Source organism: Enoplosus armatus, chromosome 14 (assembly GCF_043641665.1).
Source record: "Enoplosus armatus isolate fEnoArm2 chromosome 14, fEnoArm2.hap1, whole genome shotgun sequence".
In the NCBI taxonomy this organism is placed as follows: domain Eukaryota; kingdom Metazoa; phylum Chordata; class Actinopteri; order Centrarchiformes; family Enoplosidae; genus Enoplosus; species Enoplosus armatus.
The window spans coordinates 18,625,976-18,698,064 of NC_092193.1; the positions used below are offsets into that span (position 1 = coordinate 18,625,976).

The following is a 72,089-nucleotide window of genomic DNA, read 5'->3' on the forward strand; positions in this document are numbered from 1 at the left end:
CCACCTGTTTTATATGTCTGATATATTATTTTTACTGCAAATTCTGACTGTTCTTCGCCTTAGTTTTACATGTGTTTTGTCCACTTTACACGCAAATTTTGCAACACCTGCTTTTTCCACCTGTGCTTTTGGTGATTGTGCCTGCTTTTTTTCATTTATCAATTAACACCTGTAATTTTGTAATCTGTAATTTACCCCTGCCGTTTTCATCGGTCGGTGGTAAGGACACATGCTGGAGCAGGTGAATATGACCCTTTTGGCTTTCCTCTTGATTTGTTTTTATTTATGCAAGGGGGGGAAGAGATTGTAAAAGGGAAGTAACAAACACTGTAGACCATATAAAGACTCACAGAGGCATCATGTAAAATTAATTTGGCTTTATTGCTCGCACTGTGCACAGTGTAGATGTTTTCAGAAAGTTCTGTTACAGTGACACCTTGTGGCTGTACTGCATCACTGCCTACCAAGTCGCTTCAGCCATGCCAGGAGGAGACGTAATGTGTATTTAATAACCCTGCACCCAGGTTTCACCCCATCTACTGATCCCCTACCGGCAAGCACATCGCTCTACTCAGTAGCTCATGTAACTGTAAACCTCTGTCCCCTCTGGCATGGCCTTCAGGCTGTTACCATCCCTGTGTGGTAGAGACGGATACTGTCGAGTTCTGGATTTACATATAGACATACACAGGGACAGAACAATCATTTCAAAACACAAAGGTGGTGCAAAATAATGCAGATTCATTCAGAGACTCACAGCAATTTCAACAAAAATTAATACATGTCAATCAAATGAAATCTATTGGTCGGGGGTCTATTAACTAATAATAAAAGGTTATAAGTTAGGGCTGGACAATAAGACCAAAAATCTATAACAAGATGAATTCATATTTACTGGTTACCTGTGTATGATATCTATTTTCTCCTGTAGGCCCAGTCTGATATCTTTGTCCCGACTTATTCCAGCATGACCAATTAAATGATCTGTGGACTGAACTGTGAGCTGATTGGTTGGCTGAACTTCCACTTAGATGTCATTGGTTGTTGATAGCTATTCAGTTTATTTATAAAAAGGGATTCATGATTTAGGGAGTAATTCAGTAATTTCAATTTATTGTCCAGCCTTATTAACATACACTGTTTATATAAAAAAAATAACTGTGAAACAGAGGACTGCCAGATCAGAAGGGGGGAAATCCTAAGAACGTTCTTTGCTTTGTTGTAACTGTAGAAGTGCGAAGGAAACTACAAACCGAAGAGTAGAACTTGTCCTCCTTAGGCACGCTCCTTGACAATCAGGCAATAAAGACATGTTGGTAAGACCAGTCGACATCGTCCTCCATTCTTCATATCCATTCATCCTTCATGCCGACCTCTGTGTCTGAACTAATGCAGCTGTCTGCCTGTCCCTCTTGGCCAAATAAATAGAAAAACACAGAGAAAGACAGACGGAGGAAAGAGAGAAACCGTGTGTGTGTGTGTGTGTGTGTGTGTGTGTGTGTGTTTTGGTTTGATGGCAAGCGGGATCTTCTTTCCCAGGTTAAGACAACGATAGTGTTGTTTCCGTGGGGGCCGGTGATTCCGTGGCGTTCGTAGAGGCCGTTTCCGTGTGGACTGTGAGATCGGCAGCGGGCTCGGTCACAGGCGCTGCCGTGACTGTGACTGAGGCTGGAGGGGCGGTGGTGGAAATGGGCAGGAGGGGGGGCACTCCCTGAGTGAGGAGAGGAGGCAGCTGGGAGGGCAGCATGGTGGGCAGAGGGGGTAAGGGGGCCAGACCTGGGAGGTTGAGGGGTGGGAGAGAGGCCAAAGGTGCGACCGCTGGAGACAGAAACAAAAAGGAACAGAAAACAGTGTTATTTTGTTAAAGCTATGGTTCAACAACTTGGGAAACACACTTTCTTGCTGAGAGATTGATATCTCTCTCATATTCTCCGTGATTATATGGCTCCAGCCAGCAGCCAACTTTAGTTTGAATAATTTGTAAAAAGGCATGAAACACCTAAAATGATTCAGTATTTCACCAGATATAAAGCAACGAGTAGAGGAAAGTCTGAAAAAAAGATTTAACTCGCGACCCCTTGTGGACCAGCACTTTGGGAGCCACTTGTATAGAGTTTGTATATACAGTATACATACAGAGTGTGAAGCCGGAACAGAAAGTGAGACTGTTTATTTACCTGTGGTTCCTACTGCCGCTGGTAAGGAGCTGGTGCCTGCTAGTGACATGGCACTGAGGTCTGGGAGTGGCAGGTTGAGGTTGGGCAAGTTAGGGAGCGGAGGTAAGCCAGCTGGGAGGGGCATCAGACCTACACACACACACGATCATTACTCATTTATGTTTTTAAACTGCTGGTGCCTTATTTATTTACATTATACTCATGCTACTTTAGTGCAAAAATCAAAATAGGCAAAAAGAGCAGTTTGTAAATTTGAGAAAAGTTAATCACTTTTAGGGAGTGACACACATGACTTTTCTGTGACCCAACAAGACACAATTAAGAAGAAGGGGTGGGAATTCATGGCATAGAGACAGCTGACAGTTTATGGAAGCATAAACAACTACCAGAACAAAAACAGAGAAAGGTTGATGGCACTTTGATAGGAACTCACACACTGGCTATGCTTGGGGAGTTTCTGCTAAGTGCTTTAGCATTTAGCATAAATACAGTTTATTGATAGTTGCGGCTTGTCCTTAAGAAAACTAAGTCTAAGTACTGTGTACACAAAGCGTGTGTACAGTGTACACAAACTAAGACTTGATATTGGCTGATGCAGATGAGGCAGGCATCTCTCTTTTTTCTGGAAGGGTGTGCACACACACCATATAACTCGGCAGACCGATGATGTGCGTGTGAATGTGTATGTTTGAGAAATCACCCACCTGGTAGCGTGGTGGCGGGGTTGAAGCTGGTGGTGGCAGGATTCAGTGGAGTGAGGGGGCTGAGGGAGGGGTTGGTGGAGGAGGGGAGCAGAGGGACTGTGGGCAAACCTGGAGGGGAGGGCGACACAAATAAAAACATGCTCGATAAAAATATATGTAGCAAATACACATATGTTCATGAGAGCGTGACACCGGCGTACAATGAGCTTAATGTGTTGGAGTAGATGGACGTGTGTGTGAGACAGCGTACCTGTCTGTAGCTCGTTGGCCATGGTGGGCGGGGCTGTGCTGATTGACAGGCCTGACAGTGAATCTTCAAGGCCAGAGGGGACGACGGGTGCAGTCGTGGGAGGGGTCACTGCTGAAAGCTGGACCTGAAGGAGTTAAGAAGAGAAAACATGGAGGAGGTAGAGACAAAGATGCTGCTTTAAAACTGATAAGGTCACATTCATCCAAACCTGCAATTAGCTGTAATGAGAAAGTTTGCTCTCTGTCCCTCTGCCTCCCTCGCTGCATACAGAATGAGGGTACTTGCATTTTATAGCATGAGTATACTTAAACAAAAAAATCAGAGGCCACAAGACGCACAACTTTAATCTTGTTAATGCCATGTACACACACACACACACACACACACACACACACACACACACACACACACACACACACACACACACACACACACACACACACACACACACACACACACACACACACACACACACACACACACACACACACACACACACGACGGCATAATGGTGGGGGGGGTAATTTAGGGCAATGCACAATGTAATTACACAAGCTCTGATACCAATTGTGATATCTTAGAAATTGCATTCATATTCAAGAGTTATTCATTTGGTTTTAGTGTGTCTCCAATATAACCTGAGGACTGGAGTAGAGTGCATAATAAAGTGTGTGTCCTGACCTCAGTGAATCCATCCTTCAGCGGACTGACGGGCTCACTGGGAGAGCTTCCAGGGAAGCTGATCTTCTTCCCCCTCAAAAGGCCTGGTGGGAATTCTGTGGAGGTATCCATAGCCAATCCCACATCCAAGGCTGGGAAAAGGAGGACAAGTTCAGCAACAAACATATTGAAACACATTTGAGAAGAGCCTGGTTCCAGACAACGGAATAACTGCCCACATCGCTTTTCAGCGATTCAAACAGGCCTGGTGTTGTGCATAGTTGTACATACTGATTTCCCCCGACTGGGTAGGGAAATCTGAGCTTTTAGGGCAGGATTAAAAATGGGGATGTCATGTTCCTGTGTCCAATGCAGGAAAATAGCTACATCAGTTTTATTCTCGAAAACACATTGTGTGTATCCTTGAGCTCTAACAAATGGGTTGAATGCGTTTCCTTCCTCATAAAATATTTGCCAAGCACAGTTTTTAAGTATTTTAAATCCAGAATTGTTTACACCCATGTTTACTTGCTAGCAGTGTTCATCTACACTGCCTTTGCTGGCACACTGCTGCAAATATTGGCATGTTCATTGGCAATATTCACTCTCTTTTAGCTGTTTTTTGGTCTCAACCATCTCCTGGCTCTCCTGGAAATAACTGGCTCTGTAGCTGCGAAATGCTCCACTATGTTCACCAGCTAGCCACTAACTGTGTCTATCTGCAGCAGGTAGCGTACAGTGTGATTTTAGAGCTTTTTAGCTGGAAACAGCTGCCTGCTTCGGCCAATAACGACACTATGAGTGAGAGTGAACCAAAACAGTAAAGTTGTGAGGCGCACAGCTAAACTATGAGCTGAAACTCACTATGAAGCTACGTAAAGCTGGGTGGAGCTGCAGATTCAGGTGATAATTCTTTTAAGGTTCATCACTATGAGCGACCCCCTTTCACATTGTATAATTGTTTTCACACAGTGATTTTATTTTATTGTTATTATAAAAATATTGATTATAGGCTTTTTAAATCTGCATATTTAGTCCATCATGGAAAAAAAAGGTAACTGCTCCGAGCAACCGCTGCCACGGCTTCTATGCCAACGTCTGCTAGATGGATGCGACACAAAACACCCCCCAACCAAACCACACAATTTCAATTCAGTCTGATTATCAGGCTAATTTGAGATGTGATCAGCTGAAAATTATTCTGTATCATTTCTTTTGTAAGTCAAACCAACTCTCAAAAATCAACAAACTTCACTTCATACAGTCGAACGGGGAGGGCTATAAGTGTGCAAGTGTGTTAAAGTCTGTGTTACCTGCCCTCTCCTCCCCAGGCACTGTTAGGTGTGATGATCACCTCCCTGCAGTTATCAGTGTCTGTGTTGTACACGTACAGCTTCAGGCCTTTCCCCTCATGGCTCTCTATGAGAGAGAACAGGTCCTCTGACTGCAGATAAAGTCACAGAGAGGCGGAGACACAATCATTATCATTATCAGGTGGGGAATGTGCAGGAGGGACAGTTTCAAGGACCTAAAGTGCTGATAAACTACCTCGTTCATAACAGTGTCTGCTCCAATGATGTAGTCAGTGTGTGGCCGCAAGCCGGCGAGGGCTGCTGGAGAATTAGGCTCCACTTCCTGTTGGCGAGAGACGGGGAGAATAAGTGAACAAACTACCACTGGACCACATAAAACAACACACTGCAGACTAGACGTTGGGGTTTCTTACCAGCACATGCCAGACATTCTCATTGGCTCCTTCAAAGCTGCAGAAACGAATGGAGACACCAAGCAAGCCCTGGCCCCCCCACAGGTTGCTGGGGGTGACTGTTGACTCCCGCAGCTCCAGGGTCTTGGAGGAGTAAACCAGCATCTTAACTGGTTTCTCCACGCTGGCTTTCAGCAAGTCTTTCAAGGTGTCGTTGTCCTTGTTCTGTGGAAAAGGGGAAGGGAGAAGAACGGAGGGGCAACCATGAAACATGTAGTCCTGTAGAACTTGTATTTGATCCTACCAGATACAGTTACTGTCTTATCTTACCAGTCTGGTGTTGTTGATGGAAACAATAAAGTCAAAGAAAGGCTCCAGTCCTGCACGGTGTCCAGGCGAGTTCTCCTGAACCTGGATAACAATTAAGAGACAACCTGAGCTGCTGCTGGACTTCACACTGCCACTTTCTGCATTTCATGCTTTGTCTGTGTACAGCATTAACAGGTTGGACCTGAGTTGACCGACATATAAGAGAGCTGGGCCTTCAGTGGCTTTAGAAGGAGCACATCTTGGGAAACAAACGTGTCAGAAAGTGATTTGGTTTGGTTACAATTCATACGAGTATCACTCCAAAATGTTCATTACCGCACATGCAGCCAAACCGGTTCCAATTAGATTTTCTTTCCCGGCTCGTGCAGGATGGGACCAAACCCCCTGTGGTCTGCAACTGTACTGTTGTCAAGCTGCGCAGCTAGCTGCTACCACTTAACGTTACTGGTAATTCAAGTTTGGAAGCTTGGAACAGGACGACTGACATTAGCTGACCAGTGTTAGCTTGTGACTAGAGCCGCCTTTTGCCAAACAAGGGAGAAGAAGCACTATTCACAGCTACATGAACATGATAATGGATACAAAACCAGCTTGGCAGCTGTCATTCAGTGCAGCTAGCTACGTAGCTTTGGCTAGCTCCAGCAGTGGTGGTTAGCTTCTGACAAGCATATTTACCTAATTAACATACCCCCCAAAAAAAACATAACGAGAAACGATATGTGACTCTGACACAACTATAAAGGGCACAACACTTTTCTGACAAGGTGTTAGTGTTTTCCAGACGGAGGCCCCAGCAGTCATCCCCGGCCTCTCGTCAACACATAGAGCTGGGAACCCTCCGCCTATGACCCGGTGCTAAGCTAACAGCTACCAGCAGGCTGTAGCAGCTAAAAACTCACTCGGAGGACGTGGTAGCCCTCGGAGCCTCCTCCCGGTATCTCCACACTCTGCGATCCTCCCATGGTCTCGCTCTGTTAAGGCTTTTTCAGGTTTTATGGCAGCGTGTTACCCAACAGAAGTGATAGATACCTGAACACTTCCACACACCGGGTACACGTAGCCAAACGATTAGCTGGGTGGTGCGCATGCGCCGTTACGTGGCAGGAAATAACGCCTTTTCGAAATTTGCAATTCAATTTCCAAACTCCCACCGCTTTCTTTGTAATTCAAAGAGCTCGTTAATATCAAAGTGTAAAGTTGACACAAAGCGTTGAAACCAACATCTTTCAAAACACAGGAGTTGTATTTACTATTATTTCAACGTTTTGAATAATTTTACAGTGTATTAATGTTGACAGAATTATTGTGGCCACTCCAGTTCTCCCATCACCATCCAACCCCCCCCCCCCTTAATGCATTATATGATTTTTTAAATGGATACCGCCATTGAAATATAAACTAATATTCTGCCACATTAGAACAACAGACAAACCTGCAAAACAGCTCATTTATCAAGAGCATTGTAACAGTTTCCATGCTCTGTTGATTCTGTAGCACCGCTGCCATTTAAAAGTGTAAAAAATCCTTTCTTTGCAAAAGCAGTAGGACAAAAAGTCTTCATCTGCAAATTCTCTCTCAAATATTTGCATTTGTGCTTCAGTGCATCCACATGTTCTTACACTCACAAACATGAACCATCTAACTGGATCTGATAGTAGAAAAACCAAGCTAACTATTGTTGTATCTAGGCCATATCCTTCTGTATTTAATGTGCATCGTGATATAGTAATATTGTGTAAATTGCTGTGGTATAATGTCGTAAAAACAATGTACATTCAATATTTAATGTAAAACTAAACCTGAGTTTGAAATAGAGTCATTCTGAACCTTAAATGTGGTGTTCTGAAGAGTCAAGTTTCAACAGGCTTTCTTGGCATAATATCTGGGAGTTTTATTTATATAGAATATTCAGTAGGTTGTAACCACTCTGAAAAGCGAGGTCATCTTTTATCCCTGAAGCTTCTTCTTTTCTACTCTCTTTCTATTCAGTTGAAGTGTATGATGTTGGCTTTTCATTCCCTGGCCTATATGGGACAGAGGGCAAAGCTTTTGAAAAATCCAGCTGCTGCCATGAAGACATTCAGTTACGAAACAGTGTTGCCTGACTAGCGTGCCTAGATGCACATATCTGACATTTGTTATGTTATGTGTTTCTGGAATGTGAGGTTTAGACTTTTAGACCTTTTAGATCACTTCTAAACATGTGTAACATAGTCATCAATTATGAATATCTTGGTATGTAATAACAACAACAGGAAGTGAAAGGGTCACTTCCTGTCCCAGAGATGATGTTGCTTCTTGTCTCATACTCCCTGCAGAATAAACATGTTGGAAGTTATTTTTTTCATGAACATTTCACTTCCACCCTCCAATCCATTGTGAGAAACTTCACTGTTTCTACCAGAATGATGCTCTGTCTTATTTGTGCTCTCTCTTTTACCTATATAAAATCCAGTAAAATCCCCCCCAAAAAAAGTTTTGTATTGCTTTGAATGATTGTGCAGACAGAGAGTGACCACCAGGGGGCGTTGGCAGCACATCACGTCCTCACTGCTGATCTCACTGTAGATCTTGAGCCTCACATAACCAGCCTTCTCTATGATATTCATATTTATATATTTATGGCTATGAAACACTGTAACCAATGCCTTTGTCTCTCTATGAAATGGTTTGCTTAGTGAGGCTGAATCACATCATACTTTTAGGTGAAGAAAGGCAAAAAGAGAGGAGAGATGGATGGGAAGTTAAGAAAAGAGAAAAGTAAGGGAGGAGCAAATGCGATGGAAGAAAAGAATGAATGAGTTGGGCAGAAGAGAGGAGAGAGACAAAGAGAGGAGAAATGGAGAGGAAAGGAAAGAATAAAGCAGAGAAGGAGCTGATAGGAGAGGAGGGCTTCACGCTGGAGAACAGCCGATCCGACACACAGCTGGAGGCCAAACAAAGCCTTCTCCAGGATGATTAGGCAGAGAGGCAATAATGTATATGTGTGTGTGTGTGTGTGTGTGTGTGTGTGTGTGTGTGTGTGTGTGTAGCTACTGATACAGGCAGTTCAGTGTCAGAGGGGGATAAAAATAAAAAGCCTGTCTTTTCTGAAGAGAGCAGTTTGTGGAGACAGAGCTTGTGTGTGTGTGTGTGTGTGTGTGTGTGCATGTGTGTTTCAATAAGTGAGACTCACTTTTCCCTTTAATAGACTTTATTAAAGATCTTTTTCGAGCAGGTAAGATTCTGTTAAAGTGCCTACTGAAAACCTCCTGCGAAACGTTCCCTTACAGCTGGCTTAATCCAAAAGCCAGATCACACGCAGGAGTCATTGGCCACACACAGTTCACAGATTACCTTAAATATAATTTATGCAATTGTGCCATTCACATATGGTCCCTAGATACCATAAATACTTTGTTAACATAAGTCTTATATAATACTGCCATAGTACACATCCATTTACAATGGAAGAAAGAAAGGTGAACATTGTGCAAAGACACAAACAGGAACTCTTTATACAAGATGTTCCATTCAGCTCCCATAACACTGAGAACACAGGTAATATGTATTACAATTAATATATTATATTACAGTAAATGCATTAGGATTCAGACAGATACAACAACCCTTTCTTCCCAGTCTCTAGAGGAGAGTACATTCTCACATCCTTGTGCTTCTCTCTAAAATAAAAGACCGACGTGACAGCCAGAGGATTATATAGACTTCATTCTTAATCTCATCAGAAGGCCAGTCAGTCACCTCAAAACATTCAGTCAAAAAGACTCACAATCACGGAAAGAAACACACTATAGAAATTGCATCGCAGTCGAGGGTCAATATGTAACATTTTACACCTATAATCTATAACAAGTTCTATATGAAGGACAATGGATTGCTCTGTTCCCGATTCTCTTTCTTTGGCTGACAAAATCACTATAAATAAACTTTACTCAGATTCCCGTGACTACATTTACAAATGTATTACCGTGTAATACACATAAAGATACATTTTACAATAAAATACCTGAATCTGCAAACAGTGGAAATGCAATAAATATTTGTTCTTATATAATCAAATATCAATATTTTTAACAATGTTATAAACACACATGGGTATCACATGATTGCGTGAGACAGACAACGAGCCAGCGTTTTACAAGTTAAAAGTTGTCACAGACTTCGAAGAGCTGCGAACATTTTAAATCTTAATCTTCTATGAGGGGAAATATTGCAGACTGTACATCAGTTGCTGGAGGTTATCTAAAAACCTGTCAGCGTAACACACTTGGTACCTACGGTGTGCACATTAGGTCATACTAAGCTTATTTTTAACATAGTGCTAGCCTAAAATACATGACATACATGGATACACTCGGCGTGCCACATGCACACCTGCACACACACTGCTTCAGGGGACAGTTTAGGACAAATAGGTCGGTGCACTGGAATTAAATATAACGTACCGCTGAAAGCACCAATGATTCAATTTTGTGTAGCAAATGTATGATACAGCACAATAATTTCATGATAGTTTGTTATTTATTGATCTGTGCTTTTCTCCCTTTCAGTGTTTGACCACACACACTCAGGCGCGCACACACACACACACACACACACACACACACACACAGACATTAAAAGACAAACTACATTGGACAAGAAACTAGATTACACGCACCCACAAATTACGAGATTCCACAGCAGACCCACACATTAGAGCATGTTTGTTGTACCTGGAGCCTTAAGATACTTAGTACTTATATATTTTGTCTAGAGGAGGGACTATGTGGGACGAGCAAGTAAGAAACTCAAAGTCTCTCTCACTGCAAGTTTCTCTTAGAGAAACAGTCAGAATGCTTCAGGCAAAGATAGACGGGACAGAAAGAACCTAAGACTTCCCATCAGTATTCTGTCTGCAGCACTGTGAATGTTTCACCTCACTGGCATTTGCCTTGGAAATACAACAAGATAAAAGACTGCAGGTTCGCCCTCTGGCCACTGGGGTCTACAGGTCTTGACCCATCCTCTCAATCTCATCAATGAGGAAGTCGATGTCCGACTGGGTGGCTGCGGGGTTGGAGACGACCATACGGAAGAAGTTGACTTTGTTCCCCTGAGGCTGGTAGCCCACCATGGTGGTCCCTGACTCCATCATCATGGCCTTGATCTTTGGCGCCACCTGATGGAGTCAAATAAATTACAAGTAAAATGGGGTTCATGAAAACATTGTTTGCGCAGGTCGGCTAAGTAAAAGAGAACTGTTGACAGGTGTCTTACCCTATGGAGTTTTTCCCGCCGCTCTTCACCCTCAGGCATGCCTCTCAGGCTGGGTGGGATGTACCAGAAGCAAACATTGGTGTGCTGGGGCTGCAGACAGACAGAAACACAGTTAATACACACACACACACACACCTCAGAATCTTTTTTTCATTCACACCAAATGAAAAGAAAATGAAGAAAGATGGAGGTAGAGGTTTTTTTTGTTGGTTAACTCTCCAAAAAACGTTTTAATATAATATTGAATTTTCCTTAATGATTGAAAATTGACAGACGCTCACCACTCCATCAAACACCATCTGATATCCCTCCCTGTTCTTGATCTTGTTGTACAGGTACTGAGACAGGTCCAAACACTTGTCAATGTGCTGCTCAAACCCTATGGTGCCCTGCAGGGACAAAAAGTCAGGCAATAATTATAGCAAAAAACATTGAGTATAAAGCTGCAGCATCTGCTATGATTGCACTGTGACAAGTCCTATTGGCTTGATGACAGTTGTACATGCCGGCGAAAGAACAATTTACGTGTATGTATCTGTCTCCCTCCGTCTCACCTTGGCCTTCCACATGAGCCAGAACTTAAAGATGTCGACGTGTCGGCCACACTGGATTGCTTTGTCCCCTGTATCGTAGGTGACGTCGTACTGTTTGTCTGGTTGGAACAGGTAGCCAGCACACATGGAGTTACAGCCTTCCAGGATTCCCTACAGACACACAGAAAGTACAAACACTGTTAACCTTTTCTCCACGACTCTTGTAGAATTTAGACAGACTCTGAAAGAATGCTATGTCATAAAAATAATCCAGGTACAATGCACAGTATACAAATAAAATAAAAATTAAAATGTGTGTTTATTGTACCTTCTCTCTGACCAGGATTGCTGAGCACTGTAGAGGCACGCCCATCATCTTGTGAGGATTCCATGTCACAGAGTTGGCCCTGCAAAATGTAATAAATGTCTTAATGTACCGAGGTAGTTTCAGTGAAGATTTTCTTCAAATAACAATACTAGTACTCACCTCTCAACTCCATTAAGCTTATGGCGATGCTTCCTGGACATCAGTAGTCCACCACCCCAAGCTCCCTGAGGAGAGAGCACTTTTACAGAAGGGTATGCAGGCAAGGACATAGTATTATTACTACTAGTAGTATCAACATACTACAGCAACTGCTCCGATGTCAGCTACTCACATCAACATGGAGCCACAGGTTGTACTTCTCACAGATGTCAGCGATCTCATTGATCGGGTCAAATGCACCGTACACTGTCGAACCAGCTGTGGCATTCACAAACAGTGGCACGTAACCCTGCAGATTCAGCACACATGATAATTAGAGGTGGGGAATTTTTGGCAAAAGATCAAGAACAAACAAAGAAACACAGAAACTAAAAGAAAGAAAAAGGAACAGTTGACACTGACTTTCTGTTTGGCATCAATGATCTTGGCCTCCAGATCTGCAGGAATGACTCTCCCCCTGAGAGAGCGTAGGGCGCCATGTTAGCATCACATGCAACATACACACAAGTTGTACAAGAATCGTAGGATGATTCACACAGTATTTTACACATTTACTGTATGAATGGTGGCTTTAAATTTCTAAGATGGATTCCCTACCTCTCATCTGTGCTCAGCAGGATCACATTCTCAGTGCCAAAGCCCAGAGCTGCTCCAGCCTTCTTTATGGAGTAGTGGCTCTGTAGGGACACACATTAGAGATACAATTCACATATCACTGAAATAATAGCTAAATTCTCAGGAGAGTGGAAATTTTGTGATTTTTACTGCTTGAGCTTTGGCTTGCTTTCCGTCATGTTATTCTTTATGGACAAAAGTAGAGGTGTGAAAAAAGCTAAACGAATCCATTAAACTAGCTATTGCTTTCTGATTATTACCAGACTTGTTCAATGGCCTCAATCTACAGCCAATGAAGCGTGGCGCTTACTTTATTAGAATACCTAAAATGCAGTGTGTGTGTGTGTGTGTGTGTGTGTGTTCATGGTCACGTACGTGTTCAGATGTGAAGAGGACCAGACGGGGAGCAGCAGACATGCCCTTGGTCTTGACCTCAGGGAAGTACTTGTAACGGGCGATCATCACACTGTACATGTTGGAGATAGCGCCCCCTTTTTAGGAGAGAGACACACACACACACACACACACACATCAGCACCTTGAACAGCAGCACTCACACACCCACAGTGCATACTGGTGACTGTAATATTATTACAGAAATTGAAATAACAGCTCATTAGACTTTTGGGAAAATATTTTTTTAACCTCGACACACACTCAACTTATGTATATACATATGTGGACGCTGTTATTTATAGACTAACCCGGTGAAAAGATTCCATCTCCCTCTCCACTGGGCCAACCAATCATCTCTCGCATTTTCTTCAGAGTCAGCTGCTCCATCAACACAAACACTGGGGCGATCTCATAGGTGAACCTGTTAATCACAAAATATATGAATACAGCACGTCATTCGACATCACTTTAACGGTTGAGTCACTCACAACTTCTTATGAGCAAGAAGAATAAAAGAAGATTCTTATGCACACACACTTGCAGATTAGAAAGCCCAAATACACACACACACACACACACACACACACACACACACTCGTTGGTTTTTCATTAGCCTCACTATAATTCCATCCACAGTGCATAAACTGTGAGCTTGTGCTGACTGGGCTAATTAAAAAGTGTCTGATAGGAGTCGGGCAGCAAACATCCATATTCAAATGCTTTCTAAAATCACTCACTAGTTTAATTAAAGCACACAAAGCTCTGATGGCTATCTGTCAACCCTGCCAATCTCAGCGAGTATGAATGGGACTGCTTTGATGGCTGAGAGGATGTGAATGTGTGTGTGTGTGTGTGTATATGTGTGTGAGAAAGAAAGACAGGCAGAGTGTTTTAAAGAGATAACAGCCTCTGTTGACCCCGAAATTCACAAGCTGTGGAAGACACCATATAATTGTTAATTTCATTAAAAGAAAGAAAAAGAGAAGCTTAAAAGACACAAAAAAAGTATATTCACAACACAAGAAGGATTGTTAGAGAGATGAGAAATGCTAACTTTGTCTCTCTGTCGGCTAACAGAAGACAGAATGACCGGTCGCTCCATGGGCAACAAAAGAGCAAAACTCCTGGAGAAGCTAAAGTAGATTACAAATGTCACAGAAAGCCAACTGTTACAGCGAGGCCTGAGCTTTCATCTCACCGCCTCCTACACACACCCTTTGGACTGATCCCTGTTTACCCTGCTTTTAATGAGGACAGTTACACAACACTCCTCCACTCACATCAACCACCACCAGTGCCATCTAAAACAACAATAACATTATCTCCTATCTGTTTTCTTCACAAGTAGGTGTGTAAATGAGGACTGAAGCATTTGCTAGCTTGGGTAGAGAAGGGAGAGACAAAGGCTGAGGGGAGAGGGAGCTGTTGGGAAACAATACACTGAATGAAACTGTGACAGAGGACAACAAAGGAAGAGGAGGGGATAATATGGAGGCAGAGCAAGTGAGAAAAAGAAAAGAAACAGGAGTGGCAGAAAACAGGAGAAGAGAGAGAAGAGAGTGGAAGCCGTGGTCGAGGATAGATAGGAATTGAATTAAAAACAGATGAAGAAATAGAGAAGAAAGAGGCATTTTTCTTGTTTAATCATCCCTGCCGAGGACTCACCCACGGGATGGATTTGATTGGAACATTAGCTTCTGGTCAATACACTAGATCAGTTTGCTACTGCTGGGCTTCGACTATGAACAATGAAAACAAATAAGAAAGACTAAATGTCTCATTTTGCAGCCTATAACTGGTCTAATTTCAGAAATATGGTCTTCTTTGATATACTGGAATTATGGTTCATATAAGGAACACAAACGTACCCAATATCCTGGATATCTCACTTCAATTTCGTCTTCAAATCAGAAAGACAAAAGGGATCTTTTTAAAATTCTCCTTTTCTCTGTGAGTCATTTCACGCTGCAATGACAATAATGGTGATCATTATCACAATCAGAGCCAATCATTGGTCTTTTCAGGGTGAAAATTACCCCTCAGTCACCTGCCTGTCTCCAGGGACAGCCCCTAAATGCCCTTATTATCATCATCAAGGGCACTCAATGTGTGTGAGTCTGTGTTTGAACATGCGTGTGTGTGTGTGTCTATGTGACTAACCCTCTGACCCCCAACCACACTCTCCTCTCAGCCCCTCTAAGGAGCACTGAGTCAGTCTGTATCCAAGGGGACAATGGAGCCAGAATGAGCACTCCGCAGGGAGCTGCAGCAGCCAGTTTCCACAGTGTGACAGGGTTTTCTGTGCAGCCGGAGGACATTGTGTGTCGGTGTGGGGCCCAGCTGGCCTATCTGCTAAGACCAGCTCACAATGAGCCTGCAGTCAATGGACTGGAAACCCTAGCTGCTGTATCTGGGACAGCCAGAGCTGGTGTGTGTGTGTGTGTGTGTGTCTGGGTGTCATTATGAAAGTGTGCATGAGTGTGTGAATTCAATGGCCCTGTCTCTTGGGGCATTCTTCCAACCGGGAGATGAGATGGGAAAGTTTTTCCAAAGAGGGGGTGGTTTCCTGAGCTAATGTTTTGAGAAATGGGATAAATTAAGTGTCTCAATTCTCCTTCAGCTTTTGGTTTATTATCCTTATATTGATCTTTTCTTTAGCAGACAGTCTAGGGGAAAATACAGAGGCCACAATAGTCAGAGAATATTGAATGCTCAATTGGTGAATAGGAGTGGAGTATATTGTCCTCTGCCCACCATGTATCTTGCCTAATCTTCTGGTTTTTGACTATTGATTAGACAAAACAAGACATTGATGATGTCCCCTTAGGCTTTTGGGAAAAACCAAAAGATTAATCAATTAATTGAGGAAATAACTGGCAGGTTAAATAACTGAGGGCTGTACATTTTCTTCTCTGGTCAGCCCTTAAAGGTAGTCTTAATACTGTAAATATGGCTGTGAATAAGCATCAAAATATATTTTGTAGATTTCCATGGTGCATAGCGCTATCAATTCTTACTTTTGAGGAGTTCATGTATACTTCAATGAGGAAATCAACTTAAAATGACTTATTCATCCCTCTACCGGGAGTAAATTAACAGAGCTGTAAATATCAGGGTGGTTTACTTTCGGCAAACATGTGCACTTCTGTGTGTGTAACTCAGTGTGTGCATGTGTAGGTATTCAATATTCTGATATTGTACAGTAGTATTAGAGTTATGTTCCTCATTCTTTACCAGTGATCATAACACAGGGTTATAGCTTATTTACAGCATTTGTGTGGGAGAGTTTGTGTGTGTATCTGTGTTGAGAGTGTGCAATGTTGATGTGGTTCATGCTCTCTATCAGACTCGGCCACAATGTAACTGTGACCTGAGATCAATATGCAATCTAACCACCCCTGGGGCTGGGCGGCCTCCGATATACAGTACAGCAAAGTGGCAGCCTGCCGTCTATCAATACACCGCCTCTACAGGACAAACCAAACACTTTATATAACTGCCCTCAGAGGCTGCTGTGACCAATTGTGGAGAGAGCTGAGGGGAACACTATGACTTTGTATGATAATGGCTGGGGGCGATTTCCAGTGGCCTACAAACAGGAAATCTCAGTTGTCCTGTCATGATATATAAAGGTCTTTCCCTTGTATGAATAATAATTGTGCTACGCACATGCATGCAGGCAAAGAGAGCAGCATAAAGTATGACTTACATGTTGGTGTTAGCAGTGGAGGTGAGCCACTCTCCAGCCAGACCAATGATGTCCAGACCAGAAGACAACTGGTTGAAGAATCGTGGGTGACCTGAACATAATAAAATATACACAAACTATCTTAATGGCATTCTTATTAACAGGACTCCACTGCCTCTCTGAGGGAATAATGCTTTATAAAAGTAATATAAAGCAATAATAAATAATGTAAAGCAATAAGAAAGGCTGCCACTGGTACGTCTGCCTTATCCTGAGTACATAAAAAGCTTTGTGGAAGCATATAATGACGATAATGTCCATCAGGCTAAAGCTGACCACCTATGTCTGATCATGAAAATAAAAATTGAATAGACACAAAGAAACCGTTCTTCATTTAAATGTTCACAGTCATTCAGATTTCATTTTGTATTCCCCTGGTCAGCCATGAAACCTGAGGGACCTGACACAGCACGGTTCAGTGTACCGTGATTACATTGGTAACAAGGCTCTATGACAACCATTTAGACTGTAAGGTGCTTGCACACACAATCCCCGTCAACAGGCCTGGAGCCTAAATGCAGTCATGGATACGAGCACCTTGTGGGGGCGGTGCTGTGTGGCTCACATAATAAATATGTGAGTCCGATTAAGTTACTTCTGAATAAAGATATCAAAAATGAAAAATAAATCTAATGTTGTGGGTATTTATTTAACAAGCTGAGACAGCTGCTTAACGGCGAGAGGAGAGAAAAGAGCAGCTTTGCATTTCAGCACCGCGGACAGCTCCTCCAGTCGCACTTCACAATACTCAGCCACAAAAAAAAATGCTCTGAGAAGCACAAAAAAAAAGAAGCAGCACGTCACTGAATGAAGAGTGGTGCTGAGTTGTAGACACAGTAGACCCTGTGTGATGTATAAAACCCAAGGGACAGTTTGAGCCTTGTCGTTTTTAACAGCTTGAAACAGCCCGTGTTAGGATCCCCTCGGGCGACACTCGCTTTAATAAGTCGAGGGGAGAGAAAATGTCAACTGAATTACCAAGGGGACAATGAATAAGGCAGTCGTCGTAATAGGCTGTACACTATCTGGCTAACAGCTTCTTCTCTAATGGTTTGTGTTGACTTCAGTAAAATTTACATGAAAGTGACTAAATTGACATATTTTTTCAGAATATATGTCATATTATAGGAATATCATTAGAGATACTATCTGAGATGTAAATGTCATAAAAGTACTGTAATTTCCGATCTATAACACTATAGTATGCTTAGTATAATAATTTATAATAATGACTATATGTTGGCCTGCAGGAGGGAAAAGGCTTATTTTGAGTAGACGGTTAATTTTTTCCACATATTCGAGTGTCCTTTTGCTATTTGAAATAACACACACCACCATGTGAATTATTCAAAAGGAATAATTCTCAGATACAGCTCGACAGTACAGCTCAACCTTGACAGGTGTCCTGGCGTACCTGTCCGGACGCCATATTTGAGCGTGTCCCTGCAGTCCACCAGGATCTGCTCCAGGGATTCGGGCTGGTCGGACAGCTCCAGGTTGAAGCCCTCCATGCCCTCCAAAAGCTGGTGAGGGTGGTGGAAGTCCAGCACCTTGGTGGAGCGGTCGAAAGTCTTCTTGACGTAGTTGGTGAGGATGTCGACCATCTCCAACAGAAACTGTATGGTAGGCTCCTCTCCATTCTTGGCTGGCAGCAGGTCTACGAGGTGAGGAGAAAGATGGCGGAAATGTAGCCAGCAAGTTCGTCACAGGCATTTCATTATGTCGCCTTTAGAAAGCTTTGGGCACTTTCACAAGTCCACATTTGTTACAATAAACAATTTCTGTTGGTGACCGATGTCTAATAATGAATGCTTCTGGTGGAATAACATAATATAACCCTAACCCATTCATAATATTGGCTAACAGCATGCTACTATAGCCTAGCCTAATATCATCAGTAACCGCTCCATATGGCCATATAGGCTACATTTTGGCTTTATGCTGAGAAAAGCAAAAATAATTAACAAATGGTGCAGGAGTTAGTTTTAATTTAGGCTACAGTAGTAAAACAAATGTTTTTGAGAATAGGCCTATATTCAACCTCCAGCCTCCAGTTCTTTTTGTAGATATTGTTTATTTATTATTACGTTGTGTCTCTAACTTCAGTCATCATCTTTTATAAATTTGACTTTCATTGTGTAAGATGGCTAAAAATGTTGTGGCCTACATTATCGAGCAAAAAGATAACAGCAACAGAGTTAACGACCAAGAAACCTGACGACGTGCTTTTCTGGTTCTCCGGAGGCCCTTGACGGCTTTATCTCGACAAAAGACGCCAACAGTAAATATAATTTGATGTAATGAGGCTGTGAATAATGTGACCATATAACTTACAGCCCTAATAAAGCTCGTAAATGCGTTGAGAAATTAGCCGTATTTACGTGGACACGTCGCGCAGGAATAGGGCGCGTGCGGGTCTCACCTCTGGCGAACAGGTTGGAGAAGTCGGTCTCGGTGAGGCGGAAGCGCGCGTCCCTGTCACTGTTGTCGCACGAGAGCAGGTTCTTCTGGCCCGCGAGCCTCCCCTTCTCCTCCAGGCTGTTGTTCTTCTGCAGGAACCCTAGGGTGTTACACGGCGGAGGGCAGGAGTTATCACCAAACATCTCCATCCCGCACACAAAGAACCAAAACAGATTTAAAAAAATGAATAAAAAATCAGAAAGAATGAATGGCCAAATATGCTGCGTTATTTATTGTGTACGTGGCAACGTAGCGTTTGAAAATGATCTTGTCTAAAGATGTCTGAATTCTTTAATAATGCTTTTCTGGTGGAGGCCAAGCTTATATAGGCCACATATGTAGCCTACACGCACACAAGAGTTACCACCAATAGGCCTATCTGTGTGTGTGTGTGTGTGTGTGTGTGTGTGTGTGGGTGGGTGGGTGACCGCCCCACCCTGTGACATCACAACCCCACCCGGGTCAGGAAGCACCCAGTCCACAGACTGATCGGCTCAGTTGGCAGGACAGCCCGCGGAGATGACCCATACAGCCAATAAGTACACATCGTGCAAAGAGGGGTTAATGAAGGGTGCACAGACCCCTGAGGCAGTCTTCTCCTGCAGGGCCTATATGTTTTGATCGGTGTTCTGCATACAGGCCCTCTGCACCCGCAGGATAATGTGGGAGGCTAATGCGTGGGCCGAATTGTGCGCAAAATACGTGGAATTCACACAACCCTTGTTATCTGTCAGCTTACAAAATATTGTCTCTTATATTTTCAGTGGAAACTCTATAATACATTGCTCATTAAATACTAAACGACATATTCAAAATCAATATGCGGGACCCCCTAACTGCAAGTCTAGTCCATTAAAATGTCATTTAGACCAAATCAGAATCCATTGGTCAATTTCTCATTCTCAGAAATGGCAACATCAAACTTATTCGATCCTTTTGGTCTTAATTGATTTTTGCCACAACAAACAGGCCAATATTACCCTGTTTGAATACATGACGGTCATTTGCATAGCTGCAAGAAAAACACATCATCCATACATCACTGAGAGAAACAAATTCCCTCAAATGATGGAGAAATAAACACGCCTTCACTGCAGCGTCACATCCGCTATTCTCCACTCTAACATAGACCGTCAGTGAGACAGCAGGCAAGGAAAAAAATGTGTTCTTCGTTTCAAAGAAAAGATCTAAATGGGAAATTAAAATAGTCCCTTATTTGCAGGTTGTTTTAAGGAGCGTTCTGGGCTTTATTTGCAGGCCTGTCTCGAGGATGTTTCTCGTGGTGGTGAAATGGAAAAGACATGGGGGGTTCAGGGGCGGTCGAGGGGAGGTGATCCGGGGCTCTCATCGTCAGACCTACAGGCTAATGTCCACTGACCTTTAGAAGATGAAAACACACAGTGACAGTCGCGGACGGCCCTGATCTATAACAGCCTTTATCATGGCCTATTCCAGGCCTTCAAACGGGTTTATTTATAATAATAAAAAAAGAAAAAGAAAGGAATAGTGGCCACCAATTTAAAGGAATAAAGGCAAAAATGCACATCACAATATTGTGGAGACATGTCATACATACATACATCCCTGTGTCCTTCCCAAATAGCATTTTTTTCTAAGATGTCAAAAATGAAACATATTTTATGTTGACAGGGGTGGAACATTTCATGTGCCCAAGCAACTTACCACATATCTTCATCCCCAGTTTCCGCGTGCATCCGTGCATCCACGCATATTCGTAGGCTAAAACAGAATTGAACGTTTGAGACTCTGAAGAGCAGGCCGCGGAGACAACGTGGATGGGCGGGTGATGGGTTTAAAGCTGGTGGAGCACAGTGAGCACAGTGGAAGCGGGATGCGGACGACTCTTGGCCAGGTGTGTGATTCTGAACATGTTGTTTTTGGTATTTTCATTTGGGGTTTTAAAGCATTAAATCATTTGTTTTCTGATTGATTTGGCTCAATATGGCCGTCGCTGGCCGAGAATTTATCCACCTTTGTATTTAGCACCCACTGATCATAAGGGGATGAGTCCCCTTATAATGCGATATCCGATTTAAGTTCAATCAATAGGCACCGGCAGTGGCCCGCACGGCACACCCACGCCGGCTCACACACCCCGCCAAGGGGCGGACTGGAATTAACGCCCGTGAAATGAGCTCACGGAGGAGGGCAGGAATTAATTGAGTGAAACACAGTATGTGACTGGAGCGAGCTGGTAATGTCTGTGGCCGGGAAGTCTACAGCCGGCGTGATGCAGAAACTTATAGTACAGTGTGTCTCATACATACACACATCATGCATACACACCCACCCACAGCTACACACACGACCCGAGCTTGGACATGCGCGAGCAGAGATGGAGCAGAAGCCAGAGGGAATAAAAATGGAGAGCGCGCGGCAGCAGAGCCACAGCGAGGCGGCGGATAGAGGCTATATATATATATATATACATATATACCTGATGGAAAACTTTCAAAACAAAAACAAGTATTTAAATTTACTGAGGCAATTTCATTCCGAGAGAAAGTAGAACAGCTCGAGGTGCCGAGGCCAAGGCATACACACAGACAGACACGCGCGCGCGCGTTCGTGCACGCACGCACACAAGACAGTGCAAGCCGCCAGGCGTGAGATGGAGCGTGGCAGAGAGATAATGGCAACATCCAGCAGCAGTATAACAGCAAGTCAGACAAAACAAACATCGTCTTTTTAATGGGCTTCTCTCGGTACAAATTCACATTTTGAAATAAGTCTGGGATTTTTTGCAGAAATGTTTATTGACACCCGGGGGCCACAAATAAAAAAAACTCCAAAAGATTTTGTTTGATAAGGAGAGAAAATATCAAAGTGAAATCAACACTGGCCCTCAGGAACTGGAGCTTATTTCCTTTTACATTCGGCTGGAGACAAAAACCTGTAATTATTTGCACTGCAGATGGCCGCTCAAGTGCACTATAATGGAGTCAATTACGTACATGCGACAAAGGCTTAAAATGATTCATTAACCCAAAGGTTAATGTGTACCTAAATAGGTTCGGCCACTTTTTTAAAAATAGCAGCAAAATATTTCTCCAAGAGCCACTAATCTCTGCAGCCATGAGGCCATGCAGCTTCCTGGGAAACGAGATAAGACGAATTATGACAGAAATAAATCATCATAAATAAAACTTGTTTTTTATTTATTTCTATTTTATTTTATTTGTTTTTTGCGAAATTTGTCGAAATCCTTAAAACAAATCTGGATTAGAACCCAGACAGCGAAGGCGTTACTGCAAGAAAACGGGGAAATATTCAAATCAGGAATATATTTTCGATCGGAAAATGTACATTTATTAAAAAAAGTGTTATCACTAAATGCTCTCGGAACACTATAAATACGAAATGCCTTAATGGCGCATTATTTCTGCGCCAGGTCCACCGCTCGGTGAGGACCGCTGATCCGCCAGGCAGCGACAGGCAGCTGTGATGGCTCTGTTTTTAACCGGGATGATTAACGACGGAGCCCACACAGCAAATGGCCCGGGCGAGACTCGCTTTTATCAGACAGAGAAGGAGGGGGGGTGCAGGGGGGTGCAGACAGAGGCAGAGAGAGAGAGAGAGAGAGGGGTGAACTGGCTTTAAGCCCTCGTGTTGGCGATAGATCGCACTGCAAACGTGTCTTTGAGCAAGGCACCGAGTCCCCGTCAGCTCCAGCGGGCTGCTTCAGTAAGCACAGCCTGGACGCTCCGGAGAGGGACAAGCCATTACGAGAGTTTACCCTCGGGGATCGATACTGGATCAAGGTGTTATTGAAAGGGAGGGGGCGTTGTGTGAGGACGTACTTGTGGACGGAGGTCTTAAATTGGCAGAGTTGGGGTCCTGGTCCCCGCCGGAGGCTCTCGGTTCAGACGTGGCCATCAGTCCTCTGTTATTGTGATCTCCAACTGGGAAATAATTCAACTGCAAACAAAACGGTCCAAGGTTAGGAGAGGGACCAGGTCCGCTTATCCAAGTCAGACCTAATATACATATATAAATATACTGAATAACTGCACACAGTTTAATGAGTAGGGTTGGATCAGAAAATGATGTTATCCACTGTGCGTCGCCAGGAAGGATAGCTGGGTGGAGTAAATTGCGCACGACTCATGAGCAATACGCACATCAGGATACATGGTTTTGGTGATAACATAATACCTATTTGGGTACATTTATATACGTGATATAGCCTTCATATTTCTTCTGTTCAATTAGCCATTAAATACTCCCAGGGCCACTGCGTCTGACAATAATGTCCAGAACAAGGGGCCAATGTTAAAGATGACATTTTAAAGAAAGTTGTTGCTCAGTGAACTGGACATATAAGAAGTAGATAATGACCCGGTGGAGCTGAATGATCGCTTTCCTTAGGCATCAGTCTTGTGCAGAGCGACACCAGACCGTTAAAATCTATGAGCTTTGTGTATGTGATCATCGCTGCGCTCCCAGCAGCTGCTATTTCCAATGAATAAAAACAATACAGAAAAAGAAGACACATTCAGCCCGCCATATAAGATGACACATTGGAAACATTTAAATGAACAGACGACAGAATAGCTTGACAAAACAGCAGCTGACTCTAAACACAGTGATTTATTAAAGAAATGTTGATAAGATGCAACTATAATGTCTCACATAAATAACCACCTTATTGACTCAGCAATCGACATTTCAATTAAGTTGCGCTTTGAACAAGCATATCCCCCAGCATCATCACTCAATGTCACCATGGGATGAGAGACAGACTGAACAACTAATGGATTCCTTCTGTCACTCATCTGGGTCTGATTTCTTTAAAAAAAAAAAAAAAAAAAGGTACAGCGAAAAATGAAATTTTTGTTGTTGATATAATTTTCTCCAAAATAACTCCGACGTTATGTTCTATGAGCATTATCTATGGAGGAATATGACGCCTATCAATATAACAAGGGCTGCCGCTGAAGCGGAAGGCGGAGGCATCTTACCGGCTCACAGGTTGTCGAGTCCAGACAAACTATAACTAGATGTCACAATTGCCACCCAAAGGCGCGAAGGAGCAGTCCAGTGTGGCGGCGACGGCGGAATACCAACAGAGAGCACTAATACAATCCCATCCAGCGGCGCACAAGTGACCCTTTCTCCCTCAAGAATATCTTTTTTTGTTATTTATATCTCACGCTCCGGCTGCCCATTGGTCTCTTCACGCAGGCATGAGTCACAGCCTTGCCTCCCTCTGACGACTAATGAAGCTTCCCTGAGTGCTACTGACAGCCACAATCCACTTTAAGAAGCCTAAAAAAGCAAAAGGAAAAACACCAGTGACGTATACCCACCCTGCTGTGTGTGTGTGTGTGTGTGTGTCTCCAGGTGTGGGTGGGTGTCACAGGATGGAGACTTGAATGTGAAATGTGCTCTGAGTGGGTTACATAGAAATTGACCTTGGGATGAAAAACACAGTTGGTTTATGGGTTTTAGTGACAACAGATATCGGCTCAGAATATTTATCTCAGTTTCAATGGACCTGTGGAAGCTTTGCAAGGTGCTTTATTCATCTATCAGACAATTCTTGTAAAAGCACCAAGTGATGGAGAGAGTCCGTCCATCCGTACAAGTACTGACTGTAACATTCACCTTCATGAGATGACAACCCTGCATGCATCATAATTCCTGACCTGCACCCTTTTTTTTTTTTATAACCTTGACATGGACAATAACACTGAGACATCATTACAGTGAACCCAGCCTGGCGGGGATGACTTAGTGTCCTCACTGTCATCCTCATGCCTGGGTCCCGGACACAGACTGAATGGGCAGAGACCAGCCATTGTGTTCATTCAATCACTGCAAATTAAACAGCTTTTTATCAGATGCGGCTCATGCTTTCTCCTTTCACGATCAGGCGTGGAGACGACTCATGAAGACGAGCTCTGTCATGTGATAAAAACTCAAAATATATATCGGCTGATGGCATGCCACTAGGAGGGATTAGCTGTGTGTGTGTGTGTGTGTGTGTGTGTGTGTGTGTGTGTGTGTGAGAGAGGCTGTGTAACCTTTAAAGTGATGATCCAGTGCAACATGCTTGATAATCAACAGTGGTGCTGTTCACTACCTACATTTAAAATGCAGATTTGTTCAAATAAATTCATTATATTTATTTAAGTGACAGCTAATGAAACAGTGTCTGAAAAGTTCCTATGATAACACGCCCAGTTGCACCAACAGAACCAGTTTGTTGGGGCCAGTTTAGCCTAATTAGTGACCATCTGTGCTCCGTACGTTACTCTGGGACTCGGTCACATAAGCCAGGTTTCCATCCAAATGTAACGCAAACTTTAACCAGATTTCTAGAAAATCGCCAAAAGAAAATGCAAATGAATGCGTGTTTCCATCCACTACTGTTGTGTGAATATTAGGCATTGGTTCATTGAGATATTCTTGCTTTTGGAAGGACTAAAACTCTGACAGGTTATGGGTTTGATTATAGCATGCCTTTAATATATTCTTAAGAAAAACTTACATCTAAAGATTCTAATGCTGAGTACAACATTAATGTTGAAACCATAAATTAAATAAAGAAAACAAAGAAAATTGTGTGTGAGGGGGTTTAGCAAATAGTTAGTGAGGGAGCTGGTGCTTCCTCACAGCCTCTTCAGTTAGTATGATATTCTAGTCAAGGTTAGGCCTACAACTATTATTTTCATTATTTATTAATGTGACAGTTATTGGGAGAAACAGAAACCGATGTGGAAGCCACAGTGTTCAAGTTGACCAACAGCCTGTGGTTTTAGTGCTGCCTGGGCCTCTTCTTGCGTTAGACCTTTCTTACAGCAGACACTTTGACTTGCCATAGCAGGTAAGGCACAGGTGTAGTCGAATAAATGACGGATTCCTTCTGTTGAAGTGTCTCAGTAAGCCATGCCAATGAGCCTGCATGCACAACAGGGATTAGGACTGGACAATGTCAATGGAAAACAAGCAGCATTAACAAATGAATGTTATGTAAGTTAGTTCCACCTGTGGTTTTCCTGTTTTGATGTGTAAAAGTGTCTGCTGCTGCTACTACTGCTGCTTCCTCATGGAGGGTATTTTGACATATCAACATGTCTGCTGTGAGAACAGCCTATTTCAACATTTCTTGGTCAGTCTGGCTTGTATTCATTGGCTGCGAAGTTGATGTGAGTACAGCTAGTTTGCTGACTTAAAACAGGAAGAATTAGTTGTTTTTTGCACAGACTGCAGACTCTATGCCAGTGGTTGCTAAACTAGGGATTGGGACCCATCAAAGGGTCTCAAGAAACATTTAAGGGGTCACCAGTTTATAAAAAAAAAATATCTTACACAAAATGATGCTATTTTTAGCCATGCTGGTGACATGCTGGTCTAGCAATGGCCATCATCAGGTTTTACTTGGGTTTATGACACCCGCTAAGCTAATGACATTCCCATCAGCCTAAATTATCAAATGTTAGCATGCTAAGACGCCAAACTAAGATGGTGAATATTGTAAACATTATTCCTGCATTGCCATTGTGAGCATGTTAACATGCTGACCTAAGTTTTTAGCACAAACCACTGCTGTATCTAAATACAGCCTCACAGAGCCGCTAGCGTGGTTGTAGTAATGTAATACTGGATTCTTTCACCTCTTTAGGAATCAACAATCCTTAAAATGAAACCAGCTGAGAAGGAAAAAAGCTCTTCACAAATAGTTTCCTTTTAAGGCGTCACCAAAAGCATTGGGAACTACTCGTTTCAGCTGTGGACACATTCAGTGCAGCGTCAGCAGTGTTTCTGAGACTCGCTGGAGAGTGCTCAGTTTAACGGCTGGTAATGAAGCCTGACCACAAATACGTAAAGATAACATTGAAACGTGTGATTATTTGCCTGTAGTTATAGTTCTCTAATGATGGGTCAGTAGTTGATAATTGATCATTTTGTTTGGTCCTTCCTTTTTGATAATACAGTCTTAAAGGCCTTAAAGAACATGTTTTCTCAACCAGCTTCTTGATGATCGATGGGCTCCTACATGAAGACTACATTTCTGCCACAGTCACAACAGTTTTGGTTATTTCACATGAGCTTTCTATATTGTTTGTTTTATCCTTCTTTCACTGGTTTGAAGTGGGTGGGGCTAAGTTGGACAAATGTGATGTCACATACTTCTGTGCGTCAATCAGTTTAGCAACATTTGAATCAAATCTTGATGACAGGTGATGGGCTGTTTGCTTATGTTGCCAGGCCACTATCACTTTCACGTCACTATCACCACACAGACCTGATGGTGCAGATTCGTTTTTAAGATCTTGTATTCCAAAGTTTATGCCTCCAGGAAACAACGGCACCAGCTTAAAGCAAATTTTATTTGCAGGTGAAATATGAAAAAGTGCATAATTGTCACAACATCTACAACATGCACAAAGACTGCTGCTGTGCAAAGCAGCGTCAGTAACAAGATGCTGTTAGCGGAGATCTCTGTTGTATTGGTACAATAGATTTAGGGGCTAATGTGAGAAGGAGGACACGGCTTGTGTCTGTTCACTTGCTTTTCTTCTTCTTCATCATCGTCTGATGGTGAAGACGAGGAGCAAGATGAAGAGGAGCAGCTCGAGCTCTGAGATGACTCCTCATCACTTCCGGAGCTTTCAGAGTCGTTGTCATCCTCCTCATCGTCTTCATCTTCCTCAGTACTCTGCTCCGCCTCTTGCTCTAATGGAAACAGACATGACACAAACTCACGGTGTGTCCTGGAATATGCAGCGCAAGTGTTTGTGTTGGTATAAAAGGGGGTAGGGGGGCCCTCACCCTCAGACAGCTTCTTTTGGATCAGCGGGAGAAACTCGGAGGCCTCAGGATTGTCTGGTTCATAGATGAGAACTAGAACGAGGAGAGAAGAGGCAGCGTTGGCTGACCACACCGGTGGCTGGTTTATTGACTGACAGACATACAGTTGATGGCTGCAGGATACGTACTCATCTGACACAGTTTGCTGGCCAGCTGGAAGTCTCTGTCCATCATAGCTCTGAGGAACTGAAACCATACAATTTCACTTTCAGTTTCTTTTAACTAAGCATATCCAAGTGGAGTCAAATATATCTTTGAGTAAAACTAAGGATTAAAATTATTTTTGGCATCTGAAATGAAACCAAAAATGAGCCCATTGTGTCATCTCAACAGAGCATGAAGTGATGGTGATCAGTCACTTTACCTCCATTATCAGCTCCACTGGTGCCGTAATGTCTTCATCCTCAACATCCTCTTCCTCAGTCTGTTCTTCCTCCCCATTGTCCTCATGCATGGGAAGAGGCTCAACTGCTGGGGCAGTGTGTGTCGTTCCTCCTGGCAACCATTATCACCATCATGATCATCATTATTGTCAACAAAACTAAGCTTCTTTTCTCTACGTTTCTTTCTTTGCATTTTGAGTTTGTTCTACAACAACATGCCTGTTACTTCTGAGTCTGGGGGCCGTGCTGTCCTCAGCTCTTTCGTTTTCAGCTCTTCATCAGGCTCTGCAGTCAGCTGTGCTTGTTCTTCAACCCTGAAATCACATTTCAAAAAAATTCAAAAAACTGTTGGCGATACTTCATTTGTCTGCTGAGCTACTATGTGAATTCTGAGTACAGACCTTGGTGTTAAGTTGATGGATTCCTTTGGTGAGCACTCTGCACCACAGACATACAAGACATTTAATTCAGCCAGGACACCTTTGATACGAAGTTGTAAACTAAACATTACACTTACTGCAACAGTCTGGAGACATGGTGAGGAAACAGATATCCAAGAGCATTTCAATAAAATAACATTATTGCATGTCCAAAAGTGGTTAAGTGCTGTTGTTTACTTTTGACATATTTAACAAGCATGCACGTACACGTGGAAGTAAGGAAGTGACTTCACGATGAAACAAGAGTTGCACTCCTTAACTTAACATGTCTGAGGGTTGCACTGCAGTCTCTTTTGAGGCTGCTTTCGATGGAACAGATTTCTCTCTGTATGTTTGCTGAACACTATGTGAAATAGCACTGATGAGATTAGTTTTCCCTCAACCTCAGAGAGTCCACCACCACATACCGTCAGTGTTCAGCACGTCCCCACTTGGAAACCCAGACTTTTGAATCTTCTGGCAAGAAACCTTAAGAATGACAAAAAATACAGCAGTGAGGCAAAACGTGTTTGGGTCAATCCAGTCTTGGTGTGGTCTATCACAGAATACAAACCTGTACAGAGGGAGGCAGTGCACGGGCAGGAGGACTCCTGCTGGATGCAAAAAGTAGACAAAAGAGTAAGAATTCTCGACGAGCATGGTGCGTTATGACAGGAATGTGTATTTGCTAAGATGGGAGTTTTCTTACCGAGGTTTATCAGTGACTGTGTTTTTCCCCACTTTGTCTAGAACATAATCAGAATGTGAGCTTGCCATGAAACGCTAGTGAGCAGCATGAGCACCAGGTGGAACTCAAGTGAAAGATTCTGTCTCATTTCATTATTAAAAGAGGGAAATAAGTCTGGATGTGATGTTTTGTACACTGATGTGAAGTCTGAGTTGCTTCTCACCATTGGGTTTGTGTGTCTCAGCATGAGCAGAGGGGATCTCTACTGCCAACTGCGTCCAGGTAGAAAGATCAAAATGATTGTAATATGCATATAATGTTTATTGGGACAGTAATGTACAATAGCTATGCACAAGCATGGACAATGTGTGACCTATTCAAAGCAACTGGCATCTTAACCTACAAAACAACAATTAACAATGTAATCCATGAAAAAAACAGCATATTATGTAGATAGAAAAGTGTGAGTGTTGCAGTAAAACCGAACACAGTTGAATTTATCCGTTAGTGTTTACCTGTTTCTGTGAACCAGTGGAGGATTTCCCCAAACACTCTAACCTGGACATCAAATTAGAGCAGTGAAGTCATGTAAGGCTTTGTTATTGCTTGTGAATTAATTATCATGGATTATAAAATCCTAACATTTCAATACCAACTTAAGGTTTATGTGTGGCACTTCATATTGTGCAGTATTCTTTCAGAGACTATTTAAGGCTAAAACAGTATTTTTCATAAAAGCCACTTTTTATGTATTTAAGTATTTATTTATTTATTTATTTATTTAACAACACCTGCTGAGACAACATTCGTACTGAAATAAATTACGTCATTGACTACCATGTTGTTAATTTACCAGAGTAGCTAGTTAGCTAATAAGCTTTAATTAGGAGATAGCTAACGCTGCACAATGACCTGTAAGCATTCATTAACAATGTTTTGTGAACTCACATTAACGTGGTTCATGTCAGTAGGCCACACATTGCTCACCTGCTCATGGAGGAAGATAAAGCGACTGCAACTTAAGGTGCAAATTGTTGAACTTCTGAAACTTTCCTGTAGTGTTGAATAAGGCGTTGTCGTTTTATAGTTAGCGTTAGCTGACTAGCTAAGTTACGTTCAGCGGGACAGACGAAAACAGTGGTTACCATAGCACCGAGTCAATGCTGCCTTCAAGTGCTGGAGGAAATTTTGGTTTTGTAAAAATATGCAGGCCAGAGACAGATTAATTTTGGTCCCATGACTTTTGGAGTATGGAGACCATGTCAGCTGATAAAAGAGATGATATAATACTGCACGTATAGTTGTTTTTCATTTTAAATGATGTGTTTCTGCTTATTGCATGGGTTGTTAGATTTATAGTTAGCCCATATATTAAAGATGTTCTGAAAAGTTTTGTCACATATGCAATGTCTTATTATTTGATGAAATCTCATCACATACTACTATCAATAATTCTGCTATCTACTTCCCCTTCAGTTTGCAACAGTAACCATTAAACAGCCACTAAAATACCACATTGTGAATGCACAAAAGTCATGTTTACAGTCTTTAAACTCTGAAATAAGAGATTTTGAAGGCTTCTTTCCCAGGCCCCTCTTACAAAAAGCCTTGCTGTTTCTGTCCACCCTCCATGTCGGCCATATTTCATCCAATAAGTAGCTGTAACTGCTACATTAGCTGCGCATACATCGAAAGAGCTGCCCTTAGCCTTGAGTGTGTTGATGTGCGTGTGAGGATGGAGATACTGTGTGTGTGGTTAATAGGTTCCGGCCCACTCAGCACTTGCCTGTGTTGTTTCACAGTTGTTTTATAATCTCAGGAAGATATAAACCGTCAAACTGACAGGCTGAAGTCTCAGACTTCCCACAGAGACAAATTAGCACATGACTGACAGGCTCGTTCATTTTCTGCCAGAGTTGGAGGCACTGTTTAGAGAGAGGTGAGGTTAGTTTGGACTGTAAAATGTGCATGCCTTCTCTCCACCTCTCTCTCTCTCTCTCTCTCTCTCTCTCTCTCTCACACACACACACACACACACACACACACACACACACACACACATCAATTAGTCAGTTCAGTGAAGTTGCTCGGACTGAGCTCTCTCTTGGGAACCCTGTCATGCACACCGACATGCGCATGTGGATTTTTAGTGAGTGTGTACATGTGCATGCCTCCGTGTAAACTGTGCACATCATGAGTGTAAAAGTGGAGAGCCCCCCCCCCCCACCCCCCCTCCCGTCAGTTTAATTTAATTGAATGTCAATGAATTCTTAATCTTTTAGATTACATTAAAAAAACAGTAGAAGATCAACAAGCAGATGCTAGTGAGTCTTCAGTCCAAAAGAATCCAAACAATTGTGTCACATCTCTATTGTCTGTCGGCCTGTCTTCTCAGGTCATCCCTGCGTGGATGCTTGTTGCCATGGAAACAAACTAATAGATGGAAATGCCACATTAAAGCAGCTATGCCTCTGTTGTTCCTTCACACTTTCTGGTTATGAAGTTTTGTTTCCCCAAAACATCTCACAATATATTATCAGCATAACACTTGACCTTGTGACATTCTGTCAGTTGCACACTATGAAAGATTTATAGATATCGAGTTTCTTGTGTAATTTCTGTAGAATTTGTGATTGGTACATTTTATATATGATTGATGACTTTTGCATATTTTACATGGCACAATTTCAGCTAAAATGTAAGGTCCCATTGTCCCTGTATGTACACTCAACAATATGCAATGTTAAATGTAGTGTCATCAAGACAAATTCCTGTATGTATATAGTAAAACAAAAATAATGGGGGGAAAAGTCTCCACAGTACACTACCTCCTACCTGGAGGTTATTGACCCCTGAAGTCTGGCGATTTGTTGTGAACATGTTGCATTCATTAAATGTTGCTCATGTAAATCTGTTCTGCTTCGTCCTGCCAAAAAAATGCCCATTCATTTCTTGCAGCATCACAGGTGCACGATTCAAAGAGGTCAGACAAATATCCAGGACACTTTTCATGCATGAAAGCAGAAATAAAGCACAACCTGTTTGGGCTTCAGTGTTCATGTACATTTTGAGCCAGATATATTTTCCATTTAACACATAGACTGAGGGGTGGTTCATTTTAACCCTGTAAACCTTACTGGTGGCTCAGTCATTAAAAAACTCATCCTGTGCAGCTAGATGTTGTTTAAACCCACAGGATATTATAATTCTAGAAGAGATCCCAATTTCTAAAGACATAAATTGTATTTGGAGGAAATGTGTAAAAGATGATGTATATGATGTCTAGAACATTTACACTTGACAGAACATAAAAGTATGAAGTATTGATTCAATATTTCAATCATTGTAAATGTCATGGAGCTTCAATGAAGAGTTGGAAGAGTTGAAACCTGAAAGTTATATTGAAGAGGAAAAGGGGGGACAATTGTATTTTTATGTGTTATTAAAGCATCTGGTTTTCTTTAGTATGCCTCTTTAACTAAATATTCATGACTAAATAAACAACAATTAGAGTTAAAGTTTGGGGGGAGGACATCAAATTTCCTCCATTCATTGACGATGCTGGCAACATAAGCAAACAAACCAACAACTGTCATCATGATTCAAATGTTGCTAAACTCTGATTGGTGCATGGAAATACTGTATGTGACATCGCCCCGTCCTCTTCAAACCAGTGAGAAGAGCACAGACAAAACAAAAAAATACAGAAATCTCTCCCATGAAATAACCAACACTGCTGTAACTTTGGCAGAACATCTTGTTTTCATGTAGGAGCCCATTTCTCAAGAAGCAATTCAAGAAAATAGGTTTTCAGGGCCTTTAAGAGCCTGTTTAGGGTTCATTTATACCCAAGAAATAATAAGACGTATTGAGTAAACAAGCTAACTTCTACCTTCATCTGAACCACGTTTCCTGACCCAACCAGTCATGTGAAATCTGATTTTACAGCAGTTTAGCAAATGAATCTGTTGATTTCAAATGCCAAATACTGAGGTGGAACATGAGCTGGTAAAGCTGCTCTGACACTGTCACCTTGTTTTTATGGGGTCCCCCCGCCCCACCCCCACCCCAACTACTCCTGCCCGATAACAGACAGGTGAAAAAAGCCGCAAAATGCACACACACAAACACACACACGGCACCAGCTGCCCATCAGGCACACACAGGCATAGCTGCCGTAGAAGGTTGATGGGGAAAATATATTCCACACAGACGACATGATAACAGAATCATTTCACACTCCAGTGATCCACTTTGTCTTTGTGTGTGTGTGTGTGCGTGTGTGTGTGTGCGTGTGTGTATGTGTGCATGCACATCTATTAATGTGCTGGCAGGTTGCATGTACTGTATGTGCCTTTAGAGACTCTGCTTCTCACACATTTCCGTATGATGAGCCCTGAGGCCGCAAAAGAGAACGCAGACGGGGGAAGGGGGACAGGAAGACACATCGAAGTCCTTCAGGACATCGCAATGTTGAATAATGTGCAGCATGTCTTTCTGTGATGGAACGCCACTGAACATACTGTTCCCACTGTAGCATCATTAACAGCTATCAGCATTAACAAAACGAAGCAACAGCATGCTGTCGTAATGACTTCATCTGTGCTGCGTGTTCCTGCTCACCATACGTTTGTATGTATATGTGTTTCTTTGATGCTCATGTTTCCGTGGGGCACACATGTTTATGAAGCATCTGTGCAGGTCTATCAGTGGGATGCGGCGTCTGACAATCCATCCTCACGCCTCACGGCCTCTGGCAGGCTGAAGGCTAATAATAAATGCAAATTACAATCAGAGGAGCAGATCGGAGCTGGAGAGGATAATTGCTCCATTATGGCTGTGTGTGTGTGTGTGTGTGTGTGTGTGGATGGATGTGTGTATCTTGTATAACAGAGAGAGAGAGAGGGAGGGAGGGGGGTAACCAAATGCCAGGTGCTGATGTCACAAACAGACTACATAACGGGGCAAGTAAGGTGTTACATGTATTGATTTATTTGTTGGACAAAATTTTCTTTTCCAGTATGACGGCCAAGTAAGGCTAATTAAAGTGGGTGATGTAACAGCGATTCACAAATCAAAACAGAGAAAGAAAGGTCTACATTGCAAACTGCTCCTGAATTTATCTCTACAGAGAAGGCGTATATCTTTCTCACTGACATTCCACAATTTTCCTTTTCATTTAATTTATTAGGATCCTAATTAGCTTCAAAACAGAGGCTAGTATTATTCTTCCTGGGGTCCACACACACACACACACACACACACACACACACACACACACACACACACACACCATATTCACAGACAGTCCACAACACATGACACAACGAAACAACAGAACAAATAGTTCCAAAAAGAAAATACACTACTGGTAAGTAACATAGCTAAATAACAGACATCTATAAATGAACCCAACTTCCTGTAAAAAAAAAAAAGAAAAACTGTTCAACACTTGTTGAACTTAAACACATTTTGGCAAATTTGCTCATTTGCTTTATTCCCAACAGTAAGTTGAGAAGATTGATACCACCTGCATGTTTGTTCGGTAAATAGTATCCCAAGAGATGGTTAGCTTAGCATAGCATAAAGGCTGGAAGCAGGGGAAAACAGCTAGCCGAGCACTATCCAACAAAATGACTGTACCAGAACCTCGTTTGAACATTCATTTGTTTAATACATACATGAACCGAAGTGTAAAAATGGAACTTTGTGCTAAGCTAAGCTAACCAGCTCCTGGCAGTAGCTTCATGTTTATTGACATAACACCTGATTTTGCATTGTATCTGTATAGAATTAGACAATGAGGAGGGAGAGGGAGCCAGGAGATGAGGGGTTACACGCACAAGCAAAGTTCCACGAGGCCCTATAATTACAGTGTTTTCCAATACACTTGTTCATGGTTTTATATAAATTTACCTCCACTAGCTTGTCTACGTGGAAATCATGTTCCTCTGAACTAAAAGCAAGTTGTATAAGATGTCCAGCAATTAGTGACCGAAATATTTCAAATACAACTAAGTAGTGAAACAGCAAAATTAACTTTTATGCATGTCACCGATATTTGCCATTGAGTGTTAACTCTCAAATACTTTACCAACTGCAACTGCAATACCTGCAGAAGATCACATTCACGTTTGTCAGTTCATTTCCTCCATTAGATGTCCAGAAAACAGTCCTCACCTCTTTTCCTTCTTTCCTTCATTCATTTCACAGTGTTAGTGCACACACACACACACACACACACACACACACACACACACAGTAGAAACACGTGCTGAAGTGACACACCCGTTTATTGTATTAGTTCTATTAAATCACTCTCTTGTTTGTATCCTCGTAACATGAGCCAAGGGCTTTTACTGCTAATATTTATTACACATGCTTTGCTTTTAATGAAATGTTTTTAAGAGGATGACTCCAGCCTCTGGGCACTTTATTATATGTGTGTGTGGGTGTGTGTCATCATCATAATCATCACCATCATCTTTGACTTCGTAAGCACTCTTTCACTCACTCTTTCCATTTCTCTGCCACACAGCTCAGTGATGGAGCCGGCCCATCTGTCTCTCTCTCAGCCCATTCATCATTTCCTCTCTCATCAACTCTGTATTTCTTCATTTTCTCTTCTCACTCCATCTCTGTCTCTCCCTCACTCATCACCCATTTCAGGGTTTTTTCCCCCCGTTCCACCTCTTCCTTCCGTTCCATCCATCTGCACCCCACTTTTAAACTATCCGGTCTTTTCCTGGCTTCATTTTCTGCCTCTGTCGTTTCTGCCGGCCGTCCATCCACAGAGCAAAGAGATGTCCATGAAAGAGCCTGCGCAGGCTCACTTTATGAGGGGGGCATGATTACCAGAATGAAAAAGTCTTAAGACTGTTAAGTCTTGTTATCAGAAAATGAAACGGATGAATTAATCTATAATGATGATTGTGCAAAAACAGAGAACTTGTGCAACACAAGACAGTCCGAAGTCCAGGCCGAGATGCTCTGTGCTGGGAAGTTAAACAGTATAGCAGCTTGAAAAATGATCTCAGTAAAAAGCTATTAGCCATAAAAAAAAAGACACACACACGTTTTCACACCATCTGAAAGTGAGAGAGAGCCCTTTAAAAGTGGCTGCATTTGGTTTAAGATATAAAAGTGCAGTGAAAAGGTAGAGATGGCACAACAGGATGCATCATTAACCAGATCTAACAGAGATCCACGAGGCTGGTTTATAACTTTCTCAGAGAAAAAATGTTGAACTTGTGAAATTGCACGTCCTTTCTTTTTCACACTTTCCTCCACACAAAGGCCCTGAAAAACGTTTTCTTTGTCAACATCAATTTGCTAAAGGTGATGGGGTCCTACATGAACACAATTCATATGATATGCCTGTATTTGTGTGCTCTCTTGCACCTGTAACCACACCCTACAGTGATGTCACAGTGTACTGACATGCCCTGGAGTACACTTCTACCTTACTGCAGCAAGATTTCCAGGCCGTGTGAAGCTGCTATTTAATAATATATAAGAACTGCGACGGCCCTCTGGCTCTGCCACGGCCCGTGGGTTCAAGTCTTTGTTTTGTTTGGTTGCAGTTATCTTTATTTTACACCCTACAACACTACACCTTCACCCCTCCACTCACTAACACTGCTGACCCACTGACTGACCATTTCATACATGCAGTTAATATATTCTGTTCCCATTTCTGTAAATAAATGATTGTGTGTGCATTTCCCCCCTTTTGTCATGGCCTAAGAGCCGGGTCGTGACAGGATCTGAATCAGAATCTGTTGACAGATGGGTTGTTTGTTTATGTTGCCAGGGAGACACCACTGTCAGTCGACCTTGATTAAACTATACCCACAACCTCCTGATGAAGCACATCTCTTATCAATGTAGAGATAAGAATGTTTTATATCTAACTTATACTCTGATTGTTGCTTATTTAATCACAAATGGTTACTTTAAAGCTGCATGAATCCATTTGTTTTGTTGGTCGGCCAGCAGAACAAGCTGAAAACAACAATGACATATTATTCCCGTATAAAGATATGGTTATCGTGTTAGCAAACAGTTGCTTATCTACATATTTTGCAGATGAAGCAACATTAGCATTCGTTTTGAGTCTGTTCTGGTCACCTGATGAATGCAAGTCCAACACTCACCCTGTTTTGGTCTCCACCAACTCCTGAGGGAGAAGTCTGACTCAGCTGTGTCCACTTTGTTCACCAGCTAGTCGCTAACTTTGTTGGTGGGCCATCTGGTCCTGGACAGGTAGCCCACAGTCTCTTTATCAGACTTTTTTCACCAACAAAAGCTACCTGCTGCTGAGAGAGCCAGAAAACCAAAACAAAGAGCCAAAAGAGGCCAAAGGGCTCTGTAGAGCTGCAGAGTCGGGTGGTATTTCATCATGGGTGCATCATCCCCTTTCACATCACACATGGTTATTTCATGCATTGTTTATATAATATATGTACAGTGTATATATATAAATTCAAAACCCACAGATGCTTTAACATGTTTACATTTCTCTTCAGAACACCATCGATCACCAGTCCCTCTATGCTGACAGGTGAGGTGGCGAGGTGGCACCTGGGGAGGAACACATTCTCCATCCTTCCTCTCTCCTCCTCCTCCTCCTACACCATGTTTTTAACTCCATCTCTCTCTCTCTGTCCGGGACGCAGTTGAACAATGAGGTAATTTGAGTGACAGCCGAGGTGGCCATTTGAGGCAAGCGTGAAGGAGACGGAGAGGCCCGAGTGGCGGCAACAGCTCAGCTGCATCTCCTGGCGCGTCATGCAGTGGTGGGGTTACAAAGATTTATTCCTTGGGCGCTCCAGTGGCACTGGCATGATTATGATACCATAACACGAGGTGCCATAAAGAAAATGCTGTCAGCTAAATGAAGAGCAGAGCGACGAAATGTGCCCGTCATTATGTGATCGATCACGCCTGTCAAGCTCGTAGCCCTCTATCAAGAAAGCTGTCACTGTCAGCTGTTTCCTGTTTCTCCCTCGTCTCCAGCTTTCTTTCATTTTTTTGTGTGTTTTCTGGTCATCTGTATGTGTGTGTGTGAGTGTGTTTCTGGGTCATTTTGCCTCTTTTCCCAGGCGGCCACAAGTCTGCCACCTACAATACCTCATGTGAGCGCTGATAAGAGGTGAGGAATTACCAAACATGTCGGCCACATGCTGGCTGAGATCACACACACAGGGCCCCCCTCTTAATATTTCACGGGGAGGAAGAAAGGGATGCATACATCATTCTGACAGAGCCAGAATGGAGAGAGACATCCCTCTGTTATCTCCACACACACACGCACTGTCAGAGATTTATGGTACAAGGCTTTAATGGTGCCCTCACACACCTCTCTCTCTGTCTGTGTACCTCTCGCCTCGCTCGCTCAGACACACAAACACACATCCATCCATCATTCAGCCTCCTCTTCCTCTTGTTTTCCTCTTCTTCTCCATCTTTCCTCTATCTTGCTGTCCATCTCACATCTCCCTTTACTTCTCATTTCTCTCCTCCATTTTCCCTTTTCTTCCTCCTCCTCCTCCTCCTCCTCCTCCTCCTCCTCCTCTCTCCCAAGACAGCTCCCAATTTCTCTCTTCCTTCGCTCGGTGAATAGAAAGTACAGTAAAAATAAAGATGTCAAAGTTGGGCTCAGTTCAAAGAAAGACACAAGATTTCCATCTTGGGGGTGAAGAGGAGTCTTGATGCTGTCAGGTGAAGAGGAGGGAAAAAAGTACTCACGCTGTAATACCAATGTGTTTTTATAAATAGCTTAATGTTCCCAATAAACGCCACACTGACAGCCATACATGACTCTCTAACGGGGAGTGGTTAAACCTTAAACACAGACCGTTTACCCATGTGATTTATAGAGCAATGCTTGCAGCCACAAGGCAAGCCTGATCTCCTGTTTATCTCCCGCTGCTCATATCACACACGTGTACTGTCTCGGGTTTGTAGGTCTGTAGAGTTTGAATCCGAGAGGCGACGTATATCCATTGGATGATAATAGGTTTACAGAAAACCCAGTGAAATCACTGGATATTCACAGAGAAATAGAGACCCAGTTTGATGACAAATTTAGAGTAATAGCTGTCTTCATCTGACCCACGCTGTGAAAGGGGAAATAAGAGAAATCACTTATATTGTAGGTGTTGGTATCTCTTTGCATTTCTGTAAATGGTGGAAAGTAATTAAGTTATTGCACTCATTAGCTACTTTCATCCTATCTTCATATGACCAGTTGATCAAATGACTAAGTGTCACAAATCTACAACATTATCACCCAGCTTTTGTTGCCTTCAGCTCTGCGAAGCGTTGAAGCATCTTTCAGCTCATTTTGCTCGTTTTGGTTTTACGGTCAGCAACTGTAATGTTTGAGTTCACTCTCATCGCTCTCATCGATGTTGTTTGTATGCCACCTGCTCAGCACCCAACAGCAGATGGACACAGTTAACGACCGGTTGGTGAAAAGAGTGGAGCATTTAGCAGCTGAAGAGCCAAATATTTATCTCAGGAGTTGGTGGAGAACAAAAACAAAACTAGAAGGAGAGTGAATATTGGACTTGGAAATATTGGAAACACAACTCCAAATGAATGATAATGTTGCTCCGTAACTGCTGGATATCCAAATAGGCATAGGTTTGATTTTAAGTTAACAGCCTGTTGGACTGAAAAATCTGTTAATTTGGGTTTTAAGTACAATTTTAAGGTACAGTGGATTCCAGTATTTTCGTTATGCTACTATCAGTGCAAAATACTGTACTTTTTACTCCACTACATGTATCTCACAGCCAAACTAGTTTTTCACGCAGAATAACATTTTACACAAAGAACATAAAATGATCTTATAAAATGCAAATTCATTATCATACATTAAACAGCCCCCCAGTATATAAATAAGTTAAATAAGCTACCATTACCAGCTAATATATGATATGATATGATATAATATAATATTTGAAAGGTGCAATGCTGCGTATTGGCTACTTTGACATTGGATAGTAGTTCTGGTTTACTTTTAATTTAACGCCCCACACACACTCACACAAGTTGCGATTGATTCGCTCTCTGCTCAGGTTTAAGTTGGGTTTACCCATTACAATGATGAATAATAATAACAACAATAATCTTTATTTAAAAAGCACCTTTCAAAACCAAGTTACAAAGTGCTCTACATGGGAAAGTCCAGCTTAAAGAGAAATAGAGATGAATGTTACAATAGAATAAGAAAGAAACGGGTGAAATAAACACATCAGACAGATAAGACATATTAGAACTAGAAAAATAAAACTTTTGTGGTGTAAATTGTGGAACAGGGGAGTGAAGGAGGTGTGTTTACACAGGGTGGACGATGTGATGGAGCTTTTAAGTGAAACTCTGGACGCAAGACTTTTTCTTGTAGTGGAGTATTTTTATAATGTGGAATACTGTTTACACAGAAAAATATTGTGTCAAATACTATTCATCATAAGTGTGTGTGTGTGTGTGTGTGTGTGTGTGTGTCAGTAGATGCACCCTGGCGTATTATGATTCTGATGGAGTCCAGCGCTGCATGCTGCTAAAATGACTGGAAGGGAACAATCATTTCCTCTTGACCTTCTTTTACAGCGTTTATGTAACAGCGAGTTTGTGTGTATTCAAAATCATCATGATCCCCCCAACATCTTCACAGGGGAACCGTCTCATCTGAACCCCACTGCTCTCCCACTGTACACCCTTCATCAGTGATGGTGATGAGAGGTTATTGCAAGGTCACAGGAGAGGACGCCTCTTTCTCACTCTCTCCATTCATCCGTCCACAGCAAAGTCATAAAACATCAGCACAGAGAGCTGCCCTCTGGGAGGACAGCATCTCAACGCGCTCTGTGTTTTAGAGTCTAATAACTGCTATTAATGGTCCACGTTGTGTGTGTCTCTTTGTCTGGTGTGTGTGTGTGTGTGTGTGTGTGTGAGAGAGAGAGAGAGAGAGTGTGTGAGTGCTGTCTCAACTGGTATCGATTGGCCGCAAAAATCATAATCGATGATCCATTTCAGCTTTTCATTTTCACCTGAGCATCAGTTTTTGTATGCAGGAGAAGTTCGCACTCTCCTACAATCACACACACACACACACACACACACACACACACACACACACACACACACAGCAACACACACTTTACACTCTCACATACACACACCCTCTCGCCCTTCAATACAACCCTATAATTTGCCAGATGCGGCGAATCGCTGGTTACTATGGCAACTACAGCGGGGAGAGTTTTTCGTTTTTCTCAATTTTGGCAATAGGACTGCACAGACACGCAGGCATCATGTGATCATTGGCTGAGGCGCTGAATGGAGGAATGAATCAAAAAACCAGCTCTGCATCAGCAGCCAATGGATGTTGACTTAAGATATTGATGACAGCGGCAATTGGTCACGTGAAATCATCCCATAATGAAGTGAAGGGTGTTCGTGTTTCATGTGCAGGGGGACTGTTGTGATTTTGCTGAATGGAAACACACACACACACACACACACACACACACACACACATACCACACAGGGTATCACAAATATGGATGAGGAAAGCAAATCCTCTGGGAGAGCAAGCTGGTAAAAACAGGATGAGCTGAACTGACACTAACACTCTCAGACAAGCTCAGTGAGTCACTGTATACCAACACGACACACACACACACACACACACACACACACACACACACACACATTGATGCTCTAATACAGTCAGTGGATGCAAATACAAACTGATTAACCAAGAGTTTAGAGTTTAGAATGAATTTTTCTGGAAATGCCACTCCAAGATGTCTCGCGCTGTAATTGCCGTTGTGCCATTCAAAAGATACAACCTTTAAAATGCTAAATGAAATACTGCCGTTTCTAAAATAAACCTCAAGTCATCAGCTACACCAAAAAACGCATTTGTGCTGAGCCAATGAAAGCAAGGCAGGGGGTTTATCCTCACACACACACACACACACACATGCACACACAGTGCTGCATCTGGTTGGGGCTGATAAGAGGAATTTTCCTCCCCTCAGGGAATCAAGCGAAAGGAAAACACGGCGGAAGGAGATGTGGAATGAGAGGTCGGCATGCGGGGGAGGAGGAGGAGGAGGAAGAGGAGGAGGAGGAGGAGGAGGAGGAGGAGGACCAGTGGGCGGGTGACAGTTGAAAGTTGAAGCATGTATGTGAGTGGCGTCCACGTCACTGCCTACAGTAACACGAGGTGTTACACAAACACAAACACATTGTTTTGTTTAAAACCAGTGTGTGTGTGTGTGTGCGCGCGCGCTTCAGGGTGCCTCTATGCTTTACAGGCTGCTTTAGGGAAATGGCAGCTAATCAATAAACAGCATGTCGACACACACACACTGCTGCATCCTACAGCTGGTCAGGTCATTGAGGAAAACACTTTTTTTAGTGGGTCTTATTTTGAAAGATCAAAAGATCAATCTTCACATCTAGAATTGAACATTTCAGACGGTTTTGTATTGTCTGTGGAAACAAAACTGAAATATTTAGGAAGCTCCGGTGTCGTCCTTCATTTGCCCTTCAGAAGCGAAGGCAAGGACTCAAAGCTCGTGCTGCCTACATGTTTTTGTCTGAATCATGCGTGGGTGTCTTACGTACATCTGACGCCTGCCAACCCGGCGACGTAGGGAAAAGACGTCCCTCTCTGCCTCCCCTTTCGCTTCCTGTCAAGTTATGCAAATCTGGATTTAAGCCCCAAGTATGCTTTGCTGAGGCGTAAAGCCCTGACCAATCACAAGCCAAACTCTGCGGCAGGAATTTACATAAATCTGCATGGCTAATGTACTGTGCAAATTGAAGGAGTGACACTCTGACTTCACCTTTTCTCGGCGATAATATAATACAACAACTGACCTTAAACTAAAAACGTAATTGCCTGCCAAATCCATTCATTTGCCTTCCAGTCGGACTGAGTGGAAAACAAACTGCATTTGTTTGTGTAATTGCCCATGAGCAGAGAGAGAGATGAGTGTGTGTGTGTGTGTGTGTGTGTGTGTGTGTGTGTGTGTGTGTGTGTGTGTGTGTGTGTGTGTGTGAGAGAGAGAGAGACTAGTGAATAAACAGAAGAGATGGATGAGTCTATTAAAGCAGTGGCTAATCCAGGCTATTAGGGAGCAGAGAGAAGGAGTGTGGGAGAAGAGGATACATACGTTGGGTTAATGGCTCTGAATACAGACCTAAACGGAGTACAGGAGTGTTAGAGATTATTACAAATGTACCCAAGGGGGTCTCTTGGAATTACGGGCCTTCTGCACTCGAGATGGTTCTGAACCGTCCCCCTCGTTCCTCTGTGTCATTGTAACCCAGTGATAATTATAGAATATTAAACCTCTTTATGCTTTATCCTTATCCATGTTGTCACTCACATTTCCTAACTTCCCCCCTCTTTCCTCTTGGCAACAACAGAAACTCTTTATTACGGGCAGATCCGGGAACAGTAAGTCAGCTGTTATTAGCTGAGGGTTAAGGTCATTGTCAAAGGCCTTGGCCAAGTTGAGCTTCCATCCAAGTTTTTAGCAATTTCTCCACTCTCACAGAATCTTCTATCACTGAGCAATCCTCCACTTTCAGTTCCTCGGAGGCCTTGATGAGGGAATCCTGCTGACAGGGCAGTAAACCTGAGGAGGCTGGATGCTTAGTGGACAACCAGGAAGCTCAAACCAAGGTAATCACACACACACACACACACACACACGTACACACACACACAATTGCAAACTTCTGCAGGTGTTCAGGTGTTGTACTTTATAAGGGAGACATATTAATCTAATCTTGCAGCATATTGACAAGTGGAGCATCAGCGAATCATGACGATTTGTGATGACGTCTTCGGAGAATTCCTTATATGGTGTTAAAAGAAAAATCCAAAGCGTGGATTTATGGGAATGAATGCGCCTGTAAAAATATAGGTCTGGGAAAACAGTCATTTTTGCGTCACTATGATGTGAGGGTTTTGTGGAGCTGAGGCTCACCTCTCAGATCCAGTCTGGATGCAGATTGGAGGATCGGGGAAAGTCACAGCTCACGCCCGGCCAATCAGAATGCATCGTCGTAGCGATGAGTCCATGCTCTCAGAGCTGGAGGGTGTGAGGAGCAGAGTGAGAGGGGGCATGGTTAACAACTAGGACACACAAACACACACACACACACACACAGACACACACACACACACACACACACACTAACCATAGTGGACAAGCCTTCGCTTCCCATTAAGTTCAGTGCTGCCCTGAGGATGGGGTAAAAATACTTCACCACCACAAAGAGAGGGACCAAAACATCACCAGTGTGTGTGTGTGTGTGTGTGTGTGTGTGTGTGTGTGTGTGTGTGAGGCTGTGTGCACTGATTATCCTCTGCAAATAATGATTCAGGGAACATAATTACCTTAATGTTGATGGTTTCAAATTAATTCTGTATTAAAAAAAACATACTAATTTCTACAAGAAATTAAAAATGCATCCGCAAAAACTGGGATAAAACTGTAACCAGTATGATTGGTGGGAAGCCTATGAAAGCATGATATGGTTTAGTCATGTAATCTCCTTACAGTATATCAACAGTTATTGGGTGCAAATTATGATTTCCAACCATCTCTGAATTACTCTCCATAAATGGAATTATGTGTTTTATATCCAGGAGGAAAAAGAGGTAAAGAAACAGAAGAAGAGATGGTGGTTTCCTCTATCTAGGACATGTGTGGGTGTTCAAACCCTTCAGCATGAAAAGGCAGCTCGTGCCTTAACACGCCCCTTGACTTCCATAAGCGTAGCATAATCAATGTATTCCCCTGCCTCATGAGCTTAAAGGAATAGTTTATAATACACAAATTCCCTTTCAAATCAAGAGTTAGATGAGAAGATTGATACCACTCTCATGTTTGCACTGTAAATATTAAGCTCCAGCTTTAGCGGTGCTGGTCGTCAGATTTTGTTACCTTTGGACGGAGTCAGGCTAGCTGTTTCTACCTGTTTCCAGTCTTTGTGCTAAGCTAAGTTAGCCAGCTGCTGGCTGTAGCTTCATATTTAGCGTACAGACATTCAAAGTGGTATCCATCGTCTCTTTTAACTCTTGGCAAGAAAGTGGATGAGCGTATTTCCCAAAATGTCCAACTATTCCCTCAGGGTCGTTCATACAATTCCAATTGTGCATGTGTGTGTTAGCACAGGGTTATGTAACTGCATACTTTCTAATTGTCACATACATCCTCTGTCACACATTGTACTGTGTTGTCTTGTGGCCACCAGTCACCTTAACTTCCTGTCATATCTTACAGTCATACATACATACACATTTCTCTGCAGAGAGATTTGCTGGTGTAAAACACCAGTCAAGTGATGCTCAGTGACATTAGGACAATGTTCCCGCAGTCACTCACTGATGAGCACAAAACAAGCGCTCCCTATTTAGCTGACACAGTAACATCACAAAGCACTTTGTGCCAGAGATGAAAATCCTGCAAGCAGAGTGTGTGGGAGTGTTTTTACATGTGTGTATAATGCCATGAACACATGAAATGCTGATTTTGGCCGCAGTAATACAAATATTCCCATGAATGCCTCACTTCAGTAAACATCACAGTTATTTCTGAAGATTATGTGTTTCAAGGCCAATACATCTCTGAGGGACGGTGCGAACAGGTCAAACAAATGACGAAAAAGGCTATGCACTCTCACTTCCTTCTCTTGAATAACACAACTGTATTCTCCCTCCTTATTTTGTACTCCAGCTAACACAGATATATCCCCTCCTCTTCTACCCCAGCTCTGTTCGCGGGCTCCTCATGACAAATCACCACATTAAATGTGGCCATTTTTAGGCAAAACCACACTTCCCTCTGCTTATTGGTTTCAGATAAAACTGCAATATTTCCATTCATCTATTTCCGTTTATCGATGCTGTGCATGGCACTCATCCACGCACGCGCCACACACAATCCCGCGCAAACACACACAGAAACATGCACAGTCATACATACACCTCCTCTTTCGCCTTAGTCGTTAATAATGTACTGATGGCAATACTGAGGTTACTGACCCATAGCCAGCCCATTAATCAAACAATACAACTAGCATATGATCATAATAAGTATGCTCGAGATGAATGTCTTGCAGTCAGGAGAATAGACCCAAAGCTGCCCAGAAGCTGAGACCAGAAGGACAAATGTGATAGTAAACAGATAAGATGAAGCTGAGGTATTTACACAAGCCATATATTCTTCCTGTGAAAATCTGTTTTGATAAGCAGAGCGTGCTTAGAGTCAGACAAGCGTGTCATCCATACAAAATCAAATGCTACAGACAGTCCTACTGTATGTTGCCGGTCACTATCTGTTGTACATACATATCGTTGTTCAAACATATCTGCATTTCCTAATTAGCTGCATAGATAATGTCCACTCTTTAAGTAGGGATGGACTGACCTATATGTAATATATAAGAGGCTGGGTCACCATCACAGGAGACTGAGCTGCTGGTTAGTTCGTCAATAATCCGTGCAGTGTGCCATGGCGTTGGTGGAACATTACAATGGTGTTGTTCTGACCTCCAGTGGCAGTGGGATAAAACTACAATAGAGCACAGTAGAACTAGACGTCTCCTCTGAGCCATGTCCCTGGTTTTTAAGTATTTTAGAATTTCAAGGTTCTTTGAAGAGTTTTTAGATTATTTTAACACATTGACCACGTTGATGTTTCTTTCAGGTGTTATTATTATTCACTGCTCTTTAATGCGACATTTTTCTTCATATTTTCTCTGTTGATATTGTGTATATTTGGAGTGTATGTGTTATAGACATTTTTTTATATGAAGCACTTTGTTTCGCACTCTTTTAGAAAACATGCAGTTAAAACACAATTTGATTAGATTTGATTTAGACAGACAGATATATAGAGACGGACATAGTCAACAAACCTGGGATGCAATTTTCAACATAAGAACATTATGATGAGAACTCAGGACCACATAGTGACAGGTAAACATATACATATTAATTTGCATGAGCACACAGTGACATATTGGCAAAATGACACGTTGGTTTAATGGCATTATGTTACAATAGCATGGGGACATATTGGCATTATCACACATGATGGCTGTATGGTACATTGTTATATTGGTATGATGTTAACATAATGAACTACTGGCACATGATATTGCCATTAAGACACAATGACATATTGACTCAATGAGAGAATAAAGAGGCGTATTGGTGGACTGAAGAAATAAGGGGAAAGACTGTAGTTCCTGTTTAGGGAATACGTAGTCCGTAAAAGGAAGGTTTTATAAAGAAGACCTGTCAGAAGGCCTGTAATTTTTGTAATCATTATAGAGAGGCAACTTCTACACACTGTGGTGGTACAAGGGGGATGTTTAAGATGCAAGTAGTCTCATACTCAGACCTTTGATAGAATGGTTTGAGTATGACATTGATCACTTGTACTTGTTAAAGAGCTTCTTAGTCTACAGTGAGTCCAAAAGCCTGCATGCAGGGCCTGAATTACTCTGCCTCAGCATTGAATATGAGAGCATGGTGCTGGCCATGCAGGCTTGCAGAAGATGCACACAGACATCTGCGTGCCTCACTGTTGTTGGAACATTCCAGCTCGTTGTCCATGTGGACTCGAGGCAGTCATAGATAAAACATTGACTTTCATCTGCACGGTTGTGTGGAACATTTACAGCCAAAGACAAATGGTGTTAAGGGTCAGCGGCCTCCACATCCACCCTCACACTCCTCTTGCACTCTTTGTATACTCCTTTTTCTGTGCTTATGCTCTTTACACATGGATTATTGGTGACACCTCCTATATGAATATAGTTATCTGTCTGTCATTCAGTTTCATTTTGGTTCATATCCGTTATTTTCTTTTTTTACTATTCTTCAATTTAATCAATTCTTTCCAGCTTATTATTGATCATAATTACACTTTCATCAATAAACAATAGGAGTAGCTCTCAGTTAACTATAATGAAATGTTTCCTTTTGGACCTCTGCAATGCTTAAAGAGACTGACCCACATGTGAGCTCCAGATACTCTGTGACCTCTGACCTCTCTGTAGAGAGGGCAAAAGAAAATGCATATTTTCTCGCTGGGATCAGATGTCACCAAGTGCAGAGTCCTCGAAAAGGTTATAAGTTCACTTGCAGTGATATACAGCTTGCAGTACACTGTATGACCTGCAGAGTATGTTTGTAGTCTGAACTTTATGTGCCTCTCCAAACTTCTAGTTGAATTCTAGAGAGCTAGTAAAAACAGTAGACTAGGCATACAAAAGGCCTGTTTAATGAAAAACATAGAGGGGAAAAAAACATGAGCTCTCACTCTGCATAACTGCAGTGCCCCGACTTTATCTAATGTGGGGAAAATTGATTCAACACGGCTTGATGTGTCATGTTCTTCTGTTGTGTGTGTGTGAGTCAGACAGGTAGACTGATATCAGTACACAGACATGTTGTGTGTTTGCAGCTAGACAATACAGGGTGATGGACAACAGTGTTTACACAGAATCTTTTATTCTCTGTGTTCAACGATTTAAGTAATTATGATAGCTAATTCAAATGTTTGTTTAGAGGAAAGCATCATGGTTTCTTCCAGGTTCTTACATTGGTGTTCAATCTGTACTATGTGCCATGTTCAGGTCATATTTACTATAAATATGAGCCCACATAGGCCCCCTGTGGCCTAGTGATGATTACATACATGGTATATAGGATTTTGTGTTGACATCATCACAGAGAATAGATAAACACATGGACAGTTGGAGAAACTGTATGCATGAAGAAAAAGGTCAGAGTAAACATCTCATTAATGATCTGTCAATAATATTAGCCTATATTTTATTGCTTTTTACTTTATGAGAATGGGAGTTTTTCTCTAAACCAATGGTATTACAGAATAAATTCTAAATAGATACAATACAATTACAGTTTTGAGTTACAGGTGAGAGTGTGTAATAATAATGTCCTCTTAAAAAGAATTGAACATCAATTAAATATAAGACAGTAAAGAACAAATGGAAAAACAAAATTTGGTTTTAAGTGGGGTTGGTGGATCACTGATATAGAAATGTGTATTGCACCTCTGATATAGTGATAGAAATGGCAGGAAATGTAATTTACATACAGTTTCAGGTTATTTATTTATGTATTTGTTTATGTCCCTGACTTGATTGTGTTCATTTCCATGTGTTTCAGACACTTTTGGCCTTTTATTTACTGGCTCCTGATTTCAAATAGTCCTTAATGAGATCATTCAAACCAAACAAAGCTAAAACATTTGGGACAGTTTTGATTTTTTTTGTTGTTTTTGTGGGGAAGACTGCAATCGCTGTAAGCAACTATGTCGCCTACTTTATGATCTCGTGGCTCCTTTCTACTGTCTGGAACGGTTGCTTAGCAACAGGCAGTGGGCGGGGAGAGGGAAGACAGTGGCTCGTGAAAGGAAGCGATGGGCGGAGCTTCGTCTAAGACCGGCGGTGGGAGGGGTACTTGGCACGCGGGGCTGGACCTCCTCAAACGCCGGTAGGGATTGAAACGTAGCTGCACCTTGGAAGTATTAGCTGCCGACAGGCTTTAATATCGCTCCACCCGCTTCGCCGCGAGGTTTTCACCGTGACTCGGTTACACGGCTGGAGAAAATGTCTAACGTCAACTGGAAGCCCTTTGTTTTCGGCGGGCTGGCTTCTGTGACGGCGGAATGCGGTGAGTGATGATGAGTGGAGCAGCGGAGAGGCCGAGCTGTGTGGATTACTGATGATTATTTAAACCTCCGCTGTGTTTCACGGTGTTGTAAATGTACTGTCCCGTGGTTTGTGATGCAGGAACATTCCCAATCGACCTGGCCAAGACGCGTCTTCAAGTTCAAGGCCAAGTGGGCGACAGCAAATACCGAGAGATCCGCTACAGAGGCATGCTGCATGCTATGGTCAGGATAGGCAGAGAGGAGGGGCTCCGGGCACTGTATTCAGGGTCAGTATGGGGGATTGTGTGTGTCTTTGTCTTCCACACCAAGTGTTGGACCTATTCTTTGATTATAATACCACTGCACGTCGTCTTTCTTCTAAATGTATACACTTCCTCTTTTTTGTACACTTCCTGTTTTTGTTACAGCCATTGTCCCACCTACCTTTACCTCAACCCTTTTGCACCCCCCCCCCCCATTTATTCAAAGAGGGGGGTCTGTCTTAGATTTGTTTGTCTCAATGTTTTATTTTTTTCCCTATGTGCTGTGAATTCTGGGGATTTTTTTAGGGCTTTGGCTGGGCCACGAACCACAGCTGTGGGTCTGTAAAGCCCACTGAGATATTGTGGTACTGTGTAGTAAAAATAAATGTGACTTTTACAGAATAGCTCCTGCCATGCTGCGCCAGGCCTCCTATGGGACCATAAAAATTGGCACATACCAGAGCTTTAAGCGACTGCTGGTTGACAGACCAGAGGGTGAGTCCCAGTTTCTCTCTCTCTCTCTCTCTCTCTCTCTCTCTCTCTCTCTCTGTGACACCCACATACACACAAACACTTAAACACATTTTGGCAGGCAGTGACCCGCCCCCTCTGACACATTCACATTCCTCCTTGAAGGGGAGGTGCAGATGTGTGTGTGACCTACTTAAATGTGTCTCCTCATGTTTTCGTTCGCAGAGCTAATTGTAACTGTTTGTGCTTCTGTAAAACACTGTAAAGATACAACTGCAACTGACTGCCTGAGGCATGCTATCAAATGCTGCTCGTTCACAGTTACAGTCTGCCTCCCACTCTTCTCCTCTTTCAGATGAGACATTGCTGACTAATGTGATGTGTGGTGTTCTCTCTGGAGTCATCTCCTCTTCCATCGCCAACCCCACCGATGTGCTGAAGGTAGCTGTTTGCACACGTGAAGATCGTGTTGGATCTCCTTGTTATTGTCCTCCATGAAATGGCAGTCAGTTATTCTCCAAAGCAGTAGAGCCGGTTTCACAATTTCTTGGAACTGCAGCATGACGCGCAGGAATCTTCCACTGAAAAAACGAGACCAGCAGTCTTCTTTCATTTATTGTTTAGTTGTACATACAGCTGTAGGCTTTAGGTGATTGTTTTGAAAAACTGAGGTATTAATTGATATGCCCTTTCTAGACGAGACTGTAACAGCTCCAGACTGTAGGTGTGCTCTTTTAGTAGCATGCCGAGTAGAGTGAAGGGCATCTTGGTGCTATCAAGACCCCACTTGTGGATTATTTATAGACTGAAGCCTCTAAGGCTGAACATAGTGATCTGTAAATGATATGGGTGCATGAATACGATGTGTGTGTGTGTGCACACGCTTATTTGCACTAATGTTTTGCCCTGCTTCTTCTTCGGCCATGCCCTGTTTGGCGTAGTGACCTACTGTACACACACAGTGTGTGTTTGTTAAGAGTTAACAGACTAATGGATGTGGCTGCAGGTTTGGAACATTGCGTTTTCCTCACAGTGTTCTAGCTGCACCCGCCAAGTCATCATGAAGCCAAAAGGTGAACCATGGCTAATCTGTAAACCATTATAAATAAAAGCAAGTCAAGCAGGGGTTGGAGAATTCCTGGAAAGAAAAGATAGAGAACATACTTTAGGACACTGTACTCGCCAAAAACCCCTACTAACTTTTTTGTGTGTGCACTCCAATGGGAGCCCGATTAATACGCCCCTGTACTTGGCTTGGTGAACCTACAGCATTCCACGCTGGTTGTGCACGCAAACATTGTCTCGAGTTCAAGTTTATGGACATTACGTCTGTCTGTTCCTCTAGATCCGCATGCAGGCTCAGGGAAATGTGATCCAGGGCAGTATGATGGGCAACTTCATCAACATCTACCAGCAGGAGGGAACAAGAGGACTGTGGAAGGTACAGAAAGCCTGGAAATACTTAATTTGCATTGATAAATGACCTCAGTGTCCATGGGTTTCAAGTAGTGCAGACACTGCTCTTTAATACCCCCGTCTTCAATCTTGTATCATCCCCTCTCTTTCTGCATCAGGGCGTCTCTCTAACGGCTCAGCGGGCGGCCATCGTTGTCGGGGTCGAGCTACCGGTCTATGACATAACCAAGAAACATCTGATCCTGTCAGGTTACATGGGGGACACGGTGTACACACACTTCCTGTAAGTTTGCCAAGTCACCTGGAGATCCTCCTCCCTCTTGTGATATTATCAATTGGAGGAAAGTGCGATAGAGACAGATTAAAGACATATTTCGAAATCTTAAAGTGGAACTAAGAAATGATACACGGCCCTGTTCAACATATGTATGTGTTTACCATCATCATTAGATTGCCTACTGAACTGAAGGCTCATTTTCTATCTCCAAGGCTTTGAAATATGGTTGTTTAATTGTACCAGCAACTAACCATCATTTTCTTTCATTTTCTTTGTGAGATTTGATTAAGGGTCAAAAATATAGAATCTACAGATTATCATTTGAACCTGTGTCATCTCGTCCCCCAGGTCCAGCTTTGTGTGTGGTCTGGCGGGGGCTTTGGCCTCCAACCCAGTGGATGTAGTCCGGACACGCATGATGAACCAGAGAGGGGGGGCTCTGTACCAGGGAACACTGGACTGTATACTGCAGGTCAGTCACAGTTACCTCTCACACTTGTTCCTGTCCAGATTGTGTTTGTAGATGACTAAATCAAAGCAGCCAGGTGTGACTAGAAGATACTATTGATTTACAATCTGGAAACTGTAGGATACTGTGTTATGAAGCTTAACACAAACTAGGAACTAACACTGCAGCTTTAAATTAGACTTTTTTTTTAATTTGTGTCTTATGTCTTTTATCTGAGGATGACCATGCTAATGTTTTGACATTTAAAGCAGCCAACAGTGTCAAAAGTATACCGTTTTTAGACTTTATAATTACTGGCCTATTGCCATGAAGAAGTGCCTGTGTGTGTACGTTTGATTTTTGCCTCCTGTGATGATGAATATTTAATATAATGTAGTTATGTTGAACGCCCAGAGAGGACTTTAGAACGACCATCAGAGGATAATGAGATAAAATGGATTTTTAACATGTTTGTTTTGTCTTCAGACGTGGCGCTCTGAGGGCTTCATGGCCCTCTACAAGGGTTTCTTTCCCAACTGGCTCCGCCTGGGCCCGTGGAACATCATTGTATCCTTTAACCATCTCATTAGTGCACCAGCCTGTTTGCATATATCCACTGTGATGCAATATCTTCTGAGCTGGAGAAATCAGTGGGGAAAAGTTGTAAATTCTGTTATGCGCTCAGTGATGTATGGGATTGAAGCCATGCTCCAGTGGAGGACAGATTAGCTTAATGCTAGCTAACTCTCTTATGTAACTTTGTGAAACTCCTGCCTCAATACCCCACTGGCCCAGGTGAGAGAGGACTTATGGCCTTCAGGGCCCTCTGGGGGATAAGAGGAAGGGTTGGGAGTGAACTTCATGAAAGGCCAGAGAGTTACAGGGGGAACAGAAGTGCTGGCAGGTCCAACGAGGCCTGAACGATGTAATGAGATTATTGACTTGTTACAGCAGAGTGGACTGAGGTAACAAGGAAACGGTGACAAGGGAGGCTTTGAACTGAAGTGCAGAAAGAGCCAACATCCCTCAGTGAGCCTCACATTCTGCTCAACAGAAATGTCCACTCCTCTTCCTATGTTCCTTTACTCCGCGTCCAGTTCTTCCTCACATATGAACAGCTGAAGAAGATCGACGTGTGACCGACGGAATGAGACGGTGAAGAAGAGGCGAGTATGAACGCACGCTCCGAGAAGAGCTGAGAGGACCAAAATCGTGAAAAGCTGGATGGGGTTGGTTCCTTGATGGAACCACTGAACGGGGGAAAGGGGGTTGACGTAGACCCGCGTATGAGTGGCGGCATGAGAATTTGCCTGATTCCTGTTTGGGCTACATGTCTAAAATCTGTTGCAAGTGTGGAAGACACTCATATCTGATGTTTTAGCTCATCCGAATGCTATGTTAAGCTTAACCGCTCATTTAAATTTAATCCTGGCCCCTTAGATTCATGTCACCTAATTTATTATGACGGGTAAATGGGAGAGACATTTAAGATGCAACAACTGTCTAACTTGACTTGTTTATGAAGCTGAAGCATCTTTTTTCAGTCAGAAGCTGCTTTAAAACGGCTCTAATGTCACGAGGAAAACACACGAGGGTTTTCTGTCCTCTACACTTAAAAGTGGTCTCCAAATTGAGTGCCTTAGTTTGTGATGCAGGCTGCCTGCGCCTGAGTTGCATAAGGACTAAGAATGTCTGATAGCAGCTGATAATCGCAGTGATCATTCCCTTTTTGAAAAGAAAAATGTTTGTGCGCACGAGTCAACAAACTTGGACTAGGATCTGGTGGGTTTTTTTTTTCTTTTTCTGTGTTTCTAAATTGGGAGTTGGGTGTGTGGAAAAGGTGAAATTATTTATTCTAAGCCAAGAATACATCCCGGTGTACTGTAATAAATACCAGTCATAGAAATAGCCTGAAGACCAGTGTGGGTGCTCAGACAGGACAAACGCACACATCCCATACCCATATGTGGCGAGACTAGTGGTGTCCCTCATGCCAGCAAGACATAACAGACATAACCTGGGGCAGCTGGGGGTTGACTCTGCCTTCCCTGGGTTCTTATGCATATACGTTGCTGTAAAGACTTATTACAAACGCAGACGTTATGTAAGCCTACATATTATATCCCGCACCGCTTTAGGTTTAGACCGCTGGGTCAGATTAGGGTATCCAAAGTGCGTCATTTGATGGTGTTTATTTCAGAGGGCGCTAAACCCACTGCACATGATCCACAGTTAACTCCAGGTATATTTTCATATACTGTATTTGCACGCTGTATGCTTATCTGTGAGCTCTCGTTGTAAAGAATGAAAATGTTGCTGGCTGTTGCGTGTGTGAGCTGCCAAAGTGTAATTTTGTCATACTTTCGATGTCGATGTAAAGGCTGCTGTAGCCCCTGTATATTTGAAATAAAAGAGACAAACCCACTATGTCTTGCTTTGTTTTCACCACAGGGTGGCGCTGTGGAGCTACACACCAGCCCACCATTATTTGACCCAGTTGAAATATCAATAACTGTTTATGAGTCTTAAACTCCCAATCCTCAACTTTGAGGCCACAAATCTAGCACAGTTGAGTTGTTTCTGAGGGATTGCCCAGTTTCTTTCAAACACACATGTTCATGCAGCGTCCCACAAACAATGACTTATGAATTATTCATAGGAATCTTAGACGTAATTGCTCTTTTTATTTCTGTGGGTAAATTCCCAGTTTTCCCTCATCAGAGATGTTGTGAGGAGACGGTGGGAGCTCGAGGGAGTGCGGTGGGAAACTTTTCAGTGAACTCGCAGTCTCTCCATGTACATGTGCCTTGTTCTTTTATTTAGGGAGCGTCACCATGGGACTTATTACTTGTTATTGTTCTATCTGCCTCATCTAAGCCACCATGGGTTGCACTGCCACGCTGTTATTGGTGTGACAAGCACGGCTGCGTCGAATAACTCAGTTCTAAACAATGCCACAGAGGGTGATGGAGGAGACGAGGGCCTGTATGCTGGTTTAAACACTTGTGTACAGTATATACATTATAGACCTGAAGGGCACTTTGCTTTCCAAGCTCAGCTCAAAAAAACACCCCACGCTGCCCATAAGGCGAGAGAGTAAGAATAATGTGGGGTTTGTGCCAGGAATTGGCATCTATAAGTTGGCATTATAGGCTGCTGCCTGGCATCACGTCTCTGGCACAGTCCTCTACAAGCTGGACAAGTACGGCCACGGGGGATTCCGGTAGTCACAGACATGCTGCATTATGGGTATTATTTGCTGCCTGGCCCAAGGGTGCAGGGGGCCTGGCTCTATTGTGTTCCAGGGATCAGAGTGAGCTTTTGTGTCAGAGGGATAAGGCTCTGCTCTGCTCCAAACACCCTGCCCTTTTTTCTCTCCCTTTTTTTTTTTTTGGTTCTTTCAGCCGTTTCTCAGATGAAAACGCCGCCTGCTGCAACACACGGGTGAATAAATGGACGGATAAATGGACGAGCGAATGGAAATGTAGACAAGGAGACAAATCTATCGCCGTCTGTTGATCCATTTGGAACAAGGACTGCGCTGCTTCTGGGCTGCACAGTGCTGACAAAGAAGAAAAAAAATCACAGGCCTATTGCCATTTCTTTTTGCTCAATATTGCAGTTGAGATATGGGCTGAAATACAGCTGAGCCGTTTTTCTTTCTCAGCTTTTGAAAGATGTTCAGAAAATGCCTGGGTGCTTTGTTTGAGTAAAATGAATGATTCTCCCTCCTGAAAATACATTGTTTACAGGCTGATGTTCTGCATAACATCAAAATATCTTGCTTAGGAGGCTGTCTGAAACATCTTTCTCCAGGAGAAAAAAAAAGTGCAGCCTTCTGCAATTTGAAATTGTGCCTTTGGTGAATATTGTGATAAATTGTACAGCTACGTCTGGTCTGTGAACAACAAGCTGACAAAGTGAGGATTTCAAACAAGGGGAGGCGATGGATCCTGCAAAAATGTCAAATGATGCTTTAGAAACTCTTTTCCCTGACAAACATCAGGCATTTTTATAGTAAATCTCAGAAAGAGACAAATATCACAGCAAGTCTCTGCAGGAATGATATTAAAGAGATGGCTAGAAGATAATAAAAAAAACATTAAGTATGGTGAGATCGATATTAAAGGAATAGTTTGGGAAATCCACTTATTTGCTTAGCTGAGAAGATTGATACTACAATCATGTCTGTATGTTAAATATGTCACCGGAGCCACCTGCCAGTTAGCTTAATACGAAGACTGGAAACAGTTTAATATGTGCAAAACCCAAAGTGAAAAAAAAAATTCACTGTTTTACAGGGAGTTTTGCAGTAGACTTTTTTTGGAGGGCCATGAAAATAAAAGACAAGAAATAGTAACAAAAACTGCAAATTTCATTATTACACTTCAGTTTTTGTACCAATTTAACAAACAAGATATAACTTCTTAATTAGTGTCCATTAGAGTTGCTGGTCGGTGGATTCTGTGACCTTCTGACAGATCCAGGCTCACTGTTTCTACTCTTTATGCTAAGCTAAGCTAACCAGCTGCTGGCTGTAGCTTCATATCTAGCGCACAGACATGACAGTGGCATCATCTAACTCTCAAATCCAGAAAAGCACATTTCCCAAAATGTTGAACTATCCCTGGCCCTGTTGAGAAACCACAGAGACTCTATAGCCACGTTTACATCCAAATGAAAATCGGCAAAAGAAAATGCAAATTATTGTGCATTTCCATCCACTGATTGCACTTAGTTGCCTTTTGTTTTTATCGATACAACAACTTTTCAGCCGAGCATTAAAACCTGTTTGCACTCAGGTTCTTTTAGGTACAGATGTGAATAAAAACAGGTGTAAAAACACATTGAGTCCACACTATACGGTTGCACTGTAGCATTTTTACACTGGATTTTGTCAGCTGGCTGTCTATCATCATTAACAAGAGACAGTTTGAGAAAGGTGCCTCCAGTTGTTGTCTGTTACACCCATAAACACGCTCAAGTGCCTGAGTGGGTGATTCATCTCGACTAAAACTCCTCATGCAAACAAACAACAGGCCCGCTAAATCACAGCGCAGTCGACCTACATTCACACACCACTGGAAGGGGACTGGGACCCCGGGGAGACAGGATCACAAGGATGAGCCGCTGGTAATGCTGCTCCATTGTTCCATTAAGACGGGAACAGGCCAACAGAGTGAATGTTAAAGGAGATAAAGGGAGGGGAGATTTGTTCCACATGTTGGCTTCTTTGACTCTGTGACTCCAAGAGTCAGTTAGTTGTGTCACTTAGGAAGACACTTCAATGTTCCTGTGACATCTGTAGAGTTAGAGTGACCTTTTGGTGCTTTTTGGTTGTTTCAAAGAAATACTTTGACATTTTGGGTAATAAACTTCGTTACTTATTCAAATAACATGCCGTGTTTTGCCAAAAATTTGATGATAAGATTGATACCACTCTCGTGTGTGCCTGGCTGTAGCTTCATATCTAACAGACGAACATGAGAGTGGTATCAATCTTCTCATCTAACTCTACAGGAAAGTGAAAAAGCGTATTTCCCAAAAAGTTGTTATATGCCTTCAGGGCTTTATACTGTGTTTCTGGTGCTTAGCGGTGACTTTATAGTAATTTAATTGTAGTTTATAGTGTTTTTAACTCTGTAACACGGCAGTATTTTCATAGCTCTTTCTAAAAATTGAAAGAATCTATAGCAGGTTTTCCCTTCTTGTTCTCGGTTTATCCTCCTTATTTCTGGAGACTACATCCAAAAACTGGGTTAGAAACAAATGAGCAGGGAATACTGCCATCACAACATCACTGCATCCTTGTCAGACGTGTTCAGTCTTATGTAATTCCGGAGGATAAACACTAGGCAGAGCTCATGTGCTTTCTTCCAGCTAAGACATGAAAACAGAGGAGTAAACACACCATCTGCCTATCCCCAATCGCCAGACTCTGTGTCTCTCTCCATAACCTGCTCAGTCACAGCTCCCTCATTAATATCCCAGCTTCTGATAAGGAATAAATATTCAAATATTCAGCTTCAGTTTCCTTGGACGCCTGATTTAAAATTCCCTGCCCTCAGGCACAGAAGGCACAGCATGCCCAATCCATACACACACACACACACACACACACACACACACACACACACACACACACAGGGGCCTCTGATGTGTATTGGTGGCGTTAGTGGGATTGCTCACTGACAACGGAGCCCTCCCACATACACACTGCAGTCTGAAGCTGCTGTTCTCCACTCCTGTTTATCTCTGTTTTTTTGAGCAGAGGGAGAGGGATGGAGGTGGGAAAGAGAGGTGAAAGACTGAGGTGGGGAGCCAGGAAAAAATGAGCAGAAGGAATGAGATGTTAGATGGAGTCAACGGGGAGATATGGAGAAAACTTTATTGGGAGTCAGCTGCCGTGGAAGCCAAGGATGAGTGCCCAAAGAAAGAGAATAGAAGATGACAAGAAGAGAAGGGATCGGTGGGAGAGAGGAGAGGATGCAACGCATGCCCTGATTCTCTGCTGCGCTCCAATTAGCATCCATATGACGCCTCTAAGACAGTGGTTGTCAACCGCTGAGCCAGGGACTCGAGACACAAACGGGCTGCGAGACGAAGGGTTACTGGCCCTGACATTATTTGACTTCAGTCAAACAGTCTAAGAACTAGGTAGAATAATGGGGGTTATTGTGATGCCAGCAAATACTATCCAGTGCAAATCTGATAATACATGAAAGCAAGAGTGATTACTGATCATTTTACTCATGAAGGTCAGTTTACATAGTCATAGTGGTTTTACTAAGTCTGAGAAAATAACCCCAATGATGTAATAGTGATGTCACCAGGGTCATCTCGGCATTAGCGTGGAGAAAAGCCTGGGTCTCCACGGTACTTACACCTTCTTATAGTAATGTAGAGAGATTGATGATTGAAAGGAAGATTGACTGTCGAATCCAAACGTTTACTGATCCAAGTTTGCTGCTGATGGCAAAGAGACAAAGTCTGTGTGCCACTGCTTGTACAGCCTTAATATCTGCAGCAAGAGTCAGATTCTGCGCTGCACTTGATGTATTTAGGAATTTCTCTCTAAATCTCTCTGAGCTCCATGACATCTGAGTTTAAAGGCAAAAAAAAAGAAGTCTCAAACACTGTGAGGACTCACCGCCTCTGTGTGGATAAGCAGCCACCTGCCTGCCGCCAGTAGAGTTAGTGCGCCTCTCGAACACTCTTAAATAATGTAGGAGTTGAGAGCATATTCTCAAGAAACATTTCATGCACACGTCTCAGTCTCACTGCTAAAATTAGGAGCATATTTGTGCCACTTTCACAGTTTCCTTGCAGTCAAGAAGAAATTTTCACACTCGGTGGCTTCATAGGTTTCAACCATGAGTTCACCTTACCGTGGCAAATTAGCCAAGTAGGCCAGGCACTGTAGGGGTTCACAGATCAATAATACTACACACACACACACAGAGTGTGGACTGAAGGAGAGAGGGCGATAGACACAGTATAACTCTTCTCCTATCTCAACCAAATAAGAGTCACATGTCTTCTGAAGGCATGAGGCTTCATATCACACAGTAATCTGCTGAGGGAACAATCATCCCACTGTTGCTGCAGACTGTCAGAGGTGAGCAGCCTATCACATCTCTCTTCCACTCTCTCTTAAAAGACACACTCTCCGCTCCACAGGTGCAGTCTGACACAATCATTCAGTCAGTGTGGCAGGAAACTCACATTTCAAAAGAACACGGCGAGGTGTGATCGTGGCCAACCGTCTTCTGATCACATCCCGGATAACCTACTTATTCCACACGGACCCTGTGTGCTATGTAGACATCTCTGAGTAAATACCAGCAGTCATGTGAAACTAAAAAACATTTCCAATAATTTGACAATAGAGGAAAAGATCAGAAGACAAGCCTCCTCCCTCAGGACTGCTCTAAAAACCCTCCATTCATTTAGACACACAGACACAAACACTGACAGCAATTGGATTTATTGAAACTATTTTCCAATAAGGTCACAACACCAATTTAACACACAATTATGTCCTTACCTACCGTTTGGCCACCGCTCATACAGAGAGGCCACTGTGCTTGCTCTCTCCCGGTCCAGACACACACACAAAGATCAATCCGTCATGCACACCATGTGTGATATGTTGATATTTAAGTGGCCTGCTAAAGCCAAGTTAAGGAATATTTCGGTTATTAGAGTAACAGCGAATCCCCTGCTTGTTGTGTTTGTGATTTTGTGTGTGTGTGTGTATGTTTGACAGGTTTCCTACAACGTCTCCATTTCAAATTGTTTTACCCTCCAAATCTTAAATTGCTTGATTTGGTCTATGTTACCAGCCGCTAACAGTCCTTTAACTTGCATTAACTGACTTAACATTCACTTTTTGTGAATGCAGCAGAAACAAGCTCTAGATACAAGATTGTCATATTATCACCTTATGAGGTTCATATGGTGAATGTGTTAGCACAGCAAAACCTATGAATGAATGAATCCTGGGTTATATGCAATGTGTGTGCATGTTCACATCTGTAGGTTTTAAACTTGCCCTCTCATTTGGCAAAAATGAAAAAAATAACGGTGCTAGTGGCTGAAAAAAAAACATTAAGAGAACAGAGGTTGGGAAACTTTATTGAGTTAAGAGAAAAATCCATTTAAGGCGTGCTGCTGTTCGGTACTAATGGTCAGCATTTATTTTGTTTGTTTTTCCCTCCCACAGTATGACTGGTTTCCATTCAGCACACACAAATACACACATACGTAGATCGGTGAACTAATATTGATGAACACTCTGCATTGCTATGTCTCTCTTTTTCTCACTCGTCCTGCAGATGTGCAGGGCACATGTGTATGTACTCGCAGTTTGTTTTTACCGTTCTTATCCTGGTGTTCATTTACATACAGACACAAGCAGACACAGATTCACTCCCATGGTGGATTTTTGTCCTCGTGGAGAGAAGCGGTAATGGGAGGCATGCATCACCATTCTTGGTATTAAAGCCCCATTCCAGTGTTAACCTACTTACAGTGTGTCTTTCTTTCTCTTCCTCTTGTCCATCACTCTCTCCTTTCAGCCTGCCAAGATCAGAATGACACAGAACTTTTAAGAGTTGTGTCTCTTACAGTATGAGACAGTCAGAGCACTGATAGTCAGGAACTGGCTGGCTAAGCATGAGCAGCATTAAAGGCACATCATATTTCAATGAAAGTAAATGCTCGCTGTATTAAAACAAGACTAAGCATCTACAGTCATGCCAGTGTTAGGCACAGCTGTGCTTTAAGCTAAATGCTAACATCGGCATTCTAATATGCTCACAATGAGCAATGCTGAAGTTCACCATCTTGCGTGTTGGCCTGCTAATATTAGCACTAAAGATATATGATGTATGCTCATGTTGAACAAAGGGAAAGTTTGATATGATGATGGCGATGACAAAAAAATCAGGTCGTCACCAAAGTCAGTAAGTCATCCAATAGTTGTTGAGATATTCGGGACCAAAGTATTGGACTGACTGATCACCATTACCATACCTGGAGCCATGCCGCGAACATGGCTAAAAATACATTTTGTAGCCTCTCCAGCACGTTTGAACTGAAAACCAAAAAAGAATGTATTTGTCCAATTAATTATCTACTCCCTACATCTGAAGGAAATGTTAAGAGATTGCCATGCAATGCAATCTGTCACATTAGGGATCCAATTTTCTTATCATCATATGACTATATTGAAATTAGTATAAGGATTTCCTGTATTTTGGAAGTAATGAACGAATGGGTGTGATGCTCAATGAATGCTTCAACCTGTTTGTGTTGGATTGATTAGTGAACCAGACTCCAGTCATGAGAGCAAAACAACTCAGTTCATTTCCATCTCATCTGAAACTAAATAATATCGGGGACATGGACAAATCTGATTTGCTCAACAAAGATAAAAGCAATTTTCATGTGTTTAAACTAATCCCAAAGGAGGAGTTGCAGGAAAAGAGAGCCACACTGGTCAAAGACAGATTTTGAAAACAGCTGAGATGCAGCTGCTTTTCCAAGCAAATCAATATCAGAAGGAAGTTCCTGATACTTTATGCATTCGACATATTGAACTCTCCCAAAAGGAATGCATAACAGTGTACCAACATTTGGTTTGTATTTCTTGTATGTCTCAGTCTCACCATCTCTGCTCTTCAACCAGGCTTCAAGTTGAAAACAGAACACTACCAGGACAGTATCGGTATGTATGAGTATTATAGACTTATCAATACTTCCTCACTTGGCTAGCGGCATGACTCTAGAGATGAGTCCTTCTCTCTGTCTGTCGGTCAGTCGGTTCACCACTTTGGTCCTGACTGAAATATCTCAACAACTAGGGGATTAATTGCCATGAAATGTACAGACATTCATGGTCCCCAAAGGATGAATCGTAATGACTTTGATGACATTTCCTCTAGCGCCACCATGAGATAGACATTTGTAGTTCTGAATGAAATGTCTCAACTGTTGTTTGGATTATTCTGAAATTTGGTACACATTTATGTCCCTTTCGGGATTAATTGTAATCACTTTGGGAAGCCGTTAACTTCCTCTAGCGCCATCATCAGGACACAATTTTAATCCACTAATTTGGTTGGTGACCAAATACCTGAAAAACGAATAACATTCCCATCAGTCTCAGCTGTACTTTGCGTTTAGTGCTAATTAGAAAATGTTACCACGCTAATACACTAGACTAAGATGGTGAACACAGTAAGCATTATACCTGCTTAACATCAGCATGTTAAGAGAAGAGAGAGATGCACTAAGCTGCTCTATCACTGCTTACACCATGTGAAAACTATCATGCGGTAAGTTTCACTGCTAGGGGGATGAATGGTGTAATAATTATTTTTGACCCGGTTTAATTACTGTCAGGGTTTTTACGAAAGGACAAGAAACAGAGAGGGAGGTGGAGGGAGAAATTGAATTAGGAAAAGTCACATAGTGAATCCTTTATTATTCTCTTCCTCGCACAGTCTAGGGGACATGTAGATACTGAAGCAAAATTGGCGTTCCACTGCTTTCTCCCACCGGATGAGACTACATTATTGTCTTTTGCAAAGATAAGCACGGTTTTGGTGGTGATCCTGACCCCATCCAAGGTGAAAGTGTGTCTTTAATCGATTCACACTCCGGTGGTGCTGCTGTGTGTGTGTGTGTGTGTGAGGCCACATGTCAAATAAACACAGCAGCTTTCCGGGGAGGAGGAAGGAGAGCAACAGAGACAGTAAAGATTAATCTCCCCTTTCGAGGGGGGGGGGTAACATACGCATAAAGGAGGCAGGCGGTGTGATATGTTTATGCTGCGAGAGTGTGGAGGAGAGATCTAACTGGTAAAGAAGTAGATCTGTTGTGGAAGAAAGTTTTAATCACTGCAGACAGGTTCTGTTTAGACAGTCACATTTAACATCTGTTAATTATTACTCAAAGCACATTAAGTATACACATGCACAGCACACATCATGTGAGAGAGCTGATAACGTAGCTTTCTATCACAGTCCACATTTGTCTGAACATGTGTGTTTTCCTGTTTCTGTGTGTGTGTGTGTCCACAGCAGCCATGATTGCCAACCAACAGCACCCTTTCATGTGCAATATGTGGACTATTTCAGCTTGGCGCCCTACTATCTGCTGGGGGAAAAAATACACACGTATCCAAGCAATGGCATAATATTTCAGCTACATGCCACACTCCTTAGAGAAACTTTGTTCTGTCTTTTCCTCTCTCTGTGTGGTGCTTGTGAAAGATCAGCAGGTTTTCTTCCCATTAGCTGTATGTGTTCTGTAACTCGTGCATATTTGCTCTTTTGAAAAACTGGGGAAGACCTTTAGACATTAGAAACACACATAAGAGTGTATTGTGTCGATGTCAAGAAGGACTCAGTGTTAATGGACCATTATCACAGGAGGACAACCAGACAGAGAGGAAAAGAGAGAAAAGAAGATGGCCTAAGGAGGAATAAACACGCACACGCGCACACACACACACACACACACACACACACACACACACACACACACACACACACCGTGCAGATGCATTTAAATGTGCACACACGAGCACATGCAGCGCTGCATCCTGGGTGCAGGGGTAGCCCGAGGGCTGCAGTTCTGTCATTTTTAATGTTGATGTGAGGAACATCAGAGGGGCACGACCTCTCATTTTTGTCTCTCAACAGAAGGGAAAATCAAACCCTGGAGATGGTTAGAGGGGGTAAAGGACACAGACGGCGCCAGAGGAGGGGGGGCTCCGACTGTGACTGTGACATATTTATAGGTACACATGGTGAAATGTGCTTGAGCGCTCCTATGGAAGTCCAGTGCTTAAGGTGTCGGTACACTCCAGCTGAGGTGCTTGTCAGATGGTCCAACAGAGTCTGAGATCCCCTCCCCCAAAACCAGAACTGTGGGGAGTTTGCAACTTTCTGAGACCGACAATCAAGATATCTAGATTTAGTTGAGATAATTCATGGTGATTTTAGCCACATAGAGACAGAGCGCAACACGTCATACTCTTAAAACCACACACAGTGCAGGGGAAAACAATCTGCACCACAATGTGCAAGCATCCTATGACTACCAGAGAAGAAAAGGTATATTGACAAACTCATTATTGTCGGCCTATCTCAGTGTCCCTTCTCCTTACCTTGCTTTGCTTGGAGAAAAGATCCCACTGAATGGCCAGAAGTGAAATACTTACGACTATTTGATCAAATCATTTAGGTTTGGCAGCATATAAAAATGTAGTTCTGGGTTCTTTAACTTGTTAGTAGTGCATCCCACCACACAGCAGCTTTTAGACATTTTTGTGTCTTTTGCAAGCAAACAAAAGTGACAAGGAGGCGCCTCCTCACAACACAAAGTCAATGGAGAGCGATTGTTTTCCTCTCCGGAGTGGGCAGGTACTGTCAGTGCTGGCTAGTTAGCTTGGTATGTTAGTTAGTCACAGGCCTTAAAGGGTAAATTCACAGTAAATCACACACAGAAAACTGCTGATGCACTACTCTTAGTGGGTTCAAATTCAACATGTCTAACCTCCAGTCGGTGAAAACATGTGCTCTGTCCTTGACGCATGGGAAACACCTTGAGGACATTTACCCACAAAATTGCCCTTTATATTATTTTAGGCCAGAGGGATGTATAATATGCCCAAATGGACCATTCCCTGAAGACTTTCATGTACCTTTTTTTGTCAGAATGAAGAAACAGCCTTTTCTGCTTCCTCTTTTTATTGTTATGCACCAATATACCAAGGCAAATTCCTTGTAAGTGTAAATCTACTTGGCAATAAATCTGATTATGATTCTGAAATAGGACCTTCTTTCTTAGTGGAACTTCAATATTCAAATACAATTTGTTCGAAGGATCCAGTCGAAATAAAAGGACCAAGGTGCTTGAGAACCAAACAGAGAGAACAAAGGCGTTGATAGAGGGAAGAAATGACACCACCAGGAGATGCGTCTTTTATAGACCTAATAAAGTGGTGGTTAATTAGTCTCTATTAACCCACCACCTTGTTCACAAGGCTGCAGGACAAAGGCCAGTCAGCCTGTTTTGACTCTTGGAGTCAAGGACATGTGTATATGCACCAGTGGGCATAATTCAGCTGTAAAGTCAGTATGACCTGCTTCTCTTCCACTGAGCTCTGAGCGTGTATTGTGCGTTAGGTAAGGTGCCCTCTTGTTGACACTGAAGGCTATGAATCCCCACTTGTTCAAAACAAGTCATCCCTTTGTCCTGCTCAAATCGGGTATATCTGAAGACGATTTTCTGCTTTTAAAGAAACGAGCTTTCAGACATGGGGGGGCTCTCCACACATTAACAAGCACAGGCGAAATGCTGCCATAAAAACCTAGACAATGCTGAGAGGAGAGTGCGAGCCCCTCTTTGCTTTAAATTGTAAATCTGTTGATTGGGACATCAGTCGCTGTCGGACAAGGGTGGTAAAAGTCTGTTATTAATATGGGACATAGTAAAACATGAGTTTGAGTGACAGCTAATTGATACACATCGATGTCAGGGCGTCTTTCAAAGTAAAAGGCCACGAACGAGTGGAGTCACAACCGATAAAATTACACATTACTCATTAGTTAGTAGTTCTCCTCACTTTACTTTTTTTACTCGGCCCAGCTTCGTCTTTTAAACACCTTCAAAGCCTCCACATGTTACATCTTACGTATTTAACATGTAATAAGAAAGAAAATGAGACGTTGTGGTTTAACAAGCAGCCAGCCGATGGTTTGGAGGTATTTACTGACCATCAACAGCTAGTTTAACATTAGCCCCAGTGACTGCATGAAGTCCCTCTGCCTCCAATTGTAAACTAAACCAGGTGATTCCTGAATATAGCGTTGGCCGTGGGTAACGTTAGACAGCACAGACACAACATGTAACATGCAAACAAGACAACTTGGAGTTACTGTCCCCACACCTCCAAACTGATATCAAACTACCAGTAAGACGGCAAAGAAATTGTCGGAGCACTGCCGGGATTTGTAACTGTAATGTAATTACTGAATTTCACATTGTAATCCCTTACACTCCTCATTACTGAAAAAAGTAAGCACATTATTCAGTAATGCATTACTGCCCAACACTTTTCTTGAGGATGTAAAACTGAGGTCTTGATGCCGGAAGATATACAGTATGTCAAATATTCAAAAAAGCTGTTGAGGATGTGTTTACTGCTAGCTGTCTTTGTTTATTTACAGTATCAGGTTACATTATTAACAGCAAAATATATTTGTTTTTTTGTTTGTTTCCCTTGTAAAGTTAAGTTTGCCCAAATTCTTCACCTCTCACTTCAAATCTTGTAAATATTCCCTTTTTTTCTTTGGAATTTGGTGGGAGTTTTTTTTTTTTTTTTAATGTGATGAAATTCATGTTAATTATTCCCAAGAAAGAACATTTCTCTCTTCGTTACAGACCCAAGTTACAGAGCCATGTAGGGTTTCAGTGTTCGACGCTTGTTGCCTCGGGGGCTTGAACCTGAGCCAGAGGACTGTCTCCCAACTCACAAGGCTCGCCTACTGCTCCTCACATTTTAGGCGTGATATTGTGATAGCTTTGCCATCACATGGCATGTAGAACATTTCACAGTTTCAAATATGAACATCGCTGCAAGCAGCAGCAAACAGAAAAGGGAGCACGCATTTTGAAATGGTGATAATGTTGTTGAAGGACGAAACGGCATGAGGGAAAGTTTTTGATGAGCTGTGGGATCTAAATAGTCTGTGAATCTTAAAAACTGGAGGGATAAATAAACTGAATATAATTAATACGTGATAGAGTGGAAATTATATGCACTCAGCTGCCCGTACTTATAAACACACATCTAACTTACACAAGATGCTTACATGGCACAAAAAAAAGCTCAAGTGAAAAAGTGATAAGGCAGACATCTCAGTCATCTGACCATCATTAGTCTGTTACCAAACTCAGTTCTTGAGAAGAGGAAGAGGCTGTATGAGCTCAGATGTTTCCAGTTACAGGTTATCACTCAGCTCTCTATTCTGTCATCCAACCAATCCAAACAGAGGTCCGATATTGACCTTGGACATAGACAAATAAATTCTAAGCACATGCTCCACTCCAACTTTTTTGGCCTCTTGTATCTCTTGGCCTTCATCAGTGTGTGAGTTTGTCCAGTAGTCATGGATATGGCTCAGTTGTTTTCACCTGACGGTGTCTGACAAAGGCCATTCTGATAACAACAATATATCTATATATCTATATATATATAGATATATAGATATAAATAGACAATATATAAAAATTACATATAGCATTGCCCCCGTGAGTGTTTTATTAAATTATTATTACTGTTGCATTAATGTGGTACTGTACTATAGGATTTTACTGTTGAGGTTGGTCACTTTACATGCATCATGAAGGTACATGACGGTTTATTAAGCTCTTGGGGTAGAAGTGGTTTATAGCGGAAAAACGTACAATAATTCTTCAATAATTAATTACAATACTCATTCCCTTTTCTGACCCCCTCCAGTGCTCTAATATTTTTTTGTACTGTCGCTAAATTTATCATATTTGCTGAAGTGCACAGGCAGCAGACAAACAGTAGAAAAACATACAGTATACCTAATAGAAGTTCTTAAGGCTCCACTCAGATGGTAATCTATCAACAGAGAACCACATCTGGTGCTGATGGCCATCTGGACTGAGTGTAACTCTTCTCAGAAAATCTGAGCCTCGCGGGGAGGCTCAACGCTGGGCCAATACAGGTGTGGTCCAGACTGTACAAGAGACACACCTCAGGTCATTATTGTAAAGTAACAAAAATGTTTTTACATAACATTAATGTCATGATAGCAGTCTGAACGTAAAGCAAAGAGACTCACGAAAGACTGCTAGCACTTACTGTCTTGTAAACTGCATTTCACATAGTGTATCATGAGATCTTTTGCTTTAGAATGCAGAGTGGAAGAAGTGAAAGGTTGACAGCGAAATCACTTCCAACATGTTTATCCTCATCAGTAAAGTCAAAGATAGAACACAGATACACGTGGAGTGACACCGGGGTAAAGAGGAGTAAAAGAGAGAAAAGAGAAATACCCCCTCTGTGACAGCAGTCAAAGGATTTTCATGGGAAACATGATTTTATTTTGAGACGTACAAACAACACCATGGGTTTGAAATAGAAGCTAGCTCAGCTAACACTGAAATACATTTGTTCATGTTTAAAAATGTGACATAAAGCACCTGTAACATGCTCTGACTACTAAATGTTAGGAGTTTTCTTGCTTTAGGTAAACTCATATAGTGAATCTGTGATCCACAAAAACATACTGTCACTATCTTTGTTTTTAGGCATGCTAGCAGCATGGCTCTAGAGATGGCAACGTCGGTCTGTCGGTCGGTCCATCACTTTGGTCTCAACTGAAACATCTCGAAAAATATTGGGTGGATTGGCATAAACTTTGTACAGACATTCATGGTCCTCAGAGGATGTATCCGACTTTGGTGATCCCCTGACTTTTCCTCTAGCGCCACAATAAAGCACTTCCACTATCTTTAGTGGTAATTAGCAAATGTTAGCATGCCAACACGCTAAGGTGGTGAATATGGTAAACATTAAACCTGCTAAACATCACCATGCTAGCATGCTGACATTAGCATTTAGCTTTAGCAGTGCTGTTCCGAAGTCAAAGAGCCGCTAGCTTAGCTGTAGCTGTGCATTACAGCTTTATATGCTAAAGTGGTGGACAAATAAATATTTCATTCTAAAAAGTTAAGTGCTGATAACAATTTACTTAAACCAAGTTTGACAGATGATAGGGTTCATGCAGCAGGGAAGGACTACTGTATCCTCTGCATTTTCTTAATGTGACTTCTCTTACAATGAGTAACAGCCTGGCAAACATGATTATCTACAATTTGAATGCACACTGACAGCCTAATAACATCCAAGTGATATGATTGTTGTGGATGTAGATTAAAGGAAATGGTTCAATATCACTTTTGTTTGCATGGTTTACGTTACAAAAGAGGACAACAATAGGGAAAAACTAAAAACAATTTAATAGGACAAATAAAATAGCAATGATCAGGAATATGGCTGATGTCATTAGGGGATAAAATATACCATAAAAATAGAGGCACTATAAACTCATCACTGAGTACCAAAAACATAGTATAACTCCTAACAAACTGAACTACGATTTTACCCAGTTCCATCCATTAAAATGAGGGCATTCTGTTGAATACTGAATAATTTGTGAACACCCTTCCTGCCATCCTCTGTCTTCCTCCGGCCCCTCCTCTACATAAGAAGAGTAGGGGTTGAAGGGCAGGGATCAACTCTTGAGTCTGTGTACACTGAGACTGAGCAGCGAGTACTGGAGAGGAGTGAACTATGCGAGGAGCTGACTGAAGCCTCTGGAACACACATCTGGAGCTTTTTCACTTCGACACCAGTAACAGAGAGGACAGCCGCTGTTGGAGATGACTGGACTGTCAATGCAGGAACAACAACCATCCGCTTAGGGAACTTTTCTCTGTCCTGAGAGCTTGAGAGTTACTGGGGAAGTTTGATCTAAGAGGCACACATATTGGAGGATTTCTACCTCAGTTAGACATTGGGTGAGTACAAGCTTAAACAGCGGTGACTAGAGAACATTGACTGATTGAGGCTGTATAGACTGTATGAAAATTATTGGGTGGTGAGGGGGGCCGAACCTTATGTTTCTGTTTGTAAAAAAAATAAAAAATAAACGCCCTCCCCGGGGTTATTGTTTTCTTTGAACTCCCCACAAAATGTCAAAATAATACAAGCTCTTAACTGAACTTCTAATGTATATAATATATATCTAATGTGTGTATAATATATATATATTAATAAAACCCTGTTACAGAGACAGAACTGTAACTCCACTGCACATGGAAAGGTGCACCAGTGTCGCCAGTGAACGTTTTCTTTTTGATGTAACTATTCATGTAACTATTAAAGGGTAATTCTGGTGTTTTTAATCTGGGCCCACATGACTAATAGTTACCCAGAGTTTTGGAATTGGTCCAATTGCCCTGAAAAATTAAGTTCTAGTCATTGCAGCCTGTTCCCGGCTGCCGGCTGAGGTCGATCTACCAATTCCAAAGCATTTGGTAACTATTAGTCATTTAGACACAAACATTTGTAAAAACAGGTTTAAAACTTTTAACTTTGTTGCAAAGGAAAGCTGACATCATAAAAATGAAAATAAAAGATCCTTCCCTAATCTCTAAAAAAAACGTCACACTACCTTATCTTCAGCCAAAATAATATTTTACAATTCTTCCCCTTTTTG

The 72,089-nt window shown here is 42.3% G+C and overlaps 4 protein-coding genes across 6 annotated transcripts; 1 reads left to right on the plus strand and 3 right to left on the minus strand.

Annotated features, from left to right (window-relative positions):
- Positions 1–362: 362 nt before the first annotated feature.
- LOC139296203 (Golgi reassembly-stacking protein 2-like) lies at positions 363–6,870 on the minus strand. Its single transcript, XM_070918550.1, is given in 11 exon segments — positions 363–1,818; positions 2,178–2,306; positions 2,882–2,989; positions 3,132–3,255; positions 3,813–3,885; positions 3,887–3,943; positions 5,105–5,235; positions 5,340–5,426; positions 5,518–5,721; positions 5,827–5,907; positions 6,726–6,870. Coding segments are annotated over 11 exon segments (1,335 nt in total). The 5' UTR covers positions 6,789–6,870; the 3' UTR covers positions 363–1,540.
- Positions 6,871–9,001: 2,131 nt separating this feature from the next.
- LOC139296202 (glutamate decarboxylase 1-like) lies at positions 9,002–24,430 on the minus strand. 3 transcript variants are annotated; one of them, XM_070918547.1, is made up of 17 exons: positions 24,307–24,430; positions 23,146–23,263; positions 21,008–21,064; positions 19,287–19,424; positions 18,279–18,521; positions 16,826–16,916; positions 13,425–13,537; positions 13,096–13,211; positions 12,703–12,782; positions 12,508–12,562; positions 12,278–12,394; positions 12,106–12,170; positions 11,947–12,025; positions 11,640–11,789; positions 11,370–11,474; positions 11,086–11,175; positions 9,002–10,987 (listed from the first exon to the last, which is right to left on the minus strand). In XM_070918547.1, the coding sequence occupies exons 2-17, from the start codon at positions 23,219–23,221 to the stop codon at positions 10,814–10,816; spliced, it is 1,749 nt and encodes a 582-aa protein (XP_070774648.1). In that variant the 5' UTR covers positions 23,222–23,263; positions 24,307–24,430; the 3' UTR covers positions 9,002–10,813. The 3 variants fall into 3 exon arrangements, with proteins under 3 accessions (XP_070774648.1, XP_070774647.1, XP_070774649.1); XM_070918546.1 differs by having other exon boundaries at positions 11,367–11,474; XM_070918548.1 differs by lacking the exon at positions 21,008–21,064 and having other exon boundaries at positions 11,367–11,474.
- A 3,385-nt stretch (positions 24,431–27,815) lies between these two features.
- erich2 (glutamate-rich 2) lies at positions 27,816–28,616 on the minus strand. Its single transcript, XM_070918847.1, has 4 exons — positions 28,527–28,616; positions 28,291–28,348; positions 28,124–28,195; positions 27,816–28,021 (listed from the first exon to the last, which is right to left on the minus strand). Exons 1-4 carry the CDS (start codon positions 28,614–28,616, stop codon positions 27,816–27,818), a joined length of 426 nt encoding a protein of 141 aa, XP_070774948.1.
- A 21,596-nt stretch (positions 28,617–50,212) lies between these two features.
- LOC139296129 (kidney mitochondrial carrier protein 1) lies at positions 50,213–55,680 on the plus strand. Its single transcript, XM_070918437.1, has 9 exons — positions 50,213–50,401; positions 50,521–50,668; positions 51,045–51,139; positions 51,471–51,556; positions 52,461–52,556; positions 52,690–52,814; positions 53,157–53,280; positions 53,743–53,823; positions 54,354–55,680. The coding sequence occupies exons 1-9, from the start codon at positions 50,338–50,340 to the stop codon at positions 54,393–54,395; spliced, it is 861 nt and encodes a 286-aa protein (XP_070774538.1). The 5' UTR covers positions 50,213–50,337; the 3' UTR covers positions 54,396–55,680.
- Positions 55,681–72,089: the final 16,409 nt, after the last annotated feature.

Excerpts from the sequence above, each read along its gene's own strand:
- LOC139296202 (XM_070918546.1), bottom strand. The coding sequence starts at position 23,221 with ATGGCCACGTCTGAACCGAGAGCCTCCGGCGGGGACCAGGACCCCAAC. Across the intron at positions 11,790-11,946 it reads CAATCCTGGTCAGAGAGAAG|GGAATCCTGGAAGGCTGTAA; the intron begins GTACAATAAACA and ends GTGTGTCTGTAG. Across the intron at positions 11,475-11,639 it reads GGCTCATGTGGAAGGCCAAG|GGCACCATAGGGTTTGAGCA; the intron begins GTGAGACGGAGG and ends TTGTCCCTGCAG.
- erich2 (XM_070918847.1), bottom strand. The coding sequence starts at position 28,616 with ATGCATGAGGACAATGGGGAGGAAGAACAGACTGAGGAAGAGGATGTT. Across the intron at positions 28,349-28,526 it reads CAGTGGAGCTGATAATGGAG|TTCCTCAGAGCTATGATGGA; the intron begins GTAAAGTGACTG and ends GTATGGTTTCAG. Across the intron at positions 28,022-28,123 it reads CCAAAAGAAGCTGTCTGAGG|AGGCGGAGCAGAGTACTGAG; the intron begins GTGAGGGCCCCC and ends CATTAGAGCAAG.
- LOC139296129 (XM_070918437.1), top strand. The coding sequence starts at position 50,338 with ATGTCTAACGTCAACTGGAAGCCCTTTGTTTTCGGCGGGCTGGCTTCT. Across the intron at positions 52,557-52,689 it reads GAACAAGAGGACTGTGGAAG|GGCGTCTCTCTAACGGCTCA; the intron begins GTACAGAAAGCC and ends TTTCTGCATCAG. Across the intron at positions 53,824-54,353 it reads TGGGCCCGTGGAACATCATT|TTCTTCCTCACATATGAACA; the intron begins GTATCCTTTAAC and ends CTCCGCGTCCAG.